The sequence below is a fragment of the Corapipo altera genome, unplaced genomic scaffold, assembly GCF_003945725.1.
Source record: "Corapipo altera isolate COAL_440 unplaced genomic scaffold, ASM394572v1 239, whole genome shotgun sequence".
Taxonomy (NCBI): Eukaryota; Metazoa; Chordata; class Aves; order Passeriformes; family Pipridae; genus Corapipo; species Corapipo altera.
The window spans coordinates 3,070,519-3,141,813 of record NW_020884938.1 but is presented as its reverse complement, the minus strand read 5'-3'; the positions used below and the strand labels follow the sequence as shown (position 1 = coordinate 3,141,813).

At 47.9% G+C, this 71,295-nt stretch overlaps 2 protein-coding genes and 1 long non-coding RNA gene across 4 annotated transcripts in view; 2 read left to right on the top strand and 1 right to left on the bottom strand.

Moving 5' to 3' along the window:
* The first annotated feature begins 17,441 nt into the window (after nucleotides 1–17,441).
* LOC113955427 lies at nucleotides 17,442–19,335 on the top strand. Its single transcript, XR_003530548.1, has 3 exons — nucleotides 17,442–17,621; nucleotides 18,839–18,928; nucleotides 19,079–19,335. It is a non-coding gene; the product is annotated as an uncharacterized LOC113955427 (long non-coding RNA).
* Nucleotides 19,336–22,659: 3,324 nt separating this feature from the next.
* On the bottom strand, nucleotides 22,660–42,892 carry SSPN (sarcospan). Its single transcript, XM_027660835.1, is given in 4 exon segments — nucleotides 22,660–26,007; nucleotides 30,934–31,020; nucleotides 42,376–42,753; nucleotides 42,788–42,892. Coding segments are annotated over 4 exon segments (924 nt in total). The 5' UTR covers nucleotides 42,878–42,892; the 3' UTR covers nucleotides 22,660–25,638.
* A 28,224-nt stretch (nucleotides 42,893–71,116) lies between these two features.
* Nucleotides 71,117–71,295, top strand: part of BHLHE41 (basic helix-loop-helix family member e41) — a 4,094-nt gene continuing 3,915 nt past the window's right edge. Inside the window, exon 1 of one of the 2 annotated variants that reach the window (XM_027660864.1) lies at nucleotides 71,117–71,138. The gene's annotated coding sequence lies outside the window, so the exon portion shown is untranslated. Of the gene's footprint in view, nucleotides 71,162–71,295 lie in introns of both variants that reach the window. The other variant, XM_027660863.1, reaches the window with a different exon arrangement.

The window sequence follows — 71,295 nt, the reverse complement described above, 5'->3', positions numbered from 1 at the left end:
TGATGAATGTCTTCTCTTCCAGATTTTAACTGAATCTGCTGGAATAGAACTGTGCCCTGGTGGTGGGAGCCATCTGACATCCTTTGGCTGAGCCTCAGTCCTGCAGTGGCTTGTGGTGGACAAGGGCACTGTTGCAGCTATCCTGTTGCCTTGAGAAGCAGGGAGCAGGCCTGCTGCCATGGCCAGCAGGAGGGAGCAGCCATGTGGCCTTTGCCAAGGCAATACATGCCCCTGTGCAAGGCTGTGGGGTCAACAGAGCCATTGCTTTGCATGGGGCCTGTCCCTGCAATTCCCTCTGGATGGCAAGAGCAGTGTGGGGATCCAGTTACAGCCCAAAGGCTCCAATTCCCTTTATAAAATACTCCCTTCTGGTCCCCAAAGTCTGCAATGTGCTCTGAAGGCTTTGTTCCCAGTAAAGCTGCCACAAAAACCAAGGACTCTGGTACATCATCATCATTTCTTGTAGTGGCCTTCAGCTGGGTTATGTTGACCTGAATTTCACAATCTTCTCCTAGGAACACTTGCTCCCTTACCAAAGGTATAAGGGTATATTCCCTTGCTCTTTCTTTGCCAACATTATGGCATGAAACACCTGGGAACTGGTGTTCTGAACCTGGACACTGTTTGTAGAGACCCACAGTTGTGTTTAGCAGAGCACAGGGCAACTCTGAAATGGGGGCTAAAAAAAAATCATTTTCAGTCTTGAGTTAGTGTTGGATGACAGAAGTTGGCTCAGAGTTTGTATTATTTTTTTTTCAAGTCAGCTTTTGCTGGCCCTGGGGTTGGTTCTGGCCCATTTGTGGCCCAGCAGGGAGCTGTAGCAGCGGCTTTAACTGGCACGAGAGTTTCCACCCTGATTTGATAAAGCCAGCAGAATTCTCTGTGGCTCCAAAAAACCCTCCCAAACCCTTCATATTTCTGCTTTAGGAGCTGAGGGTGTTTTTGTCTTCTGTGTGACCGTGTGTGGTTCGCACACACGCAACTCAATCCAAGGGTATTTGGGAACACTGGCTCGCAGGAATATGGGCGGGTTGGCTGCGGCCCTAAACAAGCAAAGCTGGTGTGAGCGCTGCCGTCCCATGTGAAATGCAGATTTTTTTCTGCCTGTGGCAGGACTTTGCTGCTGAAAAAGAGGAGTCAAGAGGGGAGAGTGTGGTCCCTGGAGTTGTCACGCTCTCCCAATGCAAGTGTAAATGTCTGTCCAGGTCCCTGGTTGCTCAGCTGGGATGTGGGAAGATGCTGGTGGGTTATCATGCACCTAGACACAGACTGTGTTACAGATAGAAGTTACTGTGCACAGAAAGAAAGGGAAGGAAGGAGATTTCAAGGGAAAGTCACAAGGGTACAAGAAAATGTTGTCAGTGATGGTGATTTTACTGGTCGGATTTATTAAAAGTTTTAATTTTGAGTTATTGTGAAGAGTTAGTGTTACCAGAAGTTGCCTGTCTGCATCTTTGTCCATCTTGGGTATCTTTTCAGAAGAAAGGATTTAGCCAGAAGCTCCTGGTTCAATGAAAAGTCTGTTGCTCAGGGTCCTTGGTCTGTGAAATCTGGGGTTTTTTTGCAAGTTTGTCCACAGCACCTCGCTTGGGATGAGTGCTCTTTTACATGGTTAGCACAGATCTAAATAAATACAGAAATATAAACCGAGCTGGAAATTTACTGAGTACAAGCTGTCTTGCAAAATTGCCTGTATTTCCTGGCCCTGGATGGGATGGAAATACCACAAAACTAGCTTCTCTCACAGTAATGTGATACTTCTGCTTCCGGGCTCAGCTGAAAGTGGGAGGTGGAAGAGCATTCAAGAAAGGAAAAAGAAGAGTGAAAGCAAATCGTAGTCAAGCTCATTTTTAACATGGCAAAATCAAACTATTAATGAGAAAGATCAAAAAGGAGTGATGGAAAAGGTATCTAACCTGGCTTGGAAGTCTTCATGTGTGGGAGATATCCACAGCATCAATGCCTGTGGTGTGAGCAGCCACATCTTTAGGAGAAGGTGGCTGGGAATTTAGGACATCACACACCTCCTCTCCCCTGATTCAACCTTCAACACAGCATTTCACCTTCCTCAGGGTGAAACAGGGACATCCATCCAACCTGCCTTTGTCACTGCTCACCCAACAGCCTTCAGCAACCCCTCAAAAGAGAGGAGGGAAGGTCTGTGTCCCCAGCACTACCCATATCCTGGCTGTCCCCTCCTGCCTGTGCCAGCAAACATCCTATTAACAGCATCTTCTCAGAACTGATAGAGACCACAAATGTGCTTTCAGTCAGGCCAGCAAATAACCTTCAGCTAAGTCTGCCCACGGCTCTTTTGGATCTGATGATCTGCATTTAGAAATAGTCTTGGTATTTTTAAATGTTGCCTGAAGCCATTTGGTCCCCTCTTCATTTTATGTTGCAGTTGTCATTTATAACTTATTATACAAGCCATTCAAAAGCCAGACAGACACTGGAGGGGAAGTGAGTGAGTCCTAAGCTGCAACACGCTGAAACCTCTAAAAGTCTTGCCCTGGCTTTCAAGGGACTTGGGGCTGGCACCTCCACGAAGGGAGCTCTGCGGGATCCTGGCTCTGGGACACACCCCGAGCATTCCACGTTTCCCCTGGAGCCGGGGGGTTGCTTTTGACCAGAGCCAGGCCAGCCCCTGACACAAGGAGCAGCAGGCCAGCCCGGGCACAAAGAGGTCAACTGATTTGCTCAGGTCACCAGTGCGTGAGCAAATGACTCATCCCAGATTTTCCTGGCTCCTAAACCTTTGCTCAGACCACAAGGCTGCTTAGTGACTTAGCAGGGCTCTGAGGAAGAAAGCTATAAATTGCAAACACGCTATGGCTAAATGGCTGGTGAGGGTGTTTTCCACGTGCCACTTATGAATCTAGAAGAGCTAACTAGTGCCTAGGAGTTACTGGCAGCATGGGGAAAGCTAGTTGTTTGATGAAGCAATGGCTTCATTAAAAAACAATAAAAACTCCCCATTTGCTTTGCCCCCTGCTCTGTGATAAAATCTTTCCACCTCCAGCCTTTGTGCCTGGTTCTGTGCTATGGTGACCCTGAAGGTAAGTCGCCTCCTGTTAGAGCTAGGACTAGTTTGTACTGCCTCAGCTTAAACTACCCCAGGTCACAAAGCCATTGAAAAGCCTCAGCTGAGCAGGATGGCCTAAGGGGGGGGGATGTGCCATGGTGCCAAAGGGCACCCTGATGCACCTCAAGGCTGAGAGTGACATCTTACAGGAGGGCAGATGTCCCAAATCAGCCTCAAACACAACTGCGTACCCTCACCAGCATGCCAGTGGTGAGAGAATGGGCATATGTTAACCAGCTCAGTCCTACGGGATGGCTTAAACCCCAGTAAAAGTTCCTCATCATTTGGGAATGATGGCTGAACAGGCTAACCTGTGCTGGGAAATGTACTGCTGCTCTTTGGTGACATCTCAGCTCATTCTGGTGGCACCCTGATGCTGGAAACCATCTGAAACTCAGAAATACTTCCTTGAGGGAAATGCCTCATGATTTCCTGTTGCTGATTGTGCTGGACTCAGAAAGCAGCTGTGGAACCAGTAAGTGCAGACGGGCGAGAGGGCTGCAAATCCCCCAGGCCAGGCTGCTCTGGCCTCTGAGCATCCTCACAGTATGGAGAGTTATTACCACATTACTCTATTTTAGTAACAATCTATTATTTTTCAAACATATGAAACAAAACAGGGCACTGAACATCAAGCTGTCTGAATAAGGATATTTTTTTTTTTAGGAAATCCCTGGACATCAATGGGCAGACTGAGGGAGTCAGATGCCACACAGAGAAAACAAGAGAGGGAGGCCAGACCCAGGCCCCCACTCAGCCCTGCAACAAGCAGCCCAGGACAGCTGGCACTAATTGGCACTTTCCTTGGCGGCAGATGAAGTGAGGAGGAGACAATGGGGCCTAGGCTGGTCTCTCGCGCCTGGAGGTGACTCCCAGCACTGAGACCAAAGCTAAGTGAGAGCACAGCAAGGAGAAGCTGCAGGCACTGCTCTGCTCAGAGAAGAAAAGACTTTTGGAGTGTAAGTCCACATCCATAGGATGTGTGCCCAGCAGCAGGAGACATCATGGCACAGCCATGTCGGATAGGAAGCAGGGCACGGAGCACATGGTGCTGCTGACCACTGAGCATCAGGGATGGTGTGGCAGTGGCCTGGTAAAGCTTGTGGTCACGTTGGCTGCTCATGGACAGCTGGTCAAACCCATGACTCCCACTGAAACCTTCAGCACAGTGTCCCATGTTGGAAACTCACAGCAGGAGGGTAAAGGGCTTATGAAAAGCTCTTGCTTTCTGCAGTCATACAGAGCTGGAAAGAAATTCAAGTGTGAAGCTGGGACACCTGGAACACAAACAGGCTGCTAGAAAGAGCAAGAAACATCTTCATAACAGAACATAACTTGGCAAGGAGAGAAAGAAAAAAAAAATAACTTTTTTTAAGAAATAAAATTGTCATGTAAGTTCTGGATTACATTATAACAGGGGTATCGTGTATGAGCAGCAGTTCCATCAGTACAATTTTCTTTGGTGAAAAGTTGTATTCTTCATCTTAGACTTATCTCTTGGCAGCTCAGGGGCACCGTTTCCTTTTGAACTTTGTGAACAAATTCAAATGGGGGGAAAAGACCCCGCCCCCACTTTCCAATAAGAAGTTCACCATGGTCAAAAGTGCCCTGAGCTTAATCTGCACCGAGTCCAAGCCACTTGCAGTCCCAGCAGCGTGACGTCTGAACCCCTGTGTTTAGGATTACCACCCAGGTTCTCCAAAACTAAGGATACTTTTTTAATTATATCACGAAATACAAGCCAAGTAAATGTGATGATATTCTTCTTGTTTGTCCCTTGGATTTGGAACACACAGTTTAGGCTTTGGTCCCTTTCCTCTTCCTTCAGTACAAACAGGAGAAGCAGCTGAAGGACTTGGAAGCTGCAGGGATGAAGTGGAGCTCTTGGGCAGTAACTAGAGCTGAGCCAAGGGAAAACAGCTGCAGGCTGGACACCAGCAGACGTGTCCAGTGCTGTCCCCTGGGAGCAGTGGGGAGGGGTGGTCCTTCACCTCAAGAGGTCCTCAGCCCTGCTGGTGCCAGGGATTTGTGTCCCTCCAGCACAGCCCAGAGTGGTTGTGCTCTTCTTCCACAGCTGAAGAAAGTGTCCTCCCTGGGGAAGAGGAGTTAGGGAGGGAAAAAAGGTGGCTAATGAGCTAATAGCATGCAAATGTATGTTTGGCTGGAGATTCTGCACAAAGCTACAGCTGCCTGGCAGTGCCCAGAAAGGTAGAATCATAGAATAATTTGGGTTGAAAGGGGCCTTTAAAGGTCATCCAGCTCAAGCCCCCTGCCATGGGCAGGGACGTCTTCAACCAGACCAGGTTGCTCAGAGCCCCATCCAACCTGATCTTGCATGTTTCCAGGGATAGTGCATCCACCACCTCTCTGGGGAGCCTCTCCCAGTGTTTTACCGCCCTCATTGTGAAATACTTCCTCCTTATACCTAATCTAAATTGATCCTCTTTTAGTTTAAAGCCATTACCCCGTGTCCTATCACAACAGGCCCTGCTAAAAAGTTTGTCCCCATCTTTTTTATAAGCCCTCTTTAAGTACTGAAAAGCAGCAGTGAGGTTTCCCCGGATCCTTCTCTTCTCCAGGATGAACAATCACAGCTCTTTCAGCCTTTCCTCTCAGCAGAGCTGCTCCATCCCTCTTCGTGGCCATCCTCTGGACCTGATCCAGCAGCTCCATGTCCTTGCTATGCTGGGCCCTCGGAGCTGGAGGCAGCTCTGCAGGGGGGGTCTCCCCAGAGCAGAGGGGCAGAATCCCCCTGCCCTGCTGCCCATGCTGCTTCGGGTGGAGCCCAGCACACATTGCTGGCTCATTCAGCCCCACAAGCTGATGTCCAGCCTGCACTGATTTTCTCAGGGCTAACACCCCCTTGCCTGCATCTTTGCAGAGAGGAGACAGGATTTTTTGGCAATTGCATGACTGGTACTTGATGTGTGCCTCCAGGGATGCAGCCCAGGCCCAGCCCAGCCCAGCAGCAGGATCTGCACTAAGATTTATAGCACAGCTGCAAAAAGCCCATGCTGAACTCTCCCTTCCACCTCTCTGTACCAGTCTTGGCATCCCTGGGGATTTTCCTATAATAATCCTGTCTATGCCATTGACTTGCACAATAGTAATTGAGCTTCAAATTTAATTACAGTATAGGAACAAGCTGTCACTTGATTGAAGACATTTCCTTGACTATTTATTGAAATAAATAGTCTTACCTGACTTTGCAATTTGAAATGAAAGGACTAGACACTGGGAACTCTTTTATGCCTGTGTTTATATCCTTTCTGTCAGGTGCAGCTCTTCAGTAAAACACCAAGCCTTAGTTTCCAAAATGCTCCCAGAGATTATTCTTTCCCTAAACCTCCACTGGTAGTAGCTCATGGAGAGTTTCCCATCCATTGTTTCATCCCCAAAGCCAAGAAAAATAGCAATGCTTCAGCACCTGTAAAGACTCAAGTTCTTTAGGCAGGTTTGTATCATATGGGAATGCCAAGACGAGGGATACAGGTTAGAAAAACACTCATAATTGTTTTATCCCATGATTAAATGAAGCCAAGAGAAGTAGAAGAGTGTGTGCTCTTGGACATCACTTTTCCCAGGTATGGTGACCCCTGTGGGCCTGAGGCAAACTGAGGCATTCCAGCCCTGTGTGTCCCAGAGCTGGGAGTGGGACCTGCATCTGCAGGGGCACTGGGACTCCTGGAAGGCATCAGGGTTGGTGGGAACAAGGTGCCTCCACATCTCGGAGAGGATGGACCAGCGAGAGCAATGGGGCTCTGACGAAGCATTTCTGTGGAACACGATTTTTGTGTGGCCTCTCTCCTTTAGCGATAAGGCTCTCAAATTACCCTTCCACAGCTGTGGAATGTTCACGCTTGCTGGCTGAGGGAGAGATAACTAAACCCTCAGCACCACTTTGGTCTCAATACTCTTTTCTCACAACCAGTTTTATGTCCAAATGAAAGCAAACGCTCTCCAAAAACAGACTGACAGTTGTTTTGCAATTTGCAGGCTCTCTCTGATCCCTCATTTCAAGGCCTTCCTAATTCCCGCCCAGCTGAACCTGCTGCCAGGTTGCTCTCTCCCACTGAGACCAGGGGACACTGGGCAGGAAGGATTTGCCATATCTGCAGGGTCATTCCCTGGGCAAGAAAGGTCTCTAACTAAAGGATTGATGATGCAGGGGGTTTAACTGTTGCTTTTACAGAGATATTTGGGTCTTCCAAATGGGCATTGTGTCCACAAGTTCTGTCCTGGGAAGCACAGATACCTGGCACTGAGGCTGAAGATGCTCTCAAGGTGAGCCCGTAGTTAAGGGAACTTGGCTGCTTCTCCAAAAAGTGTTGAGCAGCGTCATTTATACCAGAACTACTTGCCTGGAATTCCTCTGTGCGACTATATCACCCGTAATAACCAATTCATTCCCTCTAGCCTTTACAGTTACCCTCCATAATGATCAATGTCTCAGGCATTTAGTTTTAGGATAATAATTATCAGAGAGAAATTCTTCCCTGCTGTGACTTCAGGTCTCCCTCCGTGACTTTTCCCTCTGAAATCCGTCCTTTTCCAGGCCTGCTGCAAACCCAAAAGGTATGTGAGCCAAAGGCTGATACCCAAACGCACCCGGGCCTGCAGAAAGTCCAGCTCCAGGTTCTCAACACCTGCCAGGAGGCTGAGCTACCTGAGACCCATCTCAGACTTTGGAGAAACTTGAGCTTCTGCCAAAATTCATAACCGAGGCCCATTTTACTTTGCTTGGGTTGTTTCCTACCAGAAATTCTTGCTTTATGAACAGAGACATCCATTTCAAAGGTGATGCTTATTTTATGATCACAGTCTAGTTTTTTGTACCCACTTTGTTATGGGTGACTCATACACCTTTGCTTATGCCATGTCACACCACCTTTCTCAGAGGCATGTGAGTGTGTATGTGTCAGAGAGAGACAACTGAGCCTAAAGCACAGTACATTTCAGTTCTCTCTCTTATGTTTCAGTGAATTTCATTGTCAAAATGGAACTCTAGGAGTCCTGGTTCCTGCCTGCCACATTAAATGTGCAGAAAAGTTACAAGTGTGTGTGAGGGAAGCGCCTCGGTGACCATCACACCCCTCCTGTCCACCAAAGCAAGTGAGTGTAGGAGCAAAGCCACACCCATACAGAGGTGACCATGTGGTGCTGCCGTCTCCTCTTCCTACTAACTCAAATATGACCTCAGATCCCAGCTTTTTTCCTGCTGTCCTCTTTGTTATCTTCTTTTGGGCCTAGGTAAGTGTTGGAAGAACTTCCCCTCATATGCTTCCAAGGGGTCAAATGTTTTTAAGCTGTATACAGGCAAAGTTTTCCTGACACACACATAAGCTGAGGCAAAGAGACAAACCTTATGAAGAAGAACCAGGATGGTTTCTGTCCCATTAAGGGAATTTATGAGAACTCGATATAGTTTTAGGGGGGAAAAAAAGTGCTTACTTAGATGATGGACGTCTGCTGAATATTAATCTTTTCTGGGTATATTGCAGGCTTTCTTAAAGAAAGTCTAAATTATTCAGGAGAATTTGCATGCTGAGATACAGCAAATTTACAGGCAGTACAAATCAGATTTTTGCATCTTAACATGAAGGGAAACCGAGTGCCAAATTTGGCTTCTTAATACTTTATTGGCCATCTCCTGCTAAGTAAAATAATTAAGCTGCTCATTAAGATACAACATACATCATGCTGAAACAATGGCCACTTTAATCCTTATATAATTGGCAAAATAATTGTGAGATGCCACAAATCCATATTTTAGACAAGCTGCTCTTTTTACCCTCGTTTTACAGGACGGCAGTGATGGGGATAAACAGCAGGGATGCAGCACCCTCTGCCCCGGGGACGTGGAGGGGAGGGTGATGGTGACTGATGCTGCCCCGGGGGCTGTCCCCTGCTTTGTCACCGAGCAGGAATGTCATCCCCCTGGGCTGTGCTGGCCCTGCTCCTCACTCCCATCACCTCGCTGGAAGGGGAAGCACCAGCCTTATTTATGTAACAGCTGCTGTTTTTAGGTGCTGTCACTCACACGTTTGCTGGAAAACATGGTACTTGAAGAGCTGCTACGCTCTAGTACAGCATATGCTGGAGGCAAAACTATATATATATTAAAAAAAAAAAATCCTTGTAAAGAAAGAATTAGAGCAGGATTATCACAGTGTGTCAGCCTCCCATTTGGTGCAGAGCCTCACCAGGGCCACCTTTCGGAAACTCTCCTTTGCAGCTGGAATTGATTTCATATTATTTCTCCAGTCAAGAACCTAGGAGATGTTCTCAAGTGATCCAAATTCCTGCTGGGCAGGGGATGGCATGGTGTCAGTGACCTGGTGTGGAGGAAAGAGGCAGGACTCAGCAGTCAGGCCAAAGCAGCTCCTGTCAGGCTGGGGTCGAGGGCATCTCTCCTTCCTCTGCTGTCCTCCACCTACCTCAGGGTCACTGAGGTCCAGCTCAGGGAAAAAATACTCTCTCACAAGTTTTAAATGTGTGCTATGCAGACTGAAATCCAGCAGTGCCAGTTCTGAATGGAGATATCCACAGGGATTTCCCTCAAAAGTCCTGTTCATGTAATTATAAACTGTAATACAAAACCAGAGCTGCTGCTGCTGGAAAATGTCCCCTCGGACAGAGCAGTGTGAGACCTCTGTGGATCTGAAGTCTTTCTGTGGCACTGGCTCATCATCAGAGCTCATCCATCAGATTTCCACTGCTTGTTCTCAAAAGCAGATCTCTGCTATATTTTTAAGGTTATTTTAAAGCCAATACATATATTTTCCCCTGCCCCCCAGATTACAGAATGTGTGTAGAGATGAATGTGTGTAGAGACATCTTGTCTGGAGTGGAATGGAATGGAATAGAATGGAATGGAATGGAATGGAAGGGAATGCTTGCTGGAGTCAGTGAAAACCTGGCTACTGGCTCCAGTGGACTTTGTGTTTGGCTCTCACACTAAACTGTCCTACATGTCCTAACTAGCACCTCATGTCCCCTGACATTTCCTTTCCCTTCCCCATCCATCTCACACATTTAATACACATCCATGAGCAGATGAATGTGGAAGAAGGGAGAAGCCTGAGAGAAATTAGGAGAGTCAATTGAATAGAGTAGAACAGAACACAAACAGAATATTTCAATTGGAAGGGACTTACAATGATCATGCAGTCCAACTGCCTGAGCACTTCAGGGCTGACCAAAGGTTAAGGTGTGTTGTTAAGGTCATTGTCCAAATGCCTCTTAAACACTGACAGGCTCCACACATTGACCACCCCTCTAGAAAGCCTGTTCCAGTGTCTGACCATCCTCTTGATAAAGATATGTTTTCTAATGTCCGGTCTAATGCCCCCCAGCACAGCTTTGAACCATTCCCCCAGGTCCTATCACTGGATGCCAGGGAGAGCAGCTCACCAAAACCTCTTGCAGGGGAGAAGATGACAGATGAATGTTTGGTGGTCTCCTGTGTACCTGAGTGATGCCACATTTTCTCCTAACTTTGCCAGTCTGTGCCCACAGATGTGGGAGAAGAAGAAGAGGAAGGCTGCAATGGATGGACAAGATGTCAAGAATCTGCCGTGCCTGCACCAGAGAGCTAGGAAGGAATTTAGGGGCTGGTCCCACCTAAAGAACCACTTCAGCTTTTGCACAGAGCAACCAAGAAGCCACGGCCTGAGCCCCAGACCTCTCCTGTGTGCTTCAGTCCTTCCTCAACACGTCTGGCCAGGTCCTCAGCTGGAGTAGATCAGTCTCTCCTTTGAAACCAGTGCAATGACCTGCAGCAGCTGTGAATTTGACACGGCGCTGTCTTGCAGCTCCCCCAGCTGTGTTTGATTTACATCTGGATCTACTTGGAAGTTCACGTCAAAGGAAGGAAGGGGTAGAAGAGGCGCAGGAGGGACGGCTTGGAAAATGCCCTCTGCTGGAGGGAGCCAAGCCCCAGGGAAAGGCAAAGGGCTGGGAGGTGAGTCGGGCACTGATTTTCTCCCTCTTCCCTTGCCCCTGACGATGCCAAGCTTCCTGCAACTACTGATTATGATGATTACAGTGTTTCTGGTGTGTATGTGTTTGTGCACACGTGTGCAGTGGTTTCTTGCTAAACCCGCTTCGGTTGGACGCTGCCAGATGGTACAAAAAGCTTACCGGAATTTCATTTTCAAATAAACCACAGGCTTGGATGAGCTAATGTTGTTCCACATAAAAAGCCACAAAATTCAACAAAGTGATGTTGTTTCAAGACAGGAACATGTCAAGCAAGAGAACCATCCGGTCGGCTCTGAAAGAGCTACACACTCGCCCTCTCATGCTTCCAGAAGCTGTTTACGTACGAATGCTGGGCACACGACGCTGCAGCTCGGCTTAAACACTTCCCCGCAGCTGATGTCTGTGGAGCAGAGCCTTGGCAGAAGTGTCTCAGGAACCACATCTGCCTGTAAGCCTTCCTGTTTTATTTTAACCACTCCCGAAAGGCTGGTGGCCCTGAAGGAACACCTTCTCCACAGGGACAGGTACAGCACCACTGCTGGGGGACGTGGCTCTGGGGAGATGTCCTTGCTGGGGCGGGGGAGGTGACCTCCTGCTCAGCTCTCACAGCCCAGAAGCTTGGGGGCATTCTGGGAACCAAACTGGGACCAGTTGCTCATTTTATACTGCTGTCACAGCTTTGCCAGAAGTGATTGCTCCAGGTGGGGCAAGGACGAGCAATTTGGACACTAAGGAATAAAGGAGCAAAAGGACTTTCAGCATTGCATTGGTTCCTGCTCTGCTGTGCAAAGCAGCACCTCAGGGGCTGCTCCGAAAGCACAGCCCCAGAGGTCTTCTCTCCCTCCAGTACCTGCAAGGTGGGAGCCATAAAGCCATCAGCAACAGAGGCTGAGCAGGGTAAGGATGCAAGTCAGCCACAGGAGAAGAGCCCTGCCCAAAGACCCCGTTCTCCCTGTGTCACCCCCCGAGCTGCCTGGCAGAACCCAGGTAAGTAACTTCTGTGCATTCAGCCCCAGACAGCCCAGTGCTGGCATAAACAGCGCTGTGATTTAAAAACAAACTGGCAAAAGCCTTCTCTCCCCAGGGAGAGCCACTGCCAGCCTGTGGCCAAGGAATTAGGTCTTGGCCTGGCTAAGGATGTGCAGTGCAGCTGCTGGGGAAAGCAAGCCCGGTGCTGGGGGCCAACAGCCACAGCACAGCCTCCCATGGGATTCTGGCACAGGGCTACATCTGCAAAAGGGCTACAGCCTTGCAATGGTGAGACTTGCAGCTCCTCAGCTGTAGGACCCAAAAGCACAGCACTAAGAGGGGCCCATTCTCCGGCCAGGGAGGGGCCAGAGGAGCCTCCCCAGCGGTGGTGGAATTTTGCTGTGTCCCAGCACTGCAAGAAGTGCTTGGAGCCACATTTACTGGAGAAGGAACTTGGTTTACATGTTAAAATGTGCCTTGCTATTGACATCCTGCTGTGGATGGCTGAGCAAGCACTGACTTGGGCTGATGGACATTGCCCCAGACCGCCGTACCTTGGGCTGAGAGTTCTTTCTCTGACTGTTTTCATGCCTATTTTCAGCTGTTGCCATGCTGCCTGTTTATTTCAGCCTGTTGTTTCCAGAGCTGTGGCCTTCCTGCTCCTGAGGAAGCATCCAAACACCAGCAGAGAGCAAAAACATGCAGCAAAGGCATTTTTTTCTTCTCCTTAAACTCTCAGGCCTGCAGGATAGATTTTGTTTCAATTGCATCTTTATAAATAACTTTCTATTTTGCACTCACCTGCTCGTTTTCTGCCCTAGTTAGAATCAATATCACCAATAATTGTCTGTCAGAGCGTTTATACATCACTGGAAGGTGACTAACAAGGAAAAGTATTTTTATATTTTTTTTTTTCAGACCACTTGAAGTGAATTAACTAAACGCGAGTGATGGCAGATTGGTGGAGACTAGGTACTAATTTTTACCCACGAATAAATGCATTCCCACAAGGAGAAGCAATCATAGTGTTCCTGATAGCTCCAACAGCCCCAGGAGGAAGGTCACTCTATGGGACTGTGGCCTCTCTTCCTAAGCCATCCTGCCTGATGGACATCTCCAAGGTGGCTGCCACACCCCTGGCTGCTCCTGGAATGCCTCCACATGCTCCTGCACCAGCCCTGCTCACAGCAACCTGCCTCCCCAGGGTGTTCTTTTCCCCTCCTCATCCTCCACCCAGCCCAAGTATTTTCCTGTCTGACCTTCATATCTGACCCCTAATCTCTGTTTGGAAAGTTTTCTTTGTCAGTCAAAGGGACTGTCACTGGATCTGCTCCTAGAAGGATGAATGAATACCTTGGGTCAAAATGTATGCTTTACTGGTGAGCCCTCCTGCCTCTCCTTTTATTTCTTCCACCTTCCCCTTACACTGGTATTAAATGACCTCGTGAGCTTCTTCATAGCCAGAAGCAGCCAACTTATTCCTTGTTTGTACAGCACCAAGTGCTCTGGAGCCACTATTCACTGCAGGGATGTCATTTTTTTTGGCATGTGAGCTACAGACACCTCAAATATTAGCACACACAAACCCCTGGATAAGTCTTTTTCCTGAAGCTTTTTCAAGCAGCTCCATGTGGTTGCTCAAGGAAGAGAATCAGCCAAGATGCTGAAGGGCAGCAGCTAATAAACAGCACCACACAGCAGCCTCCCCCCCCTCACCAGAGGGCTGAGTTGTGCTTCTGGACATCCCCTGCTCTGCTCTCCCACATGGCCTCTCCTCAGGATGCTCAAGACAAGCCTTTTGTCCAGCCCTGGAGTTCTGGTGCCAGCCTGCTGGGATCCTGGAGCAGGAGTTGGGCCTCCATTTGCTCTGTGCCTGGTGTGCTACATGGCCCTGGTTACATCAAACCTGTCACTCCTGTCCTCTGTCATCTTTTGTGTGGAGCACAAGCCTTGTGCAAGTGAAGAAGCATGATAATCAGTGATAAATAAATCATAAGAAGTTCATCTATGAAGAACTTCTCTCATTCTCTTCTTTACAGTTACTGTGACTCCATCTAATAAAATAACATTTTTTAAAGCACAGGCAATAATTTACACTGGTGTAAAACAGAAATGCTGCTCCTACCCCAGAGGGTTTACCCTACGTTTCACACTCTTGTTTGCAAACATGAAGCCAAGGTCCCCAGAAAAAAGGTTTGTAGCTTAGGGAGGGAAACAGCTGGAAGCAGATTACATGGCTTTCTGGAACCATACAGGAGGTCAGTAGCAGAGCCAGCTTTGTGTTTCCCAAACTCATGCTCTGCTGTTAACACACACAGCATTGTGCTGCCAGCTTGCAAATGACCCAAATGACAGCTGGTGGCCCTGAGCTGTGACAGCCTGCTCAGGGTCTAGATCCCAGCATGACATTTGTCAGGTCTGAGCACTTGGTCCATGATGGGTCCATTCCTGCTCTTTCTTCTCCTCTCTCAAGGTATCTTGGGGCTGATTTTCTCATGTGAGCTTCACCTCTTGTGGTGCTCAGGGCCACACAGGCCATTTGCTCTACATGTGGGAGCAAATATTCATCATGAGAGCAAATAGCCATCAGCAGTGAATCTCCTGATCCCAGAGGACGACCTTCAGGTCATCATCATCAAGTGGTGTGGCCAAGTGCCAGCCTCCCCTGCCCATGGTGCTGCTGGTGGGGGCACAAGGGGATTTTGGATGTAGACTGTAACTGTCTTAGAGAAGAAGAGGGAGAAAAAAAGCATTTCCATGGGGTTTTTTTTTCACTTTTCTTGTTGATTTTTCTGTTTTACTTGCTCTGGTTTCTTACGATGGAGAAAGACAACATGTATGGCCCACTAAATCTGGGAAAACCACATTAGTTCCAAAGCAGGGAAGGCTAGAAGACTGGGATCAACCCACTGCTTGCAGATGACGTGGCCATGCTCAGGCATTCACTGGAGCAGAAGGTGAACTTGGGCTGCTTGTGGCTCCCAGATTGCTGATGCACCACCGAACAGGACAGGTGCTTGTAGGGGCGGGGAGTGAAATTCAGAGGAGGGCTGGATTCCATACCCTGGAATGTGAGGCTTGGGGCTGTGCTGCCACAGCTGGCTCCAGAAGAGGCAGGTTTCCCAGAACCCACACATTCCCCCTGTTTGCACAATGCCTTGGGGGTGTGTTTGCTTGGAGAGTCCTCAGCCCCTTCGGTGCTGCTTTGCACAGGCACTTGTGCTCTTGGGTAGAGGAGCCCTCATGGTGCCCCCGGCCCCACACTGCCTCCAGAGGTGAGGAATAGGGCCACTCCCGAGTGCTAGGGACACAGAAGGTCACTTTGGCTCATGCGGAGGCTGATCTTATGATTTAAGGCAGGAGGGGCTAATTCAGTGTTTTTGACTGTGCTTCTTCATCCAGCACAGTGTGGGTGGTTTGGTTTGTTTCTTAACTCCCCTCTGGGACACCACCAGTGAGGGCACCCCTGGGAGGACAAGGTGCAGCTGGTGGTGACAGGGGCTTGCAGGATGATGACTCCTCCTGGGAAGGTGAGCAGAATCCCTCCATCCAGCCGGGATGCCCAGGTGCAAGGTGAACTGCTGGGATGAAATCCTGGCACGGTACAGAGGGAAAACCTCTGCCAGCAGCCCCTATCACCTTCCATGGCCTTTGGCAGTCTCTAGTAAAAACAGCTGCTGTCTTCTGTGCTGTGCATGCAGCCAGGCGGCTGCCTGCACCAGCTGGGAAGTGGGGCTTTCTTTTTCAGTTTATTGCGTGGCATCTATTTTAGCAAGTAGCTGCTCTCGAGAGGCTTTGCTTGTGGAAACACCTGCCCACTGCTGTGCTTGCCCCAGCCAGTCCCTGGGCTGTGCAGGCACCCAGTGCTCCTACCCCATGCCCCTGGTTGGCAGAGTTTGTGTCTCCCCACAAAGCCCACAGCCCTCAGTCCATTACTAAATTCATCATGATTCAAAACTGGATCTTCCTATGTCACTGCAGGGGGTCAGCTAGGCCCTCTGCCTTCTTTAGGGGCATTTAAACCAAAACTTGTTTGGAAAAAGGGATTCACATCCTCCCCACAGCCTGTAAAATGAACAGATCCAGACTGCAGGTGCCAGGGTGGGCTTAGCCTTGCTTCAACTGTGTTAGAGCTTTTATAATGTAGGTCCAGACACCCCACAAAGGGGCCTCCAAGGTGGAGCTGTGTTCTAAAGAGAGATAGCAACACACCCTCACAGGTGTGGAAGCAGCAAGTATGCTATGGGGGAACTTGTTCTGGTCTGGGGGAGGTTCATGTCCAGCCTCCTTTCTCCGTTGCACCTTGGAGCTCCAGCCTGTGATTCCACACATTTTCCAGAAAGAAATATTGATTGTGGGAATGATGGAGCAGGCACTTCAGCAGCGCTGCCCCACATACTGCCAGGCCCCCATCAGCCCTCAACATAGGCAGGAAAGGAGATCTGGGAGTTAAGGGGTTCTGATGCTTTCATTTTCAGAGTCAATCAGCAATTCTGGCTGTCTTTATTTGGGGTTCACCTCAGAACAGCTTCAGCAGATCTGGCTTGCAGAGGCTGCAGAGCCCTCCTGCTCTGAGAGTTAAGGCCTTTTCAAGCTTTTCAGGTGTGGAAAAAGAGAGTGGGTGGCTCTGCCGTTGCTGAAAAACGCAGTCCAGGAACACAGCTGTGTATGCTCCCTCGAGGCTCTCCCTGCTGCAGTTGGCCTCATCCTCCTGCTGCTTGCTCAGCAGCATCCCCTCCCAAAACCAAGAGCTGCCATGGTCCACAAGCAGTGACAGAACAGGTTCTGTGTGTCACAACTGTCCCTCTGTCCTCTGTAGGATGCATTCAGGCTAGGGCTGGGATGGGTGGCTGCAGCATTAAAACCAGTCTGAGGTGGTCAGGGAACCAGCTAAGCACCCTGTGAAGGGACCTTGGTCTCTGACAACTTATAATCAAGTTTCTCCTGCTCCCACTCTCTTCAGGCATGGAGTCTGGTGGGAAGAGTGCCATGGGAGAGCAGAGGAACAATGATGGTACTTCCCATGGTCAGTCATTTTCTCACTACTTCTTTAACAAGCTCTCCCAAATCCTCTCTTATTAGACCAGCACCCAAAGGCTGGAGGACATTAAACATCCCTTTCATGGAGGCAGCAGCCCCTCCATGGATGGCAGGTCCTGCCTCTCACCTAACTTTCCTCTTGGAGAGCCTGCTTCCCTCCTGGCAGCCTGCCCAGGCACTGCCACAGCTCAGGGATGAGAGACAGAATATTCAGAGTTGGAAGGGACCCACCAGGATCATCCAGTCCAGGTTTCTGGTACCCACCACCCCACTGTGACTCCGTGCCACCCAGGCCACTTGCCTGAGACATGCTCACAACAACTGGTCTGTGCCCTTTTGCCTCTGAACACAAAGCTGTGGGTGATGGTGAGAAGTGGTGAGATGGAGGGAAGGAGTGCAGAACTTCAACTTGCCTGTCTCTCTGGCTGCTGGGTCGAGCTGTTTGCTCAGCCAGCCCTGGGATGGTGCAAACCAGCCCGGCTGCCAATTGACGTCAGAGGAGCGCTGGTGGTTTGCGTGAGCTCAGGGACTGCCTCTGCTCAAGGTGGGTTTCCAACACCACACAAATCCCCCCACTTCCCCTCCCTCTGCTCCAGGAAACAAGTGCCTTATTTCATTCATTGGCTGGTTTGGTTATGGCACGATTCCTGCCCATATTTCGGCTACTTGGATGTTTGCTGAGGACCGAGCAGCACAGATAACACCAGCAAAGAGCAGGGCAGTGAGAAAAGAGGGGGGAAATAGGGTGAAGCCAAGTTTAATCTCCTCTGCCTCAGTTTGTGCCACATGTTTGCAGACAGGACGAAAGCCATGTATTTTTTTCTTCTCACATCGCCTGCAATGTTTTTGAGTCTTGTGAAAAAGCGAGATGCTGAGTTCCTGCCATCCTTCTTCTCTTCCTCTTCAAATCACTGTGTGTGAAATGTGTCTGGGCTGAGGGAGTTCGTTTGAACTAGGTGCATTTCCTCTTGACTGCTCAAGTTTTCCTTCAGCTACTTTATTTTTATTTTGTGTTATGCTGATTAGCTGCAACCCCCCTGTTTTCACTTGCCTCCATATGGATTTGACAGTGACAATGTCAGTACATTTTCCCTAAGCCCAGACCAATGTATTTAACTGCAACATATCTTTCCAAACCCAGAGTGATTCCTATGGGGTGTGCTCGGAGAAGTCAATGCATTAACTTCCATCAGCTTTGGGTCAGGCCTGTGCTCTTGAATCAGTCCTTATGTGTTGCTGCCAATCTCTTTAAGATTGTCCAAAACAAACACACTTCGAGTGAGATCAGTGCACAGACCATCACGTGAAAAGCTCTGTGATAACAACTGACTGCGTGTTTGCTTTCATATGGCATTGACTCTTATTTCCCTGATTATTTTTAGTCTTCGAGGCTGTTCCTTAATCAACCACTTTCTTTAATAGCTAGTGTTGACTCGAGTGTGCTGCAGCAGGGCTAATCATGCTTTCTATTAAGGATGGGAAATATTGGTTAGCCCACAGCTAGAAGCAAATGAGAATGTATTTCCTACATGGGCTGATCCACCACTGAACCGAGCACGAAGTTTTTCATCCATTTCAGAGGCCTTGAATCAGGTTCTTATACAGTCACTGAAAGAAAAACCCCATCAAGCTCCAAACCAGCCCAAACCAACACATTCCTTTTAGTGGAAAAGCCTTAGAGTAAGATGTGCCTTGCTCAGACAAAGACAAATCAACAAAATCTTTATTCCTCTTCTACTCTACCTTCCTTTTTTTCCTCAGAGGGTGAGGATTTGTGGCCCTGAAACTGTCCAGAAATGAGGAGCAGAGCTCCAGCTGGAGTGAATGGCATTCCCATACTTGAGAGAGGAGGTGAGAGCGAGAAGACACACCCCCAGCAGGTTGATTTTAAAGAGTACAAAAGGCTTTGAAGCGGTTTGGAAATGTGGGATATTGCAGTAATTCATGAGGAGGTGAGTGTTACATGGAACATGCCACCAGGTTTTGTATTTTGACATGCAGGGACTGCTTGCACGGAGCCCATAAACTCGGTGCCTTTTGCAGGGCTGGAGGAGGATGTGCTGGGAAAAGCCCCATGTCTTTGGAAAATGGAGAAGCAAGAGAATGACTGAAACCTGGGTGGAGCAAGTGAGGAAAGTATTTTAAATATAAAGTGGAGATGCAACTCTTGTAAATTCAGGAGTGAAGACTTGCCAGCTGAGATCCTAGAATTTCCTTTTGTGGAATCTGGAAACAGTAGCCTTAAACAAATACATATGGATATATGAGTACGGCACATAAACTGCCCTTCCCCATAATCCAGTCCAATCAGGTTGCAAAATTTAATTCCTTTGGTGACAGCAAAATCTGTCAGCAAGAAGCCTGGCTGGCTGGGTCCCCACCTGATGCAGTCCAGGAGACTTGGATGAGTCAGAAGGACCCCATGGACAAATATACTAATTTTCATGTTCCTGACCTAGCAACACCTTGGAAAACCCAAAGTGTTTAGGGGACCTGATTTATGGTGGTTTATTTTCTGTACCGCTTCACTGTTTCTCAGCATGTCAGCAGCAAAATGGGATGGGAGGCTTTTGTTTTTCCCTCAGCTCCCCTTAGTTCCCTCTGTGTGATTGCTGCTTGCCTGTCTGGATTTGCAAGGTGGAAGGGAAAGTGTAAATGTCTATCTTCTTTTCTTTTCAGTGTGATTGTTCCCTAAACTATCCCACCAAATCCCTGGTGACCAGTATAGTCTATATAAACAGGAATAGCTGCGGGGCTTGGTTGACTTGGGCACATTAGGGATTGGGGCCACTAGCTTCCCCTGCCCTCTCTGGCTCAGCACTGACAGCTGTGGAGCTGGAAGGAAATGTCCCAAAAAAAGACATGAGGGTGGCTTTCACACCCCTCTGCATGTGTGCACAGCTACAGCTCCAGTGGAGATGCTTCCAGCCAGCCCGATGGAGGACAGATCAGGGAAAGGCTTCCTCTCATCACAGCTTTGGTAAAAGAGAAATCCCACACTGAAGTGAGGAAAAATCCCTCTTCAGTCGGCTTTGGGCCAATTAAAAAGTTCTCTTTACACAGCCAAGAGAGTGAAATGGGGTTGGATTTTAAAAACCCTGCCTTGGTCAAACATCTCATTTCCAGGACAATCAGGGCTCTTGAAGCTGAGGGCTGCTTTAATCAGTGTCGCTCTCCACATCTCCAATAACTTGAGGTCAGCCCAGTGCTTGTCGTTCATAATCTATCTGACTGAAGGAGAGGTGTGTATTCAAACCACCCTCTGCAGGTTATTCTCCCAGCTCAGGCTGGGCTCCTGCTCACATTTGATGGCTGGATCTCGGGTGTCCATGCCAGGCAGGAATGCCTGGGTGCATCTGGGTGAAGCAGGGGGTCACTTGTGAGCTTTGGTGGGTCTCAGCTCCACACTCTCTCTGCAGCCAGTCACTGCAAGCTGACCTTAGTGGCTGTGCTCTAAGATGGTAATTTATGGAGTGGGAAAGCATTGTGGTAACAAATTAAATGGCTTGTACCTGCTTTAAAAAGAAAGGAAAAAGAAAATCCCCAGCTCCCTGCCTAACGAGTTGGAAATTTAGGTGAGCCTTTCAACTGTTTGCTTGGACAAAGATATGGAAACCAGGTACCAAAACCAAAAGTAAAATGTACCCCAGTCTTTGCAGATGTAATCATTGTTTATAATTGACTACAGAAGCAATTTAGCAGAGGATAAATGCTACTGAGTAGTGATTACAGAAGGCAGGAGTGGTGACTGGGAGGAGGAACTGCAGAAACCTGAGATGAGCCAGCCCAAAATTCATCTTCTTGGATGAGGTAGCTACAGGTGCTACAGTCCGTGCGCAGATGAACTCAGGAAGACGCCGGCTGATGGTCTGGCACTGCCTGACGTGACACAGAACAGGGCTCCCACACTCCTCAGAACAGCTTGGCTCAGCCTTGGGATTCATGTTACAGGCCAGCAACGGGAGACATCCCCGACTTCAGCTGCCTGAGCCCGGCAGGGAGCGGTGGGTCCCCGGTGCCTGCCGTGCCACCCGGAGCCTTAAGGAGGCTTCGAGCTTCGGGACTGAGCCGCAGTTGTTTCTCTGCACCTCCCTCGAATCCCCCTAAGCCAACACCCTTCGCTAAGACCGAAAAACATTTTCCAGACGCAAGCATGTGTACGTGTGTGGGTGGGTGGGGTGCAGGGAACCATGAAAATTTCAAGGGGAGGTATGACATCCTGGCTTTCTAAATATAGAGGACCTGAGATGCAGCTCCTCTCACACACTACCAGCGTGTTTTCTCTTTCGAAAGGCCACCTGAAGCAAATACTGCACTGGCTGGTAGCGTGGAAAAAAACCCAACACAACCTAGAAGAAAAATTAGTCCTGTGAGCTGACTGCAGTTCCCCGCGCTCTGGAGCAGAGTTGTTGTTTGGGCAGAGCTCCAGGCAGTGCCCACGCGGAGTGGCCGGGCCAGTGTGGCACAGATGGCACAGATGGCACAGATGGCCGTCATGGGAAGGCCGTGGTGGCACCAGTGGGCTGGTGGCGGCCCCAGTGTGGGGCCAGGACCCAGCAGCACTTCCCCTTTGCCCACCAGCCCCTTCCCTCCAGGAGCAGCAGGGGAGGGAGAGAGGAGCAAACCCTGGCGGGGCTGAGAATGTGACATTTTGGCTCGGCGCGAGGCGCCGCGTCTCGGTTCCCTTTTCGCTGCCGTTAACTGTTGCTCCAGTATTTGCATAGCACAGCACCAAGGCACCTCAGAGCCAGGGGAGAGTGGTAGCTGCTGCTTCTCCTTTTAAAAAAGCAAGCAGTTATCCATGCAACACCATCACTCTCTTCCTGTGCTCAGAGTGGAGGAGGAGGCGTGACACCGAGGGGTTGTGGCCTTTGGAAAAGTTCTGCAGGGCTGAATTTAATCGAGACTGAGGATCTTTAAGCCAAGCTATGAAATCCAGCAGAGAGTTACATCCCAGTAATAGACCCTATTAGAGGGTCTAGCACAGTCTATAGAAAGGATCTCCTCTCTATTAAATTCTCTAGGGCTTGAGTTCCCATTTACACAAAGGGTCCTTTTAGCTGTGTAAAATGGCCATAAAGTAGGTGTAAAAATGATTGATGCCATCTTTACAACCCCTTTGCACTGGGAAAACGGTGTAAAGTGGCCAGGGTGCAAATGAGAATCACACCTGGGTTTGTGAGAGTAAATTACATCAAGCCCTTCACAAATTCTGTGTGTCCATAGAGGTTTAATCCTACCCCTTTCTGCAGAATTCACCTAGAAAATAAATTTCCAAGGCTTAAAAAAAGGTTTTCTTCTTCAACATCTCTGTCCTTTCCAAGTCCTTTTAGTCCCAGGCTTTCTCCTGGTGCAATCTATGTGGATTCTGACACCAGGAAAAGGCTGGGAGGTGTCTGGATATACTGTGAAAATCCTTTAATTAATACTTTCTGAAATATTCGATCCAAGCAAAATATATGTTGCAATATAATACCTAGGGGAAAACCAGTTCCAAAAGCTCCCTTGTCCATTTCCCCATTCCTCCTGTTTTGATTTTATGCTCTTGAGATACATATAAAGAGGAAATAAAGAAGTTAATCTTTGCTAGATCAAAATGCCCCACATTTATTCATTAAGCATATAAAATGCCAACAGAATACATGATGAATATTGCTTTCTTCCAGAGCAAAGGGTTAAGTTGCATCGTGCTGATTAGTGAACCCATGGAGGGAGTGCTGATATGGAGGTGCACAGATTGTTAAGTGGAGCAGCCTCTTTTATCCACATCTCCCTTCTCTCCCCCACCCCCCTGCTGAAGGCATTTGCAGTGGCTCTGGGATCATCCCCGCGGTGTCTTCTGTGCCCCAGAACAGTCCCAGCAAATTTAAGCCCAGAGGTGAGCAGGCAAAGATCAGGAAACGTGAGCCCAGCCTCTCTGGGAGCCCAGCACCTGGGAGGTGGTGGGAGACAGGGAGTGAAAACGTGGGTGAGACAGAGGTCAAAGGATTAAGGGGACAAAAGGCCGGCTCTGGTGGAAATGCCGCTGGGCCAGGGCTGACCAGCCGTCTGCCACAACAGCTCGGGCTGCCAGCCTGCACTGAGCACAGCCTCAGCTACAGTGCTGCACACCAAGCTGTGTTGTGAACATAAGGCACATTTGGGATGGGCAGGGTGGGAAGCATGCCCTGCTCTGCCAGGAGAGCCTTCTCCTTGCTTTGCCAGCCGCAGGGACAGAGTGCACAGTGGTGAGGGGGGGAGGGAGCCCCAAAGCTCAGCTGTCATTCAGCCTCCCTTTGATCCCTTTCTTGTTATCTTCTTTGGGATGAGAAGCACCCACATCTTTGGCTGGAGGGAGGGGCAGGTGCACCAAGGGTTGTGTAGGTGGGAAGGTATATCCTCCGCCCTACACTTCCACAGAGAGCATGGCTGAAGTTGTGTGAGGGATGGGGGACAAACCAACACCTGAGTACAAGCAGCAGGTGAGAGCCTGCCCTATGTACCCATCTCATACAGGAGGTTGGTCCTGGCACAGGTCCACAAGGGCTGTGCTGGCAGCACGTCCCACCAGAGCTGTGGTAGATGGGCTGGTTCCTGTGATATCCCACATGGATGACCCCACCGATGCCGGCACACGAGTCTTGCATCACCAACCCACCTGCAGGCTCCACTGCTTGCCCTGAGCATGCCTGGGAGCCAGGCTGAGGACTTCAGATGGGTGGCGATGTGCAGGCACCCTTGCAAATGTGCCCTGCAGTCAGGCTTATGAGTGATTGTTACTTTTAGGCACATAAAAAAAGGGCATTTGGAAGCTGATATCAAAAACTTTCATCTTCTGAAGCTCCTGGCTTTGAGGCTGGCAGAGAGCATCTTGGTGATGATGTGTCTACTCTGGAAGCACTTTCCATGACAAAAACTAGAGCCCACACATCCAACAGAGTTCCAGGTGAGACTTTACACTGTGATCTTCTGCCCCTGGAGGTATGCTGGTCTATCCCTGGGATGATGTGTGATCACCGTATAGAAGAGAGTTTTTGGGTAGGATTAGAGCTCCTTAGACAACTAGGTTTTGCCAGACAACTGGATTTTTGACTTCCTGATGGCTATTTTTGCTGCAGAAACAGAAAGGGTTTTTTCTCCTTTGAAGCCTTATATAATTTTCATTTTCTTCATCCTTGCTAATGATTATGGCACAGTTTTTCTGGTGTGTGATTGCTCCACCCCACCTCAGAGATACCCTTGCTCCAGCCAGGATTGGGAAATCCCTAATCATGGCAGGATGTGAGCACCAGCTGTCTTGCTCTTGCATGAATATATATCAGCAGGCAGTACAAAATGCTGCCAATTCAGAATTGCTCCTAAATTAGATGTCCATGCTGTGCAAGTGGAAATGACAGTTCAAGGGACAAACCAATATAGTCATCTTGGTATAAGGCTAATAAGAAGTAAAGCACTTCTAGTGCTGCACTTTCAGGGTGAAAAAGCACTGTTTGAAGGTGCTTTGTTTTTCTATAGTCATTAAGAAATCATTATTCTTTTGCCCTCATGATTATAGACCATGTCTTTGGGAGACTGGCAGTCTCTTCTTGCTTCCCTCCCTCCACCCCATTTTAAAAACATTCATTGTTGCAGGAATATGTCTCTCAGGGCTGTTGGCCCAACTCCACTGCTGGTGTGTAAAGCTGATTGTCTTCAGAGGAGTTACACCAAAAATGCATTTGGCCTTTTGTGCCTGGAGTATAATTGGTGGAACTGGCTAAAATCCGGGTTTGTGAGCCTGCCATTACATCAAGGTCAACGTAATTTTCAACGTGATTAGTGATTTGGGGTCCTCCAATTTAGGAGTGCAACTCGAGGTTCCTTAAACTGATCTTTCCTCCCACACTTCAGGAATCTATCTGGGGTCTCAAGCAGGGCCCACCCAATCACCATTAGTCAATTCACCCATATTGTTGTTTATTAGTAACTGGGTTAGGTAACCTATAAAATTAGTTACTCTGAAAAGTCTTATGTATATTTTATATGGCAGCCATCAATATATTCACTTTCCTGTTGGTCTCAACCTTATTTGAAGAGGTTTTGACCTCCCTTATTACATTTCCAAATGCTAAATTCCCATCACATTAGTGTGGATTATACCCGGAGCATCGAGATGTGATATATTCCCTAAGCATGATCAGCATAGTTATAATTAAGCAGTTTGGATCAGATCCTTATCTGGTGGAAACTGGTGTAGCTTCTCTGAAGGTAAGAGGGAAACGGACCCTATTTTGCAATGGCTGTAGCTCTGCAGATGAGTTCCTAATGATTTTATCTATGGCTATTAAAGATCCTCTTTGGTGATTATTTGTACAGCTGCATCTTTAGGACTTCGTGACCTCAACACAGTCTCACAAGAGACCTTTTTGCCAGAGCAGCCATATGAAATGCTCTTAAAACTATTGAAAAATATATTGATTAAAACTGCATGAAGGTTTTTCCTTGTCAGGAGCCTTACAAACACTCATCCATCCGCAGAGTCCATGATGGCAGCACATGGACATCTCCCATTCCCTGGTCGCAACCCTCTGCCAGCCCAGACCCTACACTTGCTGCTTCTGGCCTTCAGCAGCAGCAGTCAGAGGGTGGAAGCGAACGCCCACATAGAAGACCTGGTATCTGTGTTTCCACATCACGAAGCACGTCAGGAGGCACACCAGGGCTGCCACCAGGTTGAGGGCCATCTGCAGGAGCAGGTACAGGTTAAGCATGCTGGTAAGGCTGTCACAGTCAGCTGCATCCTGGTAGGTGAAGGTCCTACCCAGGGGATCCAGAGTGTCCAGTTTGCACTGGCAGGACTCGAGGACGGTGTCGCAGGTAAATTTTGTCATCTGCAGATAGTGGTGCGCTGCAAAAGCCACCGCCAAAACACAGGCAACCAGCCCCAGGGCGCTCAGGAGAAAATACATCAGCTGAAAGAAAGGGAAAAACAAGAAGATGAAAGCACTTTTTCCAGCTGCACAGAGGCTGAGGGATGCACAAGGAATGCATGTACATGTACTTTGCAGGGAATGCATGCATCCAATGGACTATCTAGAAATTGGGTGCTTCAAGACAGCTTATGATGCCAAGTTCAGCAGGTCAACTCAAGAACTAGTAATTATGCCTTGTATATTTTATATGAGTATTGCCTCACAATTTTGAGACCAAGAAACTGGTGTCTCTATACAGCCAGAAGCTGTAGAGAGAGAGGGAACAACTTCCTCTACCATTGCACCTGCATTGATGAGACTCATAGTCATTAGCTGAAATAAATTAGTGCAGTTGCCTTGAAGCAGAGCTGAGCAGACTGAGGCTGGGGCTGACATCTTATCCCAGGCTGTGCTGAGCAGTAGGTGTTTCTGAAACTTTGCTCATGTGTTATTCCCATCTCTGGGTTTGCATGCCCAAACAAATCTGATTTATACTTGCAAATCAGGCAAGCAAGGTGGTTAATCTCCCGCTCATGGCCTGGTGAAGGCAGCCAGCCTACTAGCTTCCCAGGCCCTGCTGTGGAACAGGAATGCCAATCTCCACAGGAAAGTGCTATGCCCAACCTCCTTCCAAAAGTTGCCCCATAAATGTGGAGAAATCTTTCACAGGCGTGAAGGAGCAGTGAGCACCTTTCATTTCCCGTTGCTTCAGCATGAGGAGGACAAGGGTCTGCTCGTGACCTCCACTGCTCCTTAAAACTGTGGCAGCTTGAAAATAGGGCGGTTTTTACCAAGAGTAGCTCTGCAGAGTCCACCCCCACAAATACACAGAAATTGGCAGCAACTCAGAGCCTTTGACACTCCGGGATGCACCTGAGAGTTTTGGATACCAGCACATATGGACTTCCCTTGCTTTTGATAGCTGGAACTGGTAGTTGCTGCACTGCATGCAAAGTATGTGTGAACGTATATTAAAATCATATTCTGTGTTGAGCCAAAATAGCGTTTTTTGGTTCTGTTCAGCACTGTAAAAACATTTATTTTTCTTGGCGTCTTATCTGTCAGACACATGGCATGGTTGGGAATCTGTTATTTTAAACAGCGGCTTCTCTCTCTCTCTCTCTTAACCTCAATACCGCAAGCAAAATATCAATATAAAAGCATTTTTTATGACCTTGAAGCTCCAAGTATGTATGTCTTGATAAAATTCACACTCCTGGTGCATTTGTCTTATATCTACAGTGTGAATCAATCTTCTATTCAGTTGCCAGCTTGAAAAAAAAATAGTATTTGGGCTTATTGCAGGTCCTGAAGCACTATATACATTTTTCTCCTCATATCACTGAATTCTTACAGAAAGATCTTAGTCTCCAAGACTTGGTTACTATTCAATCTAATGACTTCCCCTGGAGCCTTAAACCAAGGGTAGCTTCAAAATGAGGGTGGCTCTTATTAAATGCAATTACTTTACCCCTGCAGCTTTCGAGGCAAAGGTCCATGGGAAAGGTGAAACCAGAAAATGAGGCCACCTCCAATTGTAAAGCTCACAGAAGATGGAGTGGTACTGACTGATGTAACCCCCTCCAAACAAAGATGTGGCAATTCATAAGCCAATGGCATTATTTTAAAAGATGGTGCAAATGTGTTTGTTGGGGAAAACAGAAAATGGGGAAACATGTTGGTTGTTCTGTGATGTAGAAGTCCTAGTGGGCTGGTTGGAAGTCCCTGGATTCGTCCCAGCAGAAGACAGAATCAGGCCTCCCTAATAAATGAGATACCAAGCCAAGACTACACAATGTGCCTGATTCTCCCTTGGCAGGTATTTCATTTAGCTGCCAGCTTCTATCCAAAGTCAGGACACAACAGTATGGAATCCACAGCCTAAGCCGTGCTCCAGGTAGAGTCAGCGAGAGTCTGCCTGTTGTGTTCCTAAAAGGAAGGAAATCTCAGCATCCAAATGCACAGGCAGCTCTTACAGTAATCCTCAGAGGCAAACAGAGATGCGTGGGGGACACAGGGCAATTTCCAAATAGCTTATTATTCTCACAAGATGTTTGCAGAGGAATCTCTCTGTGAGCTGCTGAAAATGAACACATTTCCAAATATCAAAGGTGAAGCAAATGCAAACAGTGCCTGTGAGGGAGCACAAGACAGTGAGTGCTGAGATCCCATCAGCAGATTAATCACATGCCAGACCGGGAGGCAACTTCAACATCACAAATACTACTGCATGGTGGGCTCTGCCCAGGAACCAGAACTTGCCACTGGAAAACTGGTTTTCAAGAGCCTCAGAGAAACAGGCACTGTGATTGCTGCTTAAATAGAAGGAGAAAAGGGAAGCGGGCACAGACAGTGTATGACGAGGTCAGAGCATGGCAGCTCATCCTTCTTCAGGTTCCTCATATGAGGAAGAGACATTTTAGCAACATTTACCGGCAGTAGTTTTGCTTCATGGCTAAAAGAATCAACTAATCTAAGACGGATCGAGTTCCTTATGGAAAAGGCTTCTCACAGTTATCAGAGGTGGAGGGAGGAGGTTTGCAGATGTGGATCAGGGGACTCCTTTTGAAGGTGGTAGTGGTGGCTCAGGCACAAGGCTGTGCAGGGAACAGGAACCGTGGTGTGTCACGGCATGAGCTGTGGGGCTGGGTGGGCAGGAGCAGAGGGCGTCACGCTACTGTGGCAGATGCTGTGATGAGGACCACAGGCAGATATTAGCACACAGCCCAGGAAGTCCACAAGATGTGTCCAGATTTTCCTCTGTGACCCTGTTGTCCCCCCGAAGGGCAAATCCACCCTCTCTTTGGGGGGGGGTCTCCCCTCCTCACAAGGTGCTGTGGCTACCCACAGGAGACTCAGGAAGGGATTTCTGCCAAAAGCAGTTCTCACACCCCCTTCTTTTAACAGGATCCAGGTCTCATGCAAGTGTGAAATGAAAGAAGCAGCTGTCAAGAGGGAGGAAGGCACAGAGGACAGCACAGGTCTCCTCCTGTGTTCCACCCCAAGGGAGTCACTCGCAGTGGCCATAGGGTCACCTTGAGAGTTGACTAAAATCCCCAGGCCAGTATGTATGTGATCCTCTTCCCAAGTGATCCTTGGGATTTTGGGGTGCTTATTGCACTCCAGGGAAACCCAGCCAAGATTTCCTTGCAGGATGGTGCTTGGCAGCTGTATGCAGCTTTGGTGGGAACCAGCCACCAGTGTGAGGACTTGGGCTGGGGAAAAAGTCCCCAGAAGGACAGTCAGAACAGATAGGTCTGAACTTGGTGCTAGATGGAGCATCAGGCCCCCAAGGAGGAGAGAACAATCCATTGAACAATTGGCTTTGTCTCATGATTGTAATCTTACATCCTCAGCCTAGTGGAGAAATAGCTAATGTTGGTTTTTAAGTTCAGAGACAGCTTTTAACTCACATTTGAAGATTTGAGAAGTGATACTGGAGATGTAGATGAGTCCTATGTGATCAAAACCCTGGAGCAGACTTTTAGCTCCTACCTTGTTAAAATACCTAAAATGCCCTGAAGCCAGAAGCCATTTGTCTTGAGAGGCACTGTGGGACAACAGCTCCCAGAGGGCACATGGGACAGGAGAGGCGAACAGTCCGACAATGAAGGAGTGCTGTGTCATGCTGCAATAGGAGATGCTGGGAAGGGAGATTCTGGGGTGGAGGATGCTATGGGGGGCTATTGACAGACCCAAAAGTCTTTCAAGAGGGATTTTAGCTCTAATTCTGCCAGGTCATGAGGAGTGGCCCACTTTTACATCACCTGGGGAGCAATTTAAAAACGTTTATTTTCTTACGGGGGGAGCGATGGCTCACACTCCTCCCTGTCAGGGTGGGCGGTGTTGCTAGGGGTGGCAGAGACACCCAGGCTGCCCAGCCCGACACGCCGTTCCCGAAACGAGGGATGACTCCCTTCCTGCCTGGATGCCAAGTTCAATTTAATGCCGCAGGGCAGGCAATAAAAAGCCTGGTGTGGCAGCTCCCGCCCAGCCCAGCAGCTCCCTGGGCAGCCGTAATATTCAGCTTGGGGGTGTAAAGGTGACAGGGCGAGAATGCAAAGGCAGTCAAAGGGCAGAAACAATTGTTCTTCTTCTCCCTTTCTTTATGTAAGTATGGGAGAAGCTTGAGAAAGTCACAAAAGATGCACCGGTGTCTAATTCGTAAGGGAGGATGGGTGCCAGGATTGGAAAAGTTGCTCCTTGCATTTTGTTTCCTTCTGCCTTTCTCGGCTAATAATGACTGTTATTTTGTGCTGCTTGTGTCGGTATTTTTCTCGGTTATTATGTGTCTGCAAAATATTAACAGCCTTGAAAATTACTTTGATAAGGAAAAATAGTCCAGAAAAAATGGTGTTAAAAACAAGCATTCTCAGCCTTGCTCTTCTAGTCGCTTACCAGCATCAGCAAAGCAGTTTTGGAAGCAAAGGCAGGGTGTGGTGCATAGTTTCTGCACCTCTCTTGAAATGCTCAGATGGGAATTTGCTTTGTGGGAGAATGCATGTCCCCGAGCTTTCCTAGTACTCTCCCATTAAAAATTAAAACTTGATTTAAGTGGATGCATATTATGCCACACTACTTCTTACTCTGCTCACTATCTCTACTTAATCTACTTAAATTCTCAATCTTTCACTGAACACTTCCCAGATTATTCCAATTCTGTGAATCTGAATTTCCTTGAAATTCCAGAAAATAGCAAATAACATAGTATCTTGTTCTGATTTGAAATGTTTGTTATTAGAGTTTCCCCTTTATAGGCTACAGTTTCTTCCTTGGCTGCCTGGAAAGTAACAGAAAACCATTCTTGCATTTCAGGTGCATTCTCACTTCGTTTCCTGTGGTCTTAAAAATATCCCCTGCACCAACTGTTCTGATTATATTTAATGACATAAGAAACAAAAAAGTGTTCAGAAAAAGTCAAGGTACCTTTACTGTGAACTGCACACACGTCTTCTCATCGGGTTGGTATGAAATACAAAGCATAACAAATCCCACTAGGGACACCAGACAGACCTACAAGGGAAAAGATATAAAATGTGCCAAGGTTAAAAAAAACCAAAAAACCTACAAAACACAAAAATACTTTTTTTTTTTCCCCCAAGCCAAAACACCTTTCTGTGTAGCAGGGCCATAATTCAAGAAGTAGCATGGAAGCAAAGTCATCAAAGACACAGCCCAGCAATAGCCTCTAGGATGTTTGTCGAGTTTTTGTCCGTACAACTAACTATCAAAAAAGAGCAAAAGGCTTATGAAGGCTTGCAAGCCCAAAGAGCACCACCCTATGTACCTCTGGGTGCTGACAGGGTTTTTATGTCACCAGTGCAAGCTGTAAATCACTAACCAAAACTGCTGCTGGATATGAGGCAGCAGAGTTTAAAGCAGAGGTTTTCACCCTTTCCTAGAGTGGACACCTTACTTACAAGACATCTATCTCCCCTGCAATCTGAAACTGTGTTTTAGCCCCGTGGCAGTAATTGCTGAAGGTTAACATTAATGGAAAAGTATTTATGCACTTTATTATTCATTTAGCTGTCTTTGTTATTAATTTTGGATTTATTTGCAGAAGCAGATGCTCACGGGTAGGCATTTTCCAGCCAGGTAAGGAGGGAAGATCCTGCTCTGGGGAGCTACCACAATAAATATGATTTGCTTAAAAATGGGGGGGACACACGGTACCCCTACTGTTCTGAGCACTCCAGTCAAGTGACCTGAGGTTGTGTCAGGGAACCCTTAGGTTGGATATTAGAAAGAGATTCTTTCCCCAGAGGGTGGCTGGGCACTGACCAGGCTCCCCAGGGCAGTGGGCACAGCACCAAGGCTGACAGAGCTCAAGGAGTGTTTGGACGACGATCTCAGGCCATGGTGTGACTCTTGGGGATGGGCCTGTGCAAGGCAAAGGGTTGGACTCAATCCTTGTGGGGCCCTCAGCAGATTCTGTGATTCTGTTATATTAGGAGCATCTTGGTTATAAATGCTATTAAATTCTCAGCGACTACACCAAGATTCTATATTTTTCTATCCCCTTCATTTTACTCTGGGAGTTTGGAAGACTTACTAATTTGAGACTTTCTGCTTTCCTCCCAGAGGAATGGGATCTGCCCTCTCGGGCCAGACCCAGGTGGGGCTATGCCATGGACTGCAGGCCTCTGTCCCAGCCCCATCCCCACCTGCTCACTGCATGTGCTGTGCACTTCCAGATTTCCAGCTCCATAGGGGACTGCTTGACCTACAGTGAAAAATGCACAGCTGTGCTTTTAGACAGCAACAGCTAAACACATCCCTTTCATGATCTGATGTACAAAATACCAAACCTTTGGTGCCTGGATTGCTGGTGTAAGCCCAAAACAGCAACCCTGCAAAGGAAGAGTAACTCTCAACACACAGAGAGCTGTTCCCTCAAGAACCTGTGTGATTAATAACACTTTTCTCCATAAAGTTTTATTTCATGTCATTTCAGTAGGACATGAATAGGAAGTATTGCCCGAGAACATTTCTAAAGAAAGCATCAGTATTATTTACTCCTTTCCATGTCATGTGTATTTATATTCTGGTCCTGTGACTTACACACTGCCTCCAATTTATTTGTTTCTTTCTTTTTATTGTTGACAGCCGTGGCTGACAGGGTTGTCGGGGGAAAAAACAACCTTTCTTGTCAAAGGTCCCTCAGTGCTGGTTTTTTTTTTTGCCCTGTAGTGGTTCTATCTGACTCAACCATGTTTTATTTCTCAGGATTAATTGCCTATGTCCTTGGTCTTTTGCACTGTATATTAATCTTTTAATTGAATTAACATGCCCATAACACTTAAATCTTAAGGAGATCCTATCTCTAGTAATATCCAAATGATGAACTCCCCCAGTGGCAGTGGTGGCTGAAGGAAAGAACCTGCAGCAAGAACTAAAATAAATAATGCTTAAATACACTCACTTAACGTCACATCCCCCAAATGCACGAGAAATCAAAGGGGCTTCTCACGTCAAAGCTGGGCCTAAGCATTTTCAGGACCTGGTGCTGAAGGATCTTGTTATGAGCAATAAATCAAATTTGCTTTGCTTCAGCCACACTAGTGGGCATTTACACTTGTATGGACTGAGGGCCAGATTTGCCTCCAGGTTACTCCCGTGAGACATCATGGGACTATTCCCACTCCTTCGCTCCAGTTCCCATTAAACCACAGACAGATGACAGAGCTGCACTTATTTCTGAGGGCACAGTCAGATACCAGTGGTGGAATTTTCTCTCTGCCATCAAATGCCTCGTACAACTTTTGCAAAACCCCTGCCAGCTTCCAGTGCGGCAGGATCAGACCTCCCTATTCAAAGAGCTTCCCATACAAAAGGCCATCGTTTAAAAGGATTTCTATTCCTACATGTGCTTTCTAAAGTTCCTCTGGGATTTAAATAACATACTCAGGGATACTTGAAGAGGCACATGTGTAGAGACGTATTTATAAAAGATTACACTGGGTCAGGATTCTGGCAAGTGTTGGCCAGGATATTTCAGAAGGCTTAAGTATTTCTTTTATAACAATATAGCAATACTTTTTTTAAACCATAGATGTGTATTTTTTATAAGTGGTGGTAAAAAATAATGTTGCTGAGAATTATGACTCACATATGTTTTACATTTCAGTTCTTTAAAGGCAAATTCACTCCTTGGAGGAAACCAAAGTATGGAACATTTATATAGGAAACAGCTTTATGCTTCTATTTTATACATTATTAATAGATCAGTTTTGAATTATACCTGTGAAGTGCAACAGAATAACTATAAAAATCCTCCTGGTAAATATTTTTTAGGACTTGCTAAGTGACTAAAACAGCTTCAGGCACATTATGGATGCTGTTGATGCTGATTGCTAAGTAGCATTAGGTAATCCTGCATACTAGTCCTTCAATAGCCACTGCAATATCCCAGTGTGGAGCAAACTTTTCCTATGCCTTATTGACTAAGCACACAACACAAAACACAATTGAACTTGTTTTAGCATGTGCTTGCCACCAATCGATGTGCATTTGTTACACAGATAAAATGGATTCTGTGAGACCTGCAGGACAGGCAGTTAATTAGATCAGCTTCGGCAAACCCTTATCTAGAAATCTGGAAATCTGCATTTCTATGCTGAGCGAATTTCGACTCAGGTTTATTTCAAGATCCTGTTTCAAAATTTCCATATAGACTAACACACCCTTTGCTGAATGGGTAGTGATGGGAAAGGTTATCCAAGGAAAGAATTTAATTTTAGGGAAGTGCTGTCTAGAAAAAGACCCAAATGTGATACAGAATTATTTAGGAAAGGTAAGGATTTAATTTTGCTTAAGGCATAACCTGTGAAATCCCCCAGGTCACAACTCAGGGAAAACAGCTATTTACTAGTGCTGGCTGAAAAACTGAAAAGTTTATGCTGTACAAAATTTTTAATACTATTTCTTTTTTTGTGGGAAGCAGTAGATATTCCTTCCATTGGGCAAGAATACCTCAGGGTTCAAAAGTGACTTAAGAATGTTTGATTTTTAGCCCACAATCAAAACAGAGTTAGAAATTTTCCAGGTTGTTCCCTCCCCAAAGAGGGCAAGAGCCTGTTGTTATGAGAACTGAATCGAGTTCTTATAGATTTCATCAGGAACGGGACCAAATTTAGGAGTGAGACCCAGCAGATTTACCTGGGAGGATCCTTGCTCACTCACATCTGGTCCTGCAAGGACTGAGCACAAGGTGTATGAGCAGCACCAGGACCCCCCATGGCAGTGATGAAGATGGTTGTGTATGGTGTGTAATTGGGGGAAATAGGAACATGTAGGGCACAAATTTCTGGTGTAGTTTGCATTCATTATCTTTGCACAGCGACATATTAACGTGGTTTGCTTTTATTCCGACAGATTTCAAAACCACAGATTGCTCTAATCTGTCTCCATCTCTCCCTTATACGCTGTGAAACTAGTTTTCCTTTTGTTATTGCTACAGATATAGCCCAAAAGTAGAATAAATGGTTTTCTGTAGCAAAGTACCTCCTACCCAGAGCACCTTGAAAACCTTGGCATGTGAGGCTGGTAAAGCCAGAGAGCTGGAAACATCCACCAAGAAATTAAGGAAGGAGGCAAAAACCTGCTTCAAAGGAGCATCTTGGGTCTAAGCCACATCACAAGACAGATGCTGCAAACACTCAAAAGACACAGTATAGCTCATCTGCTCTTTATATGGGGGCTTGTTAGCAAGAACTCCTGGAGCAACCTTTAGGGACAGAAAGCAGACCTGCTGGAGGACAATGAAAATATACACAGTGCAAAGCCACACAGCATTGCTGAGACCCACAGGGGGACTCCTCTTGTTTAATAAGAATGCAAACTCAAACTTCAGGGGAAAACTGTTGTTAGTAGAATCAGGAAAAAGTTTCCATTATGGACAAGTTATTTTATAGTTGCTCACTTCAAGACACTGTGGATTTTTCTGTTTGTAGGGACAAGGGTAAAGAATGATCTCTTGAAGGTGTCTCTGAAGTCTCTGGCTCACCCTCAGAGATGACACTTGGCTTGAAGGCTCACTCACTTTATCAGATATGGTAAAGCTTAGCTCCCGTCTACACCCTGGGAGAAGCCATGTTATCCATCCAATCTAACACTCCCACTGGACACAGCTTTGATGCAAGAAAAAACATGTCACTGTTGGCTTTGTAATTATAAACCTGGATCACCTCTGGTGTCAGGCATCTGTACAGGCCATTGCAGACAGCAGCACTGGAGTTCAGTCACTTTATGAGGTTTGAGGAAGCTGTGAGGAAACTGAGATGTCAGTGGTGCTGCAGGCAGCTTTCACTGACAGCTTTGATCAGCCTCAGGTCAGCCTGGGTCTCACTACCACATGTAAAAGAAGCCAGTCTGCCACACTGAGGTATTGTGCCTTAATGGGGTTTTTTCCCCTTATAGACTTCTTGTTAAATTTAAAGACAGTCTAGTTGCATATAAATTACTTCTAGAAAAAATAGCTGTAATAATAAGGAAAAACATGTATATTGTGGTTGCAGGCAAAGGCCATCATCATCTAGGAAATCATTCTCTTAACAGCCATAAAATCCACAATAACTGTCCATCCCTGCCCCGCCTACAGAATAAAATAATGATGTCTTTACCACAGGTCCCTTTAAGCCATGCAATAACACACCAAAGCAGATGCACAACTTTCTTTTAAATCCTGTAAAGTCATCAAAACCCTGCAAGAACGTTCATAATCAAATGGAATCTTATTTTCCCATTATTATCTTTGCTGTTTGGGTCAGTTGCTCAGCAGTGAGAACAGCTCATCACTTGTGCTAAGGCAAGATTGAATTCCCACAGCAAAGGCTACGACAGATTACACAGCCAGGAGCTGCAGCTCCAGCCCATTACTGCTGCTGGATCAGAAATGCAGTCCTGGGTGAACAAACGCCCGAGGGGATAAAAGATAAAATACAATCAGGCATTCCCACTGAGAAGTGCAGCATGGCCGAGAGTGCTACTTGGGCACCACTCGTAGTGTGAGGTGTGTCCGTGGCTGGGAAGCGATGGAAAGCCACCATCTCCATAGTCATGAGGCTACCCAGGCTGAGGAAAACTGTTTGGTTCACCCCCTCCAAATTTTACCTAGGCTTTTAGCACGTTTTGCTCATTGCTAGATTATGTAATCCAGCCAGGAATTCTGATTTCCACCCTCTTTCCCCTTGAGTCTGCAGCCAGACCAGGGGTCAAACCACAGAGGTGCCCAGGATTAGACAAGCCCTTGGCCAGGTATCACACAGACCTCAGGTATGCAGTTACCTTCTCAAACCATTCTTTCAGAACATTAAAACGCTTTTTTCTCCCATCAAAGTTTTCCACTCTATGCCTGGACAAAACAAAAGTATGGATTTGAGTTAACCAATGCAGAATTCCTTTTAGAAGACGGTGAGATTTAAAGGCAGAGAGCTCTGAAGAATACAGCTCTGGTGTTACACATATATATAGCTCTAAACAAGCACTGGGAACCTCACCATTGCATATTTTGGGCAGCATACCTCGTTGGATACCATCCAGAGTTTCATATGTTTTGGAGAAGGTTCAATTAAATACCTAAACTTACAGGCTCTTCCCTCAAACCTTTTGATGTTTGCCCATGGTTAATTGAAGCTAGCCTATATAAAAGAATGGATACCTGAATGACTGTTATTTCCACTACCTGCTTTGATGGCACCAGGTTTTAAGTGTCACTTTTTATTAAAAATCGGTTTCCCTAATAACAAGCAAAAGTTAAAAATCCAGCGAGGCTGTGTAGGAAGTAAAGCCTCACTGAAAGCCACCTCCACAATTGTCAAAAGCAACAACAAAAAAACTCAGCAAGGGGCCAGGTTAACAAGAAAGTGTCTCTCTCCTTTCAGGCTTTAAAAGAGAAGACATTTCAGGGTGGCTTAAACAGTCAGTCATCTCCCATATCAGTATGGAAAGGGATCAGTTGCCTCTTGCTCTAGCTGAGGATGCTTCCCAATTATTGATAGGCACAGCAAATCCCTTCTGCCCCAGAGGAGGACAGGTCTACCCAACCCCAGCTAATCATCAGGCCACATTTACCCCAGTTTCTAACTTAGATCACTTTATAGCGCAGTATTATCCTTTTTTCCCCCCAGGTGCCTGTATACAATGCTTCATCCTTTCAGCATCTGTCTCACAACCACATTCTGAAGGCTTCACACTTAGATACATCATTGTACCCACATTCAGGATGAAAATCCCAGCTCCTGGTTTCTCCCTGTTACCATCCTCTACCATTTCAAAGTTCAAATACCTTGCACCATTCCCTGATCCAGCCATGTAATGCTCTCTCTCTCTCTTTCCTTATCTCCTGCAAACTGTCTTTCACAACTGGATTTTCCAGCCATCATGGGATCTTCATCTCACCTATCCTTGTCTGTGAGTTTCTCAAAGCAAAGAATTCGCTTCCTTTGCTGAAGGTTTTGCCTTAAGTCTTTTTAAAGGTTTTTCAAAAGAAATTATGATAACTTACAGAGACATAAACATTTCTGACTCCGGGTAAATGAAGATTGATTAAATTGCTTTTTCAGTTAAAAGTCTGCCTGCCTTTTGTACCACAAAGCAAAGCACCACATCAGCCTTACTCCACCAAGACAGGGAAGCCAATGCTTGAATGCTGATCCCAAAAGGCAACGAGCCACGTCCACCCCTGGAGTAAAGTTTAGGGCTCTTCTGGCCTGAGGAAACACTTGGGGAGATGGAGAAGGGCCAGAGCAGGGAGAAGCATCAACCTCCTGGGCTGGGGGCTCAGCCCGAGGCAGACCTTTTGAGATGCTTTTTGCAACAAAATCAGTGATAGCTTGAGCCACAGTTGCTACCTTGAGCTACGTGAGGAACAAGTTTTTTATATTTTTTTAAAAGTCCCAATTTTATGAACATCTATACATATCTCTCTCTATATATATTTAAAATAATTTTCTGACAGAAAGAATAAACACCCTGGATAATCATCTCTGATGAGCACTTCTGTAACTTTCTTAACTGCCTGAGTCTGCAAAACAGGGCTGGAAGGGATCTTGCCTGTGAAAACTGATACTCTCCACTTTTGATCACAGTGGAAATAATCTAAGAGCAGATTTTTCAAGGAGAAATACATCTTTTCTTCTTCTGGGTGTCAAAAGGCCACAAGCTAATGAAAAAGAATGAGAAGGACACCATTAATATCTACTGTTTCTGCAACACTTTCCATCCCAGGATCTCAAAGCAAGGGGTGACGGATGGCCACTATTAACCCCACTTTGCAGGGGAAATAACAAAGCCTCAGCAAGGTTAAGTAACTTGCCCAAAGCTACCCAGCAAGTAAGTGGCAAGACACAGGGGAAAAAAAAATAAAGCCCTGCACTCATGGGTGGAGTTGTGAAGAGTTTGTCCAAGCTCCTGCAATACAGCAAGAAGGAAGAGACTGCCAGGGTGATCCAGCTTGCAGTTTTGGGGTCAGGACAGTCTCATGGAGGAGCCAGGCAACTGCTTCAAACCTGGGCACCTTCACTGTAAATGGCTACAGGCAGGTGAAACAAATGTCACCCTCACTGGTTTTAGTTGCATTTATTTGCCTGTCCCTAGCAATGGGGCAGAGGTGTTTTACAGGGAACAGGCTGTTGAAGCAGAAGTGGTAAATCATGTAGGCTCTGTGGTTTTTCTGTCCATAAACCTTTCCTTTGGTTTCTGGCTAATGCCCCACAGATTTTGGACTAAACCAGTGGGTCTTAACTGGGTTTCAGGGTGAAATGCCTCTGATGCAATGCAAGCTGCACCCTTTCCTTCTGCAGGAGTTCTGAGATGCACCTTGGAACCCTCTTGGACTCTCTGTCAGCAGATCCCTGGCCACATTTACTGGTGAATCCAATCCCTGTCCTGTGCTACCCTCACAAACTGAGACAGTCAGATTTGGAACCCATTTAATTCATGCTGCCTTGCCTGGTTTTCCTCGGCAGCATTTTACTCCGGCTGCTTTGCTAAATAAAGTTCCTTTTCATTCATGGTAATGCACTAAAGCACTTGATTTTCAGCAAGGAATGGTGTCACCATTTTGCCACTAATAAAAGAAAAAAAAAAAGCTTTCAATCAATCAGGGTCTATTTAACACATTAGCAATTTTCCTTCATTTTTCTGTCATCCTGCATTAACAGACGCAGGGTCAAATCCCGCCCTGGTGTAATTCCAAAGGAGTAACACTAGGAATGAGCTTCACCCATTATCTCTAATGTTGCTAAAAAGGTCTCAATAATAGATTTTTTAAGTTCTTGATTCTGAATACTAATCAAGTCCTTTAAAAAGAGCACTTGAGTGGGATGCTACTAAAACAAATATGCTCTGGTATTTTACACCACATCGTTCTGCTCTGCTGCTCATTTCTGGGTGAATATGCGAGCTCTGGGAAGTCACTTTCTGCCAAAAGGTTTGATCTCAAGCAGCACATGGATCATCTATCCCTACCTATATTCCCTCCATGCAGCCCAAGAGACAGCCCATAGGACACCCAGCCAAACGTAGGTCCCCAGCCAAGGGTCCTCCTTCTGAGACCAGTTTCCACCCGTTCTCCAGAGGCTGGTCCTCATCACACACCCCATCACAGCTCACCAGCAGCACACTGTGACCCACACAGCCAGAAACTCCAGCTCAGCAGCATCTGACCATCTTCATCCAATGTCCCAGTGGGCACTGAGTACCTCCAAGACATCACAGCACAGGAACAAAGTAAATGCAGGACCATGTCCTGCCTTTTGCCCCTCAGAGATGTGCTTTGCTCTGCTGCAGTGATGTGTCAGCCACAGCCAGCATTTCACACAGGATCTCTTGCTGGGGCTGCACCACCACCTCATCCTCTCCTTTCTAGCACCAAGTTTCCCTTTTACTCTCCTCTTTCCCTTCTGCTTTGGGCTGAGGGTACAGGAGAGCAGTGTGGTTGCCCAGGAGCCTGTCTGGCCACGTGCCCCCCAGCAGTCAGTCCCTGTCATCACCCTGAGGGTAAACAGGGGGGCACCAAGAGCCATTTTGAGCCTGGGAGGGATCAAACCATGCCTGAATGTGCTGGTGACTCACCATCACACCAGAGTCCCCAAGGTGAGAGTCACCATGTGACTCAAAGCATAGGTAAAGCCACCCTTCCCCATGGGGCCCTGCCTGGGCACCCTGGAACACAAACCAAACAAAGCCCTGACCCCCACAGCCAGCACAGTCCCAGGAGATGAGTTCCCCCAGGGGTTATCCTGGCCGGCTGGTGAATGCAAAACATCACCACCACAACTGAGAGCTGAGTTTTGCTTTGAGTTAGGGATTAGCTCAGGAATGCACACGGCAAGTTCTGCCTGATTTTCAGGGGGCAACTCTGAAAGCAACGGAGCTTTGCCTTGTGTGGGCATCTAAATATCACTACTGCTGGCAGCTGCTGCTAAGACCGAGAGGGGTTAGAGCTCTGTTTTCAGAAAGCAGTGACTTTGGTGGGTTTCCAGGCCTCCCTGAGGGAGATCAGGCATATGTGGATGTCTCAGACTGATGCTGCTTGGGGCACTGATGACATTCATATGAGCCAGGGGCCACTTCCATGGCTTTTCTTGTATTCCTGGCTGTACACTAGTTCAGCCCAACTCACTCTTTTCCCACCTTTTCCAGTGAAAAAGCTATTTCAAACCTGGGACACTACTAGTGCTGCCTGGAATAATCTGACCTCCAGAATCCCCAAAATAAACAAGAGGAACAAGCATGTCACATGTAGCTATTTTACCATCTGTATTCCTCCCGGTTTGTAACTGTGAAAACCCCAGGAGGATCTTGGGGGACAGGCTCTTGCCCCACAAAACATCACTAAGCTCTTAGATGCCTTCAATCGGAAGAGAAATATGAAGAATGAGATGAGCAAGAGGAGCTCTTTCTTAGGCAGCTCAGGCCCTGCTCCTTCCACCCTCTGAAGGGTCACCCAGCAGGATTAATACAGCAAACCCCAATCAGTTCAGGTGATCCAGCTAGCAAGGAATTAGATTCCCAGGAGATGCTCCCATAGCTGTTTACCACTTCAAGGAATTTTAAGTACCTAAACATGAATTTATTTGCTGGGAATTTTTACAGTCTAACAACACCCAGAACTGTGCTAACACATCAGGATATACTTTCAGGATATATTTTCCTGACCAGGGAAAAAACCTGCATGCTAAATTACACCCACAGCACATCCCAGGCTCATCACTACCACAATCCTGTGTCTCCACGGACAAAACCCACATGTCCCCGAGCACACCCAGCCAGTAGGGTCACACCATATGTGACCCCACACCCCCTCTCCCCACCTGGGTGCAGTCTGTCCTGCCCAGGGTGGGGGGTAAATCAGGAGCAGAGGGTAGGGAGGGGGTTAAATCCCAGCGGTTCTCCAGCACAGCACAGCACAGCGAGGAAGCTCAAGAGACAGCCATTCCTCTCCTCACCCCAGCTGAAAGTTGCGAGTTACAAAGTTATGCTCTCACTCCCAAAACCTGATGGTTATGGTTTGGTGGGGAAAGAGGGAAGGTAGCGTAAGTAATCAACATTTTTCTTTTTCAGCATTACCAGGCAGGAGTTCATCGCAAAGCACAAGCTAATATATACATCTAGTCAAACAGCAACCCTGTATTTTATTTCAGGTCTGTTGGGTATTGCAGGGAAGAATACGAAAGAACGTGTTATTCTGCAGGAGCAGTTTCCTCAGGAAAGTACACCCAGACATTTAATCCCAGGAATATTTATAGTTAGCATAACTCAAATGGTGTTGTGCATGCAGTTGGTTAGTCTAAAGTGGAGCGTCATGCAGCTTGCATTAATGCTGGCAAAGGCACTTTATGGAGAAACAGACTTTATGCTTACAATTATCCCAGCCCAATATGGAGTGTCTCTGACTAGCAGAGAAGAGCTGATGCCTGCCATAAGGAAGCCCAGCACTGTTACAGAGGTGCCTAGTGCCAACTGCAACAAAGCAAACAGCAGCGGGAAACGGCAGCCACAACAAGTGTGGGATTCCTCCTCCTGGCCAGCTTTGGGATCCCCCTTGGTTTTCTTCTGCTTCTTCTTCTTCATCGCCGGCTCCTGCGTCTTGCTCGAGTCGGTGCTTTTCTCCCCTTCAGCTGCCTTCCCTGTCTGGTTACTCGGGGACGTGCCGTACTGGGCTTTCTTCTCCTGCTTTCCCATGCCGAGGAACTTTAGGATCTCACGTGCGTGTGCGTGTGCGTGTGTGTGTGTGTGTCTGTGTGTGTGCGAGCGCTGATGAGGGTGTGATTATTTTTTTTTTTGCCCCCCAAAGCTCCGCTTTGTGCTGGCTGAGTTGTTCCTGGTATTTGAATCAAGGAGGCTGAACAAATATGGAAAACATTTGGAGCAGATTGTCATAGCTTCGAAATGCCACATATAGCCCAGAGAAGAGGGGGATTCGAGGGGGGTAGCGCACTGCCAACGTGCAGGCGCCGGGCTGGCTGTGCACACAGGGATAAGGATGGGAAGTGCCACGGCTACACAGGTGTGAGCACGTGTGTGCGTGTGTGTGTGTGTGTGTGTGTGTGTGTGTGTGTGTATGTGTTTGTGGAGGAGCTGGCCAAGCAAACAGCAGGCAGAAATTCCGCAGTGCCAGCTGATGAATAGGAGGGAAATCTGTCTCGCCGGGGAGCCGGGAGCAATCCAGTGCCTGTGCAGGGAGCAGGCAGGTAGGAGCTCATCACGCCAAGGCTCCCCTGGGGATTGCTGGCAGGCAGAGCATAACGGGGGGGAGCCCACGCAGCACCGTGCACGTTTCGTGTACCCGCTGATCAGATTAAATAGGTGCACCCCAGTGGGAGGGAGCTGACTGCCTGTGTGGTAAGTATGGAATTAACACAAATAAAAATTCAAATGAACGTCCTGGGGAGCCAAAAGGAAACCTGTGTCTTCCCAAAAGTTGCAAAAGCACTGCTAGACATATTTTATGATGAGGCAGACAGGGAGCAGCAGTGAGGAGCGGTGCTTCTGGGCAGGTAGTGGTGGAGTTTGGAGCACTTTCCCAGGACTGCAAGTTATCCATAACAGGGAGATTGTTTATGTTAGCTAACAGATAGAGGGATGTCTTACTGTGGACGTGTGGTCACTGCACTTTGCCCATATGTTGGCTCATGCTGCTGTATGGGGACAGCACACCAACAGAACTCTTCTCTGTGGTGACCAGTGACAGAACATGAGAGAATGGCCTGAGGTTGTGTCAGGGGAGGTTTAGGCTGGATACTGGGAAAAGGTTCTTACCCCAGAGGATGGTTGGGCACTGAACAGGCTCCCCAGGGTAGTGGGCACAGCACCAAGGCTGCCAGAGCTCAAGGAGTGTTTGGATGATACTCCTGGGCACATGGTGTGACTCTTGAAGGTGGTCCTACGCAGGGCCAGGAGTTGGACTCGATGATCTTTGTGGGTCCCTTCCAACTCAGCATATTCTATGATTCTGTGACCTGAAGAAGTGGTGGGTTTTTTTCCTGAAATACTCAAAAATCATTCTGCAGCTGAATCCAGGACTGGGAGCCCTGGCAGAGCCTCTCAGATGCTGGTGGGGCTCCCTAGGGGCTCACCCATGGAGGTGCCAGCAGGACTGGAGTCTGCAGGGTTATACATGGAACTCTGGGTCTCTGCGAGGAGAGAGAAAGAAGAGGTGGGGGCTGAGCAGCCCCGTGCTGGGGGCTGTGCTGGCAGCCGCCTGTTCGCGTTCAGCTGGGCCACGGTGTGTTCCCCACGCAGGGGAAGCCCGTGGGAAGTGGGAGGCTGCTGTGGTGCGTTCGCTGAGCTCACTCCACAGGAATTACTCAAAAGCTTAGGGGTAAACAGGTGCTTAAATGCTCTGTTGGCCCAGGGCCGAGTGTGTACAGCCTGATGCATTGCCCTGCTCGGAGCCAGGAGCCGCGTAGGGGCCAGCAGAGCCCTGGAACTCCTCCTCCGTGCCAGCTCCATGTCCCCACTGTCAGGGCTTGTGCTGCTGCCTCACCAACACCGATGTGAGCATCACGAATGGATCAGCCAGCTCTGTCCCCACCATTTGGCTGTTTGGGTTGGGTTTTTTTTCCTTCCCATAGAAGTAGATGGCATTGGGAGGAGTGGGGCAGATGGGAAGAAACGTCAGAGGTTGGGGAAATCACTACCAAAGCTGCCTTTGAATGCTGCACCGTGGTTCAGCTGGGATCAACCAAAATGTTGAAGTACTCAGAGAGGTTCTTACACACGCTGAGGAAATCTTTCCTCTGACATACTGCAATGCCTTCTGAGAAACTGCTCTATTTCCAGCTCTTTATGGCATTTAACAGCAATGAACTGTGTCTTCTGTATTAATAAATTATGATGTCACTTTGTTTTATGGGTTAAGCAATATCCTCGTTGGTTATTTATAATAGCAAATGGATGAAAGAAAACTAGAAACAAAGCGGTTTCAGATGATTTCTGCACACATAACTCTCGTGCTACATCCATAGAGCAAGATTAAGATGTATTGTTCAAAAAAGGAAGAGGAAAAGAAAGAGGTGAAAAAAAAAATTGAAGAAAACCCTTCTTCTCTAGTCATGTTGTCTAGTGTACCATGTTTTCACAGTTTCTCACCAAGATGTTTTGTCACTATCATCCACTTTTTAAAATATCCTTACAATATCTTGCTCTCACTAGTCTATCTTGTCTCTCAAAGCCACATACAATTGTATTTAACCACAGCTTTGAGAGGAATGTGGTGTTCAAGGATCATCACCAAGGTCAGACAAGGAAGCAGGGACAAAGCTAAGAACATGTTTTACTGATGGGCAGCTGAACATCTACCTTAATCCTAAGTATTAGAGTTAAATGAAGTTAAATTTTCTTTCCCTTTATACCCATCCATTTCCCTAGTTCTATCCCACAGATCTTTATTGTGGTGTTTCCCCCAGGAAAATCCCTGGTTTAGCACCTGGATTTGTGCTGGCAGCTAGATTTATAACTGCCCTCTTCTAAAAGGGGCCAAAATCCAACTGCTTTATTCATGCCAACAGTCACGCTGGTTTCAGTGGGAGTAATTGCCTGAGGAGGATGAACAGGATTTAACCCAAAGTCAATAAAATTAACAAACACTCTCCTTACAGACAATAACAGCCCTTGTTTATCTCTTGACCCAAGAACGCCTTTTAAAACAGGTGCCTAAACAACTTTCTGCACAGCAAGTATCTCAAAAATAGGCCGTGCTCCATGGGCAGCCAGCTGGATATCTCCTACAGGGTGTAGGTGGGAAATCCATCAGCTCCCTGCAGCCCCTTCAAAAACTCCAGTTGCATGGCTGGTGCCCAGGGTCCTTCAGGTAGGATAAGCCTGGGTCAGTTCAGGGGACGACTTCTGTGCAGTGAGGGAAAGGTCTGGGTATGAAACTATGAAGCATGATCAATGTAGACCAGAGTTTGCCTTCTCACAGTTGTAGGGTCCAAAGGAGCTGTACCACTTGGTTTTTCCAAGGAAACCAAAGACACTAGTTGCCATCTGCCTTGGTTACACTGGGACAGGGAGCCAGTCCCAAGCTCCCTGCATACTTAAAATCATACATGCCATTTCTAATCTCTGCAGCAATACACAGTTTTTAGGGGTCAAATACATTGAAAAAATTGGAGACAGAGATGTTGTTGATTTTAAATGATTAAACAGTGTGTGCTGTGGCTGGCTTTCCTTGCAAGTCAAACATACCTATCTTACATGCTGGAAAGTTTAATGGGCATGGGGAAAGGAGAGGGATGCAGGATTGATCTTCCATAATTATTATCTGAACCAGATTGTATTTGCTGATTCCACTTGGCATTAACAATTGAGTGTAAAGCAGCTGTGAAGGAACTCACAGCACTGGCGAGCAATGACAAAAGAATTACTTTTTTAGAAATTGAAAGATAACACAAGGACACCAAAATAACACTACATTTTCTTGAGTAATACATCTTCCAGATGTCACTTGGATTTTCCCAGCATTGCAAGAATAATCATTACCCTTTTATGCCCAAAGGCCCTGATTAAGTATGTCCTTAAATGAGGCACATGCTTGAATACCCTTCCTGGATGAGGCTGTTTTTTGATTCGAGCCCAGCTACCATCTCTTATGTGGCATGCAGTTGTAATTTCATGTCCTTTACACAAAATGAGTCATGTTGCACAGCTATTCCATGGCCAGATACTGTCCTCTGTAAAACATTGCCTGCTCTTTGCCAAAAGGCAGCACAAACCGGGTGACGATGACAGCAAGTCAAACAAGCACACACAGCGTCCGACATGGAAACGGCAAGGTCTGGGCTGCAGCTTTGCAGTGACACAGTCTTTCCTACAGCTTCTCCTACAGCTGAGGACACACAGCGCTGCATGGGACTCCAGAAACCTTAGATTTTTCTCCTCTGCCATTTTTTTGCACTGGAAATAAAGTGGGTTTGGCGTGGTTTGACTCGTGGAGAAGCACAGGCGCGCACGCTCCCACATAATCGTGTTTGCACAGATATTTCTTCAAGGCATCAGCAACCCGGCCAAGTGCCAAGCACAGGGTTGCAGCACACAAATCCAGAGCAGCAGAATTAGCAAGGAACAAAGGCTTGGATGGGGCTCTCCACGTTGCCCCAAGGACTGTGGGATGTTTGGCTCCCTTTGCCCCAGAAGCATCTCCACAAAAGGCTGCTGACACAGGGACCCCCTCGGAGATGCCGCCCGCAGCTCTGCAGCTGGAGTTGGGAGGGAGCCAAATGTGCCGCAGCTGGCCTAAGGATCACCGTGGAGAAGCTGAGATCCTGCCTCATCCTTGCTTCTTTTCTCCCCGATCCCCTCTCCCCACATGCAGAGCCCGACCAAGGACCGTCAAGTAGCCAAAGCTCAGCACAAGGACTGGGCGATCTGTTTAGTAACAGGGGGTTCCCTATTAAAGTTAAATGATGAAAGGTTCTCCCTGAAAGCAGAGGATTGAAATCAAGCTGTATTTTCTAAAAACTCATGCCCTTTGATAATGGATATTAATGATACATAACTCTTAAAAGCGCAATTGCAAAAAAGACAAGGTCAGTTAAAAACGGATCCAACACATGCAATCCAGGTTGGCTTCTGCCATGGCCATTCTTAAGGTTCAGGTCATCTGGAGGTGAGGCTTGTTTTTAACAGGCTCTTTTGAGACCGGTTCATGTCGTTTTGTCTGTCTGTAGGCTCTGCTCTGAGCGCTGGGTTGGGCCAGATGACCTCCAGAGGAACCATCCAACCCACAGTATTCTTTATGTGTGCTTCATGTGCCCTTTAAGCACTACTAGGGATAAGGCCCAGGTATGAAGCACTTCATTTTACCTGAATGGGGTGACAGACATGGAAAGAAACAGAACAGGAGTTTTATGTCAGGTTACTCCACACTCGGAGGCTGAACATTTAACAATGCCCCTCACTCCCTCCATCACATCTGACCACGAGGTAAATTTGTGCATACAAAAGAAACCAGGTCCTCTTTCAGATTGGGAATAAATTGTGTCTTGCAGCCTCCAAAATGACCTGTTTAAATTCCTAAATCTTTGCTTTTGCTAAAGCTCCATTAAATATCCCGTGCCTGAAGATCCACACCTCCAGCTGTGGTTCCTTGAATTCAGACAATGCCCCAGGCATTCATGGGGGCTTCCTATATAAAACTTCACAATAATTGAGCTGTCCATAGTGATCTGACTGCTTATGTCTTGTCTTCTACTCTTACATCAGGTCCTTTGAGATGGAAGTCATATTTTATCATGTTTGTGCAGGAGGCCTGGGGAGGATAACAGAGTCATAGAATCCTGAGCTCCAAGAGATCATGGAGTCCAGCTCCTGGACATGCACAGGACAGCCCCAAGAATCCCACCGTATGCCTGAGAGTGTTGTCTACTCAAGCTCTGTCAGGCTTTGGGCCGTGACCACTGCCCTGGGGAGCCTGTTCAGTGCCTTTTCCTAATATCCAGCCTAAACCTCCCCTGACTCAGCTTCAGGCCATTCCCTCAGGTATGGAGCCTTATGTGTTACAGATGATAGACCCTGAAAATTGGGGTGGAGAAGTAAAAAGCAAAGAGCTGCAATACTACATGAAAGCAAAGCTACCTCCTGTGGCTTGCTGTACATTACCATGCTCTGCCGAGCATTTTATGCCAGCCCAGAGTCCTTTGCATCTCCCTGAGCAGAGTTAAGGAGTTTAAAAAGGAGGGGCAACCAGTTTACAAACACTCTGTGTCCTCTCAATTCCAGTCCTGTTTCTACAAATTTTATTTGAAGAGGATACTGTCCATCAAAATACATTAATATGATACTGTGGCTGTCAGACCTTCTCACCAGGTGTTAATTCCTACCTGGTTAAACAGAGGCAAATCCTCTCACCCACATTCTCCTCGAGGATAATGATTAGGTCTGGTCTATGTGTGTGCTCACCACATGCACACACACAGCCACAGGCAGGGCTCAAGATGCTGCCTTAAACAACATGCAGAAGTTCCAGGAAACTGGCCTGTGGCTTTACACCAGGACACTGGCACTGTGGGCAGCAGAAGGAAGGGCAAGGGCTCCTGCTCCCACTTTTCAATAATGAGATGGATATAATGAAGGAATATAAGAAGAAGAAAGAAGCCCTTGCAGCAGCACTGCTGCAGCCACATACATCACTTACACCCCAGCATGAATCAGTCTCATTAATAATTATTTTACTGGTTCCATATCACAAATTATTTTCATTTAAAGGCACAGATCTCACTGTTTCCAAGTGAAGGCAATGCTCAGGGGTCTCAACAGCACATGCTGCCTGTCACATTGCCTGTGACCCTGGCTCAGCAGGTAATGCAGCTTGAATTACACCAAAAACCTCTCTAGAAAAAACCCCATCAGCCTCTCTGGGGTTTTCCTCCTAGTGTGGGGACCCTTATCATGGGGGACAGCCTGGCTGGGGCCATATCCAAGACTGCTGGCAGCAGCATCACCCTCATGGGCTGCTGATCTCCATTTTACCTCAGAGAAACTGCAGTTGCCTCTTGCCCATCCCAGCAGGCAGCCCCTCACCCTTACTGGCAACCCATGGAGGGTAAGCAAGCAGAGGAGAAGTCCAGCTAAGGGCTTTGGGATGCTGACTGTCTCTATAGAGGGTGAGGATGGAATGAAAAAGAAAAGGAAGGCATGGATCTCATGTTCAGCCCTCCATTTCTTTCCCATACCCCCAAACACAGAGCTAGAAGCCCACAGAAGGTGGCAGAAATGGGTAGACTCCAAGAAATCCTACGAAGTAGAAAGATGATATTTAAAATCTAAGCTCTGGCTTTGCTCAACTCTGAAACCCAAATTCTGACTGCACAGGTGGAACTCAAAGCCAGGGTGGAGGGATCAGTGGGTGCAGGAGCCGAGGAACTTTCCATCGTAGCAGTGGGTCCCAAATGTGCTCAACTTGTCCTATGCAATTCAGTGCCTTGCAGTTAAACTAGAAAGGCCTTATTCTCAGGAGGTACATGGAAAAAACTGCTTCTGAGCTACCAGCAACTCTGACAAGGTGCTCTCTCCAAAGATCCAGGACAAACTTTGCGGAGCACATGCATATGTATCTCATTTCTTGGACTTTCTGACATTTACAGACACTTGGGGCTTTGTTTCTGCAGCTGGCTCAAGGTCTCAGGCTGGCAACTGGGCAGTCTCACTGTATTATTCACTGCTCCAGACATGCTTCAAGGTCTGATGTACTCACAGTTGCCTGAAATACATGTTTGGGTGCTCTGGAAGGCACCAGCTGGAATTTTCTGAGCGGTCAGTCTTTTGAAAGCAATTCCACCCACCAGGGTCCACTGTAAGTGGTAGCTTTTCTCAGAGTTGTCTTTGGAACCCTGAAGCATCTGAGTGCTGGAGCCAACCTCCTCAGCCCAGTTGAAATTTGGTTGCTGATGTCAGTGTGGCCGAGGTTTGTCTCTATCTCTTGGCTGGTTCAAAGAAGGACCCTGTGATCTTTCCTAGAGACAGGAGACCTGACTGTACTGGAGTTCATTTCTTCCAATCTCCTCCTGAGTTTGTTTCAGCAACCACACGGTTGAGCAGATGCTGGGCCATAACCTTCTGCCTCACAAAGAGCTGCTTGCTCCCAGAAATCAGTATCCCTTTGCTTCCTCCATTGCTGCATTGGTGTAAACCATCTATAAATCATCTCCATAAATGAGCAAAACTGCCTGGTCTTTCTCTGAGGCAAAGCAGAGGCCTGATGCTCAGGGTAGAGCTATGTGACAGCAGATTTAGGACTCTTAATGTCTGCCCATCTCTCCCCTGAAAGAGCTCCCTATCCCTGTGTCTCTGCACTCCACCTCTCTGTGGACTCAGTTTCCCTCTAATCAGCAATACCAATGTGGCTTCATGTCCTAATGTAAAAGGGTTCTTGAGGACATGGGGCTTTCTGAGCTGCCAGAATTACTGCATGTGCTCCACCAGATGTGGAAGAATATTCCCTCCCATCCAAAGTTACCCTGAGTATTATATTTTCTTGACTTAGCATTGTTATGAAATGTCAGTCCTTTGCAACTTGTCCGACTCTCTTTTGCAACATCCCCAAGGGAACACAACTGCTTTTGAAGCACTGGTTGGGTCTGGCAAGACCTACAGACTTGCATCATCTTTCCCTCTGGAAGAATCATCTCTGCAAGGTAGGTGAGACACAGCAGGGTGGGAGAGGAAAGTAAGATGTGCTGAAAGCAGATCTGGAAGGTGGTTGCTAGTGGATTTGTCTGAAGGCTGCCTGGGGACTGCTTTCAGTTAGCATTTGCCTGTCACACAAAAGAGGGAGGAGTGCATCAGGAAATTTCCTGATGACACAGACATGCGAGTGCTTGTCAATACACGAGAGGCCCCAGCCTATCAAACAGGAAGAACTGCATGACCTTGTGGATGGGAACAATGGGAATAGGATGAAATTCAATTGTGCCAAATGTAAGGGCTGGCACGTAAGGCTGAAGTGTCAGAGTTTCTCTGGGAAAATAAAAAGCCTCAAGCACCGCGGCTGGTCACAGGATTTCTGTGAAATGGCAGCACAGCATGGCCATGGGGAAAGGTAAACGTGAGCAAGGCTGCACCAAGGATTTCCCACATGGGCCTGAAAAGTATCAGTGATGGAGAATAAGCGCTGGTGGGCCCTGTGAGGAGGCTGCACACAGTTCTATTCATTCCTGTTAGGGAAAGATGAATTGCGACAGGACCAGGCATAACTAAGCGTTGGTCGGGTGCTTGGTGGGGGCTGGAGACCCTACATAACAACAGGAAACTGGAAGGGATTGCCTCGTTCAGCCCAACAACATTAAAGGTTAGAGAGGACACGATTGGTCTATAAATATCTTGTGTTAAACTTAAAACAATGTTGGCACGAGGACAAATGGATACAAATGGCCGTGAGTGCATTTAGCCTGGAAACCAGAGGAAGGCTTCTAACCATTGGAGCAGTGAGACTGGGGAACAGCAAGAAACAGCTCATTGTAAGACACTGTGGTATCAGTTTTTGAATTGCACCAGTTGACATGGTTGCTTGAGATGATTCGGTGAGGCAGGAAGTGCCTTCCCTTCCAAGTCCCTGCTGTGGGCACGTTTTTGGTGACTTCTTGCTCATGCAGATGCCCCAACTCAGCCACAGGAGAAGGCAAGGCTCTCAGTTCCCTGCCTAGCTTGGCATAATCTAACTCCTAATTTGTTAGTGGTAATTATTTTGATTTCGCACATTTCTTACAAAATCAACTGGAGTCTTACATCAGTAACAAGTTGGGGTTTTGTTTGTGGAGTTTTTGTGTGTGTGTATTGTTGTGGGTTTTTTTTTTTTTTTTTTAGTTAATATTTGTACTTATATAGCATCTTTCATCTTTCAAAGTGCTTTATATACATTAATTATTTAATTCTCCCCATACCCCCTTTGATCTAGGCAAGTATTATTATGCTCAGTTTACAAGTGGGGGAAGTAAACATAGAACAAATCCTTGCTGCTAGGCTCAACCAGTGGGATTGATGCAGCTTCATAGCTCTAAAAGGCAAGGAAAGGCTACATGATGTGTTCCATGATGCACAGAGGGTCCACAAGCAATCCAGTGGTGGAGTCAGTGGGATAACTCCTCTGGATACCCTCTTGTTCCAAAGAGGGAGAGACAGGGAGGCTGCCAGAGAGGGCTGTGTGCAGGGCCAGCATGGGGTGTTGGATGTACGACAGAGAACCAGAAAACGAGGCATCCTGTGCTCCAGAGAAAGACCCAGAATTCAGTTTAATCAGAGTATGTAGAACAAGGCTATGGCAGTGGCGAGCTGACTAAGACCCAAGGAAAAGGAATAAATGCAAAAAGTTAAAAGTAGCAAATGAATAAGAGCTGACATTGATCTATGTAGACATGCGTTCAGTGAAAGGATGTGAATCTTCCCTTTTTGGTTAAAATAAAAAAAACCTGATGTATTTTTGATTGTTCTTGTGTTGAATGTTTATGTCGTTTTTCAGAGTGACTGTTGGAGGCTGATTTGGAGATTTCATTGGTAAATAACTGAGCCATTTTTCTTGCAAATTCACATGGTGATGTTATTTGTGTGTTTGGATTGCTGTGGCGATGTGACGGTGCTGCAAATGCACTCTGCCTTATTCCAAAGAGAAGTCTCACATTCCCCTTCTCTTTTTCAGCATTTTAAAGGACATTTCAGTCTTGCAGGGGCAAGCAGTGCTGTTTGTCAAACAGAGCAGGAGCCTGGGAACAGCACAATTGACGTCTAGTGCTAGTTCTGAGGTTGGTTTAGTGTCTGACATTGCACAGAGGTAGTAGCTGCCTAGTGGCCAGTGCCCAGAGTGGGATTTAAAAGACCAGGTTACTGATTTTGACAGATTTTGACTCATTTTGAGGCCAAGAGAATGCTGATTAGCACTTAGTTCACTGTCCAGCCTTACGGGACAACACTGTGTGTAAGGGAAACATGGCCCTGTGCATCCTCCTCCTGGCAGAGTAAACACAGCCTGTGCCCAGAGCAGCTTCTGTGCTCCTCTGGTACAGTCAGCACTATAACATAATCACCTTTTTGGGGGGGAAAAAAGAGGAAAGGGCCTGAATTTAGTTCCTGCAGCAAAGCTTTTTCCTGTTACTGCTAGCATTAATTCCTAGAGAATTAAAATGGCTAAGATTTTTAATTTCATGGTCATTTTGATATGCTAAATGGTGCCAAGAGAGTTAGAGGGAAATTAACAGAGTTCAAATCCCCATGGAACATGGAAACTGTAGTTAAAATAGTGCTGCTAAAGATTAGTAATTAGCAAAAATTATTTTAAAGCGTAGCATTTTAATTAGCTGCAAATGGTGCTCGATCTGCATCGGTATTACCCACAAAATTTGCTACACCTAAGACAGTTAAGCTCCTCACCTGCACAAATCCCTTGGGAATCCGTGGGTTATAACTGTGAGACCCATGGGATTGTGCATTAAACAAAAGGAAAACTGTATTAACAGAACAAGACCGAAAGCACAGTCTTCTAACAAGCACAGTAGGGTCAAAGATGCTGTTGGAACTGTCCTGTTGTGTCACTCCCTCCTGCCAGAGATCCTCTGTGTTTCTTATTATTAATTTCTTATTATCCATTCCTTAGGACCTGTGTTAAAACAGAGACCTCATCTATCCCATTCTAGCTTATCCTAGCTGACTGCATCCATGGGTTTTCTCAGTATTTGGTAATGGTACTTAATTCCAGAAAACCTCATTCTGCAGTCATGGACTCGTCCCTTGGGAAGGCTCTGCATTTTTTTCCAGGTCCTTTCTCTTCCTTTGGAAAGTCACACAGTGTGAGAAGAGCAAAGAAACAGATCTCAGTCTACAGTCTGACAAGGAGTGCAGGGCACTAGTGATGGAGGAAGAGGCAAAGGCCACCCAGATGAGGAGAGAAAGAAAATGAGAGGAAACTTGTGCTAGGACAGTGCAGTTTCTGCCACACAGAGTAAAGGGGACTGAGACACCTCAAAGCAAAGCCACACACAGCGTGGGATCCATGGACTGGATGAAGGAAAATGCTAGATGCACTCATGTTTGGAAAACCTGTAGAATGGGGCAGAATGGGGCATGGGAGCACCTTCCCTCTGTCTCTGTGAGGCTGCGATGCAGGACGTCAAGGTAAGACTGTTCAACAGCCTGATCAGGTGGCCCTAGAAAGGCCAAGAGCTGCTTGTATTGCCATTTTAAAATGAGGAACTGAGGCACAGAGCAACTGAATTCTGTAAGCTTAGGCTCTCCTGAGGACCCTCAGTGTAGCAGATGCACCAGGTACACCAGGTGCTTACTTCCAGGTAATGCCAGTGGGATGTACAGGTCAAGGCCTGTCCGAGGTCATATGGGCAGCCTGTGGCAGAGCTAGGACTTGTCCTCCTGCCATCCAAGCCTTTACAACAAGGTCATTCATGCCTTTAATTCCTCAGCTCGTAGAGGAATTAATAGCTGTATATTAGAAACACTATGCCGAGGGAAATCTAAACTTCACGTAGCACTGTTACCATGACTTCTATAAATATCAGTTGCCAAAAGTGCCAGTACAGGCAACAATCAGTCAACAGAGAGAGACAAGTATGATGAGGTCTGTCCCTGTGGCTGAAAACCCACTGAATCCTGTGATTTAGGGCCTCGTGGAGCTGGACCGCTCACCATGAGCCCACAGGCATTCAGACAGAAGTTGGTGGGTTACTGGCAAATCGTGTGTTTCTGTCTTAAACATCTCTTCCATGTCATTGCTGCACAAGAGCCAAGGAAGAGTATTGCTTTTAGAATACACAGCAACAGTAACATTTGTCAGATCTCAACGGGTTTCAAATACTTCCAGTTCAAGCTATGTTGAAAAAAAAGCAACAAAAGGTTGGGGGTTATCAATACACTGTAACTAAAACTACAGGAAACTTTAGATGGGAGGGCCAGCTGTGTGGGACTAAGAAAGTAGCAATAGATATATCTTTTAAACCAGCTTTGGAAAGTGAATTGAATTTGCACAGGTCAGTTCAATCCCAGCACTTCTAAACCTCTCCATGTTTCACTGTGCAGCTGCAATAATTTCTAACAAAACTTTCTGGATGTTGTTTTTCAAGTCACACAAAGGTAGAAATCCCATGGTCTCACACCATGCTGGCAGCCCCATGGCCCATTAGCAAGGCTGTAATACTGAGAGGCACCAGGTCAGATACCTCAGACAACACAAGGACTGGCAGCAGCAGGGAGGGGCCTCATGATGGGAGCTGATGGAAAAGACCCGTGGCAAACCCTTGACACGACATCAAGCCTTCCTGCCAAATTTCAAATCCCTGCTCTAAAGCAAGTTTGAGCCATTCAGTGAAAAGGTCACCAGAAGCACTTCATGTGGTGTGAAACAGCTTCTTCTGCCCTCGCCTCTTGTGCTTGGTGCCAGGAGTTTTGGCTGTGCCCATTTGGCTGGATCTTTCCCTCAAAGATGTCAGAGGCAGGCATACAGTATGGAAAAAATCACCTCCAAATGTTTGGCAAAGCTTTAGTTGACTGAAAATGGGGTTGTATAATGGGATGTCTTGAATAACTTGAGAAGCAAACATCCCTACTAGCGCTGCCTATAGCGCAGTTGACTGTACAAGGTGTATAAATGCCATTTATCGGTATTTTTCCAGCTGCTGTGTGTTCACCCAGCCTTAAAATGATGTCAGTGGTATCTCTGACTGTCATCCACCTCCTGCCTGCATAGGCCACTTTACATGGGCACAGTCATGGGGAGTTGTGTCCTTGGACATCCACTGCTCTGGGAGTATCAAACCTTGAGCTTTATCTACAAGGTAAAAGGAAAAACAGCCTTTGGTCTCATGCATCTATAAGCAGCTTAAATGGGTGACAAAAGGGTACCTTGCAGTGACAGTGGTGTTTTCTGGCAGCTCCCTGCTAGCTTTACATGCTGTCTAGGGACCAGAGTTCTCCTCTAGGCAGCCCAGAGCTGAACCGGGAACACTGGAAGTGCTCTCATAGATACTTTCAAAGGGATGCTGCCATCTGAACCCTCACTCCCATTGCTCTCCATGTGCCCTGTGAATACCATGTCTGTTCTAGATTAATTTTTTTTTTGTCTCTCTGATAGCTGTAATTGCTCCTAAAACCCCTCTCCTACTCTTTCTACACCTGTTCTATCAGCCAAAATGGTTGAGAGCAGACTGACTGCTGCCAGCACTGCAGATCACAACCAGGGATTATCAAGATACATTTTTCTGCTACAAAAGGAGGTCTCTGGTGCAAGAGAGGCCTCGTGCTGCTGTGCTAGCAAGTCCTGGGACAGGCAGGTCAATGGCCTCAGTGTCACAGAGAAGGTGAGGAGGGAGGTCTGGCCTTGCCAGGGTGAAATAGAAGTTGCAGGAAGGAGCTGCCAGACCCTGGCTGATGTCCCTGCTGTAGGTCTTGGCTTGGATCAGGGCAACAAGGGCAAATCTTATTAGTAACTTGGCTGAGACAGCTCCTGATTTCAGCACGGTTGTATCTATAGTGTGACCCCCTGTGCCCAGACCTCAGAATAACGCACACCACATCTGCAGTCCTGGTGAGGACCAGGAAAGGATGGCAGAGGGATGCCCTGGAGGGAAGGCAGTTTTGTGCTTCAAGGGCCAAAGAAATTCCTGCTCAAGGTGATAGGAAAGCTCTTGTGCAAAGGTGGATCATGGGGTGGAAGGGAATATTGATGAAGGTCCTACCAACTGACTGGCACAGAGAGAAAATCCTGAGGAAGGTTGGTGCAAGAAAGTCCAGGTTATTGTGGGAAAGGGAATGGGAATGCTTGATTTGATTTAAAAAATAAGCAGTGAATGGCAGGAGGGGCGGGGATGTGTTCAGCAGTGCATTGCAAGATTGGGATTCACTGCCACCGGAGATTGCCGAGGTGCAGAGCTCAGTAGGTCTGAAAAAAATGCAGGGGCATTTATAAAGGTTGTGGACATCTCCAGGGTTACCTCATTTGAGCTAATCAAGTAGAAGGGATATAAACCAGAGCTCTTCAGGGGACGTGGAAGTGATGTATGCCCAGGGTTAGGAAAATATTTTCCTACGAGCAAGTTAGGAATGCCCATTCTGGCATTTCTTGCTCTGGGTTTACAGGATTTGGCAATTGGGCACCCTCAGGGAGAAGACAGAGGAGTAGATGAGCTGAGAGCCCAGTCTAAGGCAGCGCTCCCTCTGCTCCCACATCCTGCTGCGTGAGAAAGCATGTGAGGAATTATAATTCCCTTTGGACATGTGACCCAAATTGCAGCGGGAATTTGCATTCCTGGTGCCTACTTCCATTTCACATCTTCCCCCCACACACAATAACACCTGCAAGAGGGTTTATTACCCTCTCTGAGAGCACAAGCTCAACAATCTTTTCAGAGACATTAAGACGAGTATCTACAAAAGAAACTGAAGAGTAAAAAGGAGTCAAAAATATGTCAACGCCATGTAAAAGCTTATCCATACAAAACAAACTTGCTAAAAGAAAAATCAGCTGTCACTTTAAAATCTGACATTAAGTTTCTCAAATCACAGACCTTAATCAGGAGTAATACTTGAAGAGGAACAAAGAGAATTTAAGATGAAAAATCAGGACAGTTGAGTGCTAGGCTCAGCGGGACTAACTGCATGACAATATGGATAAGAATGATAATTGCATTAGCTTAGCCTGAAATGACTGGTCAGAGCTGTTTTGGTTTTTTTTTTGGTCAGCTGGATTTTTTGTAATGGCTTTATTTACTTTTTAAGCAAACTTGGGAAGAGGATTACAAGGAGGTTATTGCATTTCCATCTATTCTTTAAAGGAATGGGGCATTTCAGAAAGTCATCCTTGGCTTAGAGCTCTTTAAAATGCAGAGGCCCATCTGGGTTAAACCAAGGGTCCCTTATGGGTCCTTTTAAAATAAGACTACCAGGAGAAGGTGGCTCCTACTGATGAAAGTTGGAGGATCCAAAATCATGATGCTCTTACTTTATTCCATGCATTGTACCTTGACCCCAGGCACCAGTCAGACCCTCCCCATGGTGACACTTTCACTTAATCCAATTTTTACATCTTATTTACTTTCTTAACAATTGAGATGACTTCAAACAGGCAATAAACCTCTGCACTTTAAAAACAACTTAGAAGGATAACTCTACCTAACCTACATTTTCTGCAACAGGAAACAGTGTGTTTATCTCCCAGCTCTACACTCACATTTTGGTTCAAATTCAAGTCCAGTGATCCCAGTCCCAAGTCCAGATGTCAGCTCCATGCAGATGGGACCTCCTGTAACCCCTGGTGGGAATAGCTGGGGGTTCCCAAACCAGTGTTCTCCCAAAACAGTGCAGCCAGGGGAAGTAGCAGGCAGTTCAGACTGGGGAGAGGAGGCAGACATTCCCCCACAGCCCACATGTGGACCCCTGGTCTCACCTGTAAGTGTTGCTTTGACAGAGCATGAATTTGCCCTTAGCAAAACCCGGAATCTGAAGTGGGGAGCTTGAACAATGCAAGGGAAATGTGAACAGCAACAAAAACTGGCTGATCATGGCAAATCTGCTGCTATCCCACGTGCACCATAAAATATGTGGTAGTGGAACATCTACACAGGGGGACAAAGTCTGGAAGACTGGCCTGCCCTCGTTTTTGGGGCAGGAGGCAGCACGAGCAGGCAGCAGAGGCGAGGGCTCCATCGGCCACGGGGGCAAACCCATCTGGGACTGATTCCTCTCTGCAAAGGGGAACAAGTTACTTTTTCCTGTTCTGCACAAAACAGCCAGGACCAAAATATCCCTGCCTTTAACTCCTCCTTCAGCAGAGGCAACTTCAGAGCCCTGACACCGACGCCCTGCCTGGCAGGCAGCACAGTTCTCCCACAGCCAGTGTCGGGTGGCTGCTGATAGATACCTTCTCTGCCCAGGATACCTTCTCTGATCACCCTGGCTCCTGTGCAGGACTGATGTGTCTGTGAGGCTGACAAATGACCAGAGAGGTGGTCTCTGCCATCACACAACCTGCCTTCACCGTCACCGTGACCCAGCCAGTACATGCGGCTCCGGTTGCGACACAGCCTGCCTCTGTCAGTGGCTGCTTTTATTCGTCTTCCTCAAAGGCTTAAATAAACAAGAAACAGGTTAAAAACAAAATCTTGGCCCTGGTCCCTTCCTGAGCTGGCTGTTCCATGATGGTTTCCTGCCCCGCGCGCGAGCTTCCCCCTCCAGGGGGAAGAGGCGCCATCCCGCAGCCGCCTCGAGTGGGAAATCAGGCTGCGCACCTGCCTTTGATATCCAAGCCAGGCCGCTGGAGCAGTGCTCTCCACACCATCCTCAGCCCTCTCCACGTGGAGTGGGAGCTCGAGTGTGCTGTTGGGAGCTGTGAGAGGTTTGCCTTCCCAGGGTCACGGCACAAGGACGCTGGGATGCTCCATTGTCAGCTGGGCACCAGCTCCACGTGAGGGGGCATTTCCAAAGGCACAATCCCTGTGCATCTCTCCAAAGCCTTCCCCGGGGGGAATTTTGTTCCACTCACAATGTGCCATGAACATTAAAACAATCTCAGAGAAGCCCACAGAGTCGAGAGCTTTTTCCCTTAGAACCCGTGGTACACATTGCTCTGGAGTGAACCTCCCCTGGTCAGTTGGTGACGGGACATCAGGAGCTCGCTGTGTCCACCCCCTGCCCGAGGACACCATACGACAGCTGGGCAAGGCTCCCAGGGCTTTCGAAACACTTCATGTACACAAAGTTGCCTCACAGCACCTTTGTGATGGATGTTTTCTATTCCTGTCGTTCAGAAATTTTAGAAACAGATAAAAAAGACGCCAAGGTACACAACGAGATGCCGTGCCAGGCAGTGTGCATTTCTTCCTGCCCCCAGCTCTGCACTTTCCTGACAAGGCCCAAATGATTTTCCTCGCAGAGCTTTCGAGGGTTGGTTTTCTGTGTGCATTAAAGAGCTTTATGTCCATCATGCTGCTGCTAAAACATGCCACTATCTAGCATTGGCAATATGTTCCTGACTAGGGCTTTAAAGTGTTATAGATAAGTTATGTGACATTTTCCATTTAAATTAAAATAGGTAAAGTTAAACTCAAGGGAAGCTGATATCTGCACTTTCATTTTATTTCACTTTATTTCCTCTTTATGACCAATGTTACACTAATAATCAAAACTCTGATTACAGATTCCAAAGGCATGCAGATCCCTGTTGCATGCAGGACCAGGCTGGAAAATGTCACCAGCTCTCACACTGCTGGGGTTTTAGCTGCCAGATAGTGGCATAAGCAGGGTGATTGATGCCAACACTGCATCCAGGGGTCTTCTTCCTCCCTCTACTGAGAAAGTCTCTGCTTCTTGTCTCATCTGTGACCTGAATTCTACAGATATGAAGATACAGATCTGAAATTTGCCTGATTGGCATCCACTGCTGGTACTAGTGGGATCTCAAGCTGCCAGCACGGACTTTGCCAAACTGAGATACATCCAAGTGCTCTGAGAAGACTCTTTCACTGGAAAACCTCAGAAAGAAGACTAAAAAACCAGCTGTTGAGGATGATGTTCCTGGGAGTGGGTGAACTGGCCTTGCAGAAGATGGAGACCTAAAGGAGACATCCTGTCCTGCTGCAGGCACTTGCCATTACGCTGGTACTGGCACTCAGCTCCTGTCCTGCTCCTGCAGAGCCATCGTTATGGGACAGCCAAACTCCTAGGGGCTCCCCAGTGGACAGGTGCCTCAGGAAAGTCCTCTAAATGATTTTGGCTACACCAAGAAAAGGTGCTTAAAATGAAAAGTACGACATGAATGATAATGGTAATCTGCAAAATGGGAAAGTAATTAAAAAAATAAATCTAAGCTTTCTTGTCTCCTCCACCATTAGATTTGTGGGGCTTAGGAATCAGAGAATCATAGAACAGCCTGGACTGGAAAGGACCTTAAAAATGGTCTAGTTCCAACCACACTGGGGGTTTTAAAGAGGGTTTTGTGCCATACAGCAAAACCCACAGGTGAGACCTCTTCACAAAGGCCTGGACCACTGTGCAGAGCTTCATGGGCTGAACTTTGGCCATGGTTGTTTTAGAAAAGTCACAGAGTGAAGTTCAAAGAAAGTACTGAAAAGGCTGCATGGCTTCTTCTCACAGCAGAGAAGATCAGTGGGGACTTGTTGCCTATCCTGCTCTGAATGAGAGGGTGGGATGAGGATCACCCATTGCTTTCCTTGGCTTGGATGTCACGCCTCACCTACTCACTTCCATGAGTCCTGCACCTCTCCAGCATATTGCTTCCTCCTCACACCTTGTTCAGAACAGTAAAGGATATAAAGGGCAATAAAACAGAACACCAGCCTTCCCATACCATGGACCTCTTCCAGCTCCGACATAAATTCATGAGCCTTAATGGGAACACGCTGCAGACTTGGGCTTGGTGATTTAATTCCCTGCTCCTTGCCAAGGCCACCAGCAGGCAGGGCAGGTTTGTGCTTGGGTCCTGGGATGCAAAGTATTTTTATGAAGATATGATTTGGACCTTCACAGTTGTAGGGGGGTGTGTGGGGGGGGAATGACACAACAGCAATGCCTGCCTGAGAGCAGGGGTCCCCAGTGATCCTGCTGGGATGCACAGGCTGCATGCTGCCTTTTAGCTGGGCATCGATGCTGAGCCAAGTTGCTGGAGGTAGCAGATGCCAGTGCATCTCATAGGTGGGCTGTGTGGGTGGCACAAGCCTGTCCCCATCCTGTGACATACCCCAGGCTCTTTTCCTGGCACCCCCCGAGGATGAGGGTCCCTGCTGCTCCCAAGGGAACAGCACTGAGCCTGGGGACGACCCAAGGTCGCTGCCACCCTCGCTGTCCCTGCTGTCAACGTGGGGGATCAGGACCCAGCGTGGCCTGGGTGGGCAGGGGCTCATTGTCAGGATGTGCCTCGGGCACGGCGCCTCTGCCCAGCCCTGCTTTCTGACCGCAGAAAGAAAACATTTGCCCAGACACAGCCCGGCCCCTTGCCACGTTGAAAGCCTGGCTGTTGGCAGCTTGAAGGGGGTCATGCAATACCTCCCCAGCAGGACACAGAGGACAGGACTGGGACATGAGTTAAACGAGGCTGGTTTTTAGAGCCTTCCTGAAAGCCTGTCCTCATAAAAGGCAGTTGTCTGGAAACCTGCTCACCCGAGGGGAGGAGAGTCTCCCTGTGAAGGAGGGAGGCTTGCCAGGCCTGCCACTGCCACCGCTCATGTACAGCCAGCGCTGTGCAGAGCTGGTGCTCCAGCAGCAGCAGCCTGGTACAACACAGGGCGGGTGAATAACACGGCAGGCAAGTGATCCCTGCAAGCAGGATTTGCAAGAGCTGCAGAGCCTCACATACCACGGGGTAGTTCCCTGTGGCACTGCACATCCCAGGGAGCACTGCCAGCACAGGTAACCATGCCTGCCATCTGGGTTGGGAGCAAAGGCCGCCCCGGAAAGAACAGGGAATTCAGGCAGAATGGTCGAGGGGGTATTTCCCCGTTGGTACAAGGTCCAGAGGTATCCTGGATACCTCCTGACAAGCTAGGATGGGTCTAAGTGCTGTCTTATACTTTCCTCTGGGACAAGGGGTTTTAGTGATCATCACATGCTTGTCCTTTCTCTGTGCTGAGCTCTGTACTGTCCTGCTTGTGCTCTGGGGCTGGTCTGCAGTTGGTGCCTGTCCGAGGTCAGTAGGGAATAGTTAGGCTTGCCTGTCAAGTGTTGTTTGTTTGTTTAGATGATGCACAGGGCTTCTCCTTGCTTCCGCTCTCCAGGCAGATTTCAGGTGGTGACCAAAGCAGACAGGCACCAACAGATTCCCTGGTTCCTCCTCCCGTCCTTCCAGCTAAAAAGCTCAACACTTCCAGGCCAGAACCCAGGAGGAGTCACACAACAGGAGACTGGGTCTCTGCTCAGAGCCAGGTAATATCTGTACCCAAAACTACACACTGGGCTTTTCCTCTGTCATCTCTCTCATCTTCCTAGTACCTATCTGTCTGCAGCCAAGTGTCTGGAATGGGGTGGGGTTTGTTTCATAGAGGGGGGAGACTGTCCTGCCTATCCTGCAACCTTGGATTTAGGAGGACTTGGCCTCCCTCTCACACTTGACCTCTCAGCCACCTCCTTTATCCTGAAGGAGCTCAAAATGACAAGGCTCTAATAAACCCACTACACAGGGAACAAGGGAAAATAATTTAAGAAGCGATGAATGACACATTCCTACTTGCCTGTAATTACACAGTGTGCTTCAGCAAGGTATTTTCCTATTGCTAATCCAAAACATTTGTACTCCCCTTTCTCGTAGTTTTCTGCTCCTTGATTCCCTTCCAGAGTCACTCCCAGAGTGCTCCTGAGGTACATTCAGTCTGCCTCCAAATCTCTGCCCTTTGGAGCTAGTGGGGAGGAAGGGGATTTGTGCTTCAGCTTCTCCAGCCTTGGCTTTCCACAATTACATTTGCAGAGGGAAGAGCAAAGAAAGAATAGAACTAACCCAGAAGTTTTATTTTCCCAGTATATTTTTTTCCCAGTACATTTTCTAATGGGCCTTGTGATACCATGGGACCCCCCCTGTACTATGTATACCACCATAAATATCCAGGTCAGTACCATATGCCCTTATACAGTGTTGCTCTAGGTTTGTCCTTTTTAAGACTCTCACTCTGCTTTTTCCAAGACTGTAAAATGTCCCAGATTTCCACGTAATTAAAAAAAAAAAAAAGAACATGTGCTTCTATGCATGATCCAAAACTCTTTGTTCTTCTCCCAAAAGTCCATAAAAAGGCATGCAGAAATCCTTAGGTTTTCACCAAAATGGTGAGGAAGTGTTTTGCTACTCCTGGGGCCTCCAAAAGGACTGGAATATGCTGGGTGTTACTACTTGATGCAGTTCTGAGGAGCAAGCCAGTTGACTGGAAGAGTCTGCAAAAAAACTCCCATCCCACCAACCCTTCAGGCTGTGGTCACATGGAGATGTTTTAGGGATCCCAACCACCTCACAGATCTGCTGAAATGTTCTGGATTTAGTGTTTCTCCCTTGAGCTTTGTGCAATCCTCCCATACCTCCTAGGACTTGGAGGGAGAGAACGCCTTTCACTCAGACATCTGGCACTAGTGTCCTAACAGACAAGCTCCAGGGCATTTTGTGAAATAGTCTGCAGCTCCCAGAATCTGCTTCAGACAGAAACCCAAGGATAACCAGGCAGTGTAGCCCATCAGTGGAATGAGTCTGTCAGATACTGTTTCATGGTGAGTCTCCGTGTTTCTGTGGGACCGTTATTTGCAAGAGGGGCATTCATCTCCTGCATGCATTTTCTACATCCTTCCTGACTCTTAACCAATATAGGATTTTTTTCTCCTTAGTTCAGTTAAGGCTTGTTGGAAATGTACAGAAACACACTATGGTTTAAAAAATTTTCCAGTTTTAAAATAATAATCTCAGAACATCCTGCTCCAGACACCACATAACACTGTGCTCTACAGGTTGTTTCCATGCACTATAACTTTCACGCCACATTTCACCTTTTTCGGCAGCACCAGAATGCTTTTCCCTTTGTACTGCAAAGACAGATTTCATAATGCTCCAAATGTATACCTCATACCAGGAAGTTGAGTTTCCCAGCTCATTTTCTAGCTCTATCCTACTGCGATTCTTTCTGTGCTGAACCTTCTGGTGTGAACTCGTTTGGGAGCCCATACTCCCTCTCTGGCATCGCCTTTCCTCGGTTCTCCTGGGTGAGCTAGAAGTATTTGCACATCTACAATTGTTTGAGAGGAAACAAGCATCTTCCTCTCTTCATTCATCCCCTTGAAGAACCAACTCTTCTATTTTGCATCCATGATGTTGCTGCACTGAGCCCCAAGGGTGAGCCTGGATGAGGCATCACCACCACTCCACTTACACCCAGAGGTGTAGTTAATTGTGCAGTTGCAAAATGGCCATTTTCCTTGGGCAAAGGAAACTCCAAGGTCCACAGAATGAGCTATTGCAGGGGTTTATGGCCTACCCTTACTAGAGTGTTCCTGTTGTGCAAGAACCAACAGAAATCATCACTAAATTTAACCATTGGCAAGAATTGCACGGGTTGAAACTGCTAAATCTCATCCTTTTGGCCACTGAAATGCTCTCCCTCGGCCACTGTGCCTGTGCAAGGTTTTGCAATGCTACAAACAAACAAATCTACAAAGAAACCTTCTGTAACAGGAGCAGAGTCCTATGGGCCTGTACCTCCTACCAGCTTGGTGCAGTCTCAGTTTTGCTTTTGTCAGTGGAAATTCCCCATCACCAGCTTGTGTGGCAGACAGAACTTACCTGCTTTTGGAACACCTCCCTTTCCTTTGGGACCAGTTATAGGCTGTCAGCCTTGAACTTATCACAGACCATGTGTAACTGCACCTACCACTTGTTCAAAGGTCTCAGTGTGCACCCATAAATAGCCCAAGCACAACAGACCTCTTGAAAGGCTAAGGCCATCCAAGGCCTCCCCTTGGCACAGCCATACCTTCCCCACCAGCCTCTCCAGCGTAGTTGGTGCATTGTGTTAAGTCCCTGACCATCACTAAACTGCCAAATTGGGCTTCAATGAGAAAGCAATTTTCCCACCTTTCTCTGCTTCTTCTTTTCTGCTTGCTGACATACAGCTTTCAGATCTATTGTGACTGACCAAACCAAACCAAATGGCATCATCCAAGGGATGGATCTTCACTCACAGACACAGTTCCTTTCCAGGGACTTTGGAGGGGGCACTTAGGGGGAAGGTTGTTTTACTTTTTCCTGGTTGTTTCTCCTGGAAAACATCCGGGAGACAGATGGAGATCATTTCTGTTTCACATGCACAAGATGTCACTGACCTTTTGGGTGAGAGTCTCTGAAGGTCCCAGGGCTCCGGGCAGGTTCCAGACCCTCCCATCAGTCAGGGAGTGACCTCAGGCTGGAGTCACCTTTATTTTTCACTGTCCTGGGAGGCAGGACAGGTTTTCATCGCAGACCAGCTGCCTGCAAACAGTTTGCTTCACTTGAAACAGGTCTTTAAGGGGAATTTCCAAAGTGATGGAGCAAGGCACAGTTCCTGGTGTTTATCAGGACATCACCACGCCTGACTTTTTGCTCCAGTGCCCCCGTTTCATCAATCTGACTTTCCCAGGTTTGGAAGTGTCTACACTCTCCTGAGTGATTAGCTGGGCCACCGTTAGCCCAAGTGCTGGTCTAGCTTGGTGAGTCTGGTAGATTTTGGCCCATTTCACAGAGCCCAGGAGTGCCTCTGTGACCAAAGTCCCCCTTGTAAGGTTTTTGTATCAGTCCTTCACAAAAACATGGTTCTGACTCTGTCCTCCAAGCCGGATCTACCCCCATTTCCCCATTTTGCAACCCTGCAGAGGCTTTGTTGCACATTATGTCTTGTCTTGGCCCACCACCTTCCCACACTCAGGTTATTTTATTTCTGCTTCTGAATTCAGTTGCATTTTTGCATGGCCACTGTCTCTTGCTTTACATACATTTGGGGACGTGTGGTACTCTCTGAAATGGAAAGTTCTCTTTTCTCCTCCCTGTGTGAGCCACAGAGCTGTGCTGACAGGGCTCCAGTGACTGACCAGCTTCTCCCCAGTGTCTGCTTCCTGGACCAAAACTCTGCTGCAGCCCATGATTTAAGCACCTTGGCACATTCCTCTGCCTCTCACAGCATCTCTGGCTTCCCATTAAACACAGGGATATCATTTCTGGCTCAGGAAGTCTCTGCACCGCAGGCCACCGGGACCTGGGAGACTGGCCTGGGGAGTTTGCATTGCATGCTCTGTTTGTCTGCTCCTCCCAGGGCATCTCCTGCTGCTCTCCAGGACAGCAGGACCTTTTTTTCTTACCCAGCTCAGGTTTTATAAAAAACTCTCCTTTCATGTTTCCCCTGGTCTCAATCTGGTCATCCCATAACTGAAAAATCTATTAATAGGTCAATGTCCAATTTCCCCTGGTTGGATATCTTGTTATTCAACCAAAATGATCCCAATCCTTCAGCTGAATTCTCTTTGTCCCCCACTTTGTTGCACACCGCTGACCAGCTTTAATTTGATGGTTGATTCCAGTCATACAGTCAGCCCAAATAATTCAATCTCTTTTCCTGAAGGCAAGTGCTCACTAATATAAGAGCTGACCCCATCAAGTTGACTCCTAGGCCCCTATTTCAGAGCCATTCCCTTACGCCGTGGTTATGGGCTGAGTCAGATAAACCTCCCAAAATGTATTCTCCTCAAACACCGTGGCTTTTGCACTGATTCAGCTGGGACAAACAGTCTGATTCCTTCCTCCTGCAGACTGGGAATGGTGGTGAGTGCTGGTGGTAGGCGTTGTGCTGGCTAGCTCTTGTTTGCAGCAGGAGGCTGTTTTTTTCCTGCGGTGACCTGCAAGCCTTTTATTTCCTTTTCTGACTGATTTTCTCAGTTTCTTAACTCTTTGCTGTGGTTAATCTTTGCTTGTAAATGGGTCAAAGCTTTTGTTGTGCCTCTTATTTTCTGGAAAACATTATTTTTCCATGATAGTCATGCTGCTGATCACCTCTTTGATCCGTCCTGCCCTTTTAAACTGGGAATCTTCCAGGAGAATTTCGCACTCTCTCTGGACACTGAAGCCTTTTATCCTTGTCTGCAGGTGACCTCTTATAAACCTCTCTTAGAAGTTCCAGATGTTGAACTCCTTTTGCAAAGTCTCCAGCTGTCTCGGCTCATGTTTTGCATCTTTGGTAATTTTCAATTTCCGTTCCCACTTGGTTCCAAAGGAATCCCAGAATTAGGACTTCTCCTCCTAGAAGCTGAGTCTCTCCCCGGACATTCTTTCCATAATTTGAAGATTTGCAGGTTGTTCCAGAGAGGACGAAGCTGGCAGAGACACTCCAGAAATACTCCAGGTGTTCCACAAGGAGGTGCTCCAGAAATGCTGACCCCTTGCTCCCCACCCCCTATGTTCCTTATGGAAATCATGCAAAGCCCTGCTTTCCTGCCCATAGGAGGAATCAGTTGGAGGCAACTCTTTTCTTCCAGAGTTCAAGCTCCCTTTGAGTCACTACTCCCCCAGGAGGTCTCCATGTGCTTTATTTCAGGATTAGGGCTCCTTCTACTATTTGGGCTATGCCTCTACTTTTCCGGATGCTTTCTCTAGGACCAGTCCAGTCCGGAGGAGAGGAATTTCATGCTGATGGTGCTTGTTTCTCTCTGCTGCCTAGCAAGACAGCCTATAGCTCCATCTTAGATGTCCCACATGGATGCCTGACCTGGAGCAACCAATGCATCCTTGATGGCCAACTACTGCTGGCACATGCTGGCACTGAGCAGAGTTTCCCTCGCAGTCTGTGGTCCCCCTTCCCAAGGGAGCTGCCCTATATAGTCCAACCTTACCCAAAGCAATGGCCTGAAGCTGTCTCAGGGGAGGTTCAGGTTGGATCTCAGGAAAAGGTTCTTCCCCTGGAGGGTGGTTGGGCACTGACCGGGCTCCCCAGGGCCGTGGTCACAGCACCAAGGCTGACAGAGCTCAAGAGGTGTTCGGACAACACTCTTGGGCACATGGTGGGACTGCTGGGGTATCCTATGCGGGGCCAGGAGACGGTTCCTTCCAACTCAGGATGTTCTGTGCTTCCATGAACCAATGTGTCAGTCTGCTTTCCTCACCAGCAGCAGATTCTCCCAACTGCCTCTGTAGCAGCCCGAAAGCCTCTCCTTCTGACCTCCACCCCTACAACCTATAGGAATGCGGCACCCATGTGTGTTGCTCATGTTTAGCCCCCAGTTTAGCTGCACGGGCAGCGTGGAAATGCCATCAGGCCAACAGGGAGAGAGCTGTACAAGCCCGCAGTGCCGCTTGCTGCCTGCCAAGCAGGAGCCTCAAACACCTCATCAGAGCCTTCGCTGCTCCTAAAACCTCATTCGCACTTTACATATGGGCAGTGCGGTTCAAGCAGCCCCCCCGCATACAAAAATCACGAGTTACCCTCCTGGCCAGATTACCTGTAAAGCACCATCGTTAGCAAGTAATAATGTGAGGTTCCCGTCTCTGTTTTGGCAGCCGGGGGCGTGTTTTCTGTTTATTGGGGTAATTCTCTCGCGCCTTTCCGCCCCCCTCCGCCAGCTGCTGTGGGATCCCGCGGTGCGGGGGTCACGCAGCTCAAGGACGGAGGGGAGCAAAACCGAACCAAATGAAAGGCAAGCGCGGTCAGGGCTGGCGGCGTGGGATAAACACATCGCTATGGATCGCCTCAGCTGACACTTCCCGCCGGGAATACCGGAGAGAACCCGGCAGCCCGGCTCTGCTGGGGGATGGTGGTGGTGGTGTCCTCTCCCCCCGCACCGCACGTGGGGCCGGGGCCGCTGCTCTCTCCGCACACGCCGCACACCCCGCACGTTGCAGGGCCACACATGCCGCGCCGGCGTGCGGGCACGGCACGGCACACACGCGGGGACACGCGGGGACACACGCGGGGACACGCACCCGCACACACAGCGCCGCTGCACGGGGCGCGGGGAAGAGCATCCCATTCCCTCGGGTAGCGGCACCCCCTCCTCCCGCTGGCGGGGGGGTCCTGGCAGGCTGCCCGGCCCAAGGGGAGGGGGATTTCGAGGCTGCCCGAGCCGGGGGGTGCCCGGTGCCGCCGCGTGCCAGCGCCCGCTGCGGCGGGGGGGCGGCGGCGGGGCAGGGCCGCCCGGTGCCGCCGGCGGCAGTGATGTGGCAGCAGGTCGCGTCACGTTGCCGGCCCTGTGCTCGTACCAGTGTGAGACGGGATTAGGGAGGCGGCTGTCGGTGCCGCCGCCGCCGGCGGGGAGCGGGGGCTGCGCGGGCGCGCCCGGCGCGCAGGGACGAGGGAGGGCGGGGGGAACAGCGGTGGGGGGGGTTCTGCCGGCCCGCCCCGTCCCGGGGCTGCCGCGGGCCGGTCACGCTGCACCGGCGGCAAATCCTGCCAGTGTCACCCTCTGCACGGGTGCGGGCTGCCCGAGGGCAGAGTCAGCAGCAGATATGTTTGTATTGCAGATATACGTGTTTTTATGTATATAGGGCTCTATACGCGAGTCCGCTTGTATATAAGGAGCGCTTTTGCCGCGGTCTGGCGTTGCAGGCGGGCCCGGCTCCCGTCCAAAGGTCGGGCGGGGGAGCCGCCGGGATCACCGCGGGGCGAGAGCTGCGCCCCGCGCAAAAAACCACGCGTGTCCGTGCCCACGCATCCTTAAATCTATATACAACGTATGGCGAACGCGACCCCCTAATCGCCCCCTCCGCAAGAGAGGGGCTCGATTATTCCCCGTTCTTCCATCCTTCCACGCCTCCCCTCCGGGCATGTTTTCCACGGGCGGGTCTCCTCCTCAGCCACAAATAAAAAATAATAATAATAAAAAACAGAAAAGTAAATTTATTTAAAAAATAATATTAGAAAAATAATAACATTTTAAAGATATAATAAAACCACGACGAGAGCGACAGCAGCCGCGGCAGTAACGCTGACGATGACAGCGGCAGTGACACACGGAGGGGGGAAGCCGCTGTCTCGCAGGGCGGCCCCGGGACCCCCCCCCCCGCCCGGTTCTCCCCCGCCCCGTCCCCTCCCCGGTCCCGCCCCCGCCCGCGCCGCACGTGAGCCGGGTGCGGGGCTGGCTGGCGGCGCGCGTGCCCCGCGGGCAGGCGCGGCGGCGGCGGCGGGAGCTGCGGGCGTGTGCGCGGCGAGCGGGAGCGAAGGCGGGCGAGGGGGGGAGCGGCGGTGGCACTTGGAAGAAGGGGAGGGTGGGGGGAGGTTGGGGTTGGTGGTGGTGGGGGGGGAGAGGACGAGCCGCCGCACACTTTTGGCCACTTGCACGGGAGAGGGGGGACGG